The 72,089-nt window shown below is 41.8% G+C and overlaps 1 pseudogene; it reads right to left on the reverse strand.

Annotated features, from left to right (window-relative positions):
- Window positions 1–29,490: 29,490 nt before the first annotated feature.
- On the reverse strand, window positions 29,491–29,588 carry LOC120106824 (annotated as a pseudogene).
- Between the last annotated feature and the right edge of the window lie 42,501 nt (window positions 29,589–72,089).

Consider the following 72,089-nt stretch of genomic DNA (forward strand, 5'->3'; position numbering starts at 1 on the left):
CCTACTCGCTACTGCTAGTGAGTAAGCAACATCCGGTCTTGTACATGTCATGGCGTACATAATAGAACCTACTGCAGAAGCATATGGGATTCTACTCATACGCTCTCTTTCTTCGGAAGTTGTCGGACAATCTTTCTTAGAGAGAGAAATTCCTTGGCCTATCGGAAGATAGCCCTTCTTGGAATGCTCCATGTTGAACCGCTTCAACATAGTGTCGATGTACGTGGATTGGGACAATCCAAGCAACCTCTTAGATCTATCTCTATAGATTTTCATCCCTAGGATGTAGGATGCTTCTCCCAGATCCTTCATGGAGAACTGTGATGACAGCCAGAGTTTCACATTTTGTAATGCAGGAATGTCATTCCCAATTAAGAGAATGTCATCCACAACACAAGAAATGTGATCACTGAACCGTTAACCCACTTGTAGACACAAGGTTCTTCTTCGTTCTTAACGAAGCCATATGTTTTGATAGTTTTATCGAAACGTATGTTCCAACTTCGAGAAGCTTGCTTAAGTCCATAAATGGACTTTTGTAGCTTGCATACTTTGGACTCGTCTATGGATGTGAAACCCTCAGGTTGTATCATATACACCTCTTCTTCCAGCTCTCCATTTAGAAAAGCTGTTTTCACATCCATTTGCCAGATTTCATAATCCATATATGCTGCTATAGCTAGCATGATCCGAATAGATTTTAGCATTGCCACAGGGGAAAAAGTTTCGTCATAATCGATACCATAACGTTGACGATATCCCTTGGCAACCAGACGGGCTTTATAGGTCTCCACCTTTCCGTCTGCGCCTCTCTTTCTTTTGAAGATCCATTTGCACCCTATGGGTTTTATCCCTTCGGGTGGATCAACTAGTGTCCATACACTATTGATTTCCATGGACTCCATTTCGGATTTCATGGCATTAAGCCACAACTCAGAGTCGGACCTCTGCATAGCATCCATATAGGTGATCGGATCCTCATTGTTCTCATCGAGCTCAATAGGATCCGCGTCATGGACCAAGAAACCGTAGTATCTATCCACTTGACGCGGTACTCTACCGGATCGCCTTAATGGTGCTTCTACATTGGGCTCCGGGTTTGATCTAATCAAAACCGATTCTGTGGGTTCAGTAGATTGTGTTAAATCTTCCACCTGCTGAACTTCACTAAGTTCAACCTTAGAGGCAACAATTCCTTCACCAAGGAATTCCTTTTCCAAAAATGTTGCCTTAAGTCCTACGAACACCTTTTGTTCATTAGGAAGGTAAAAGTAATAACCCCTAGTTTGCTTGGGGTACCCTACAAAATAACACTTATCGGACCTAGGACCCAGTTTGTCAGTTTGAGAACGTTTAACATAAGCCGGACATCCCCAAACCCTAAGGTATGAAAGTGTCGGCTTACGCCCAGTCCATATCTCATATGGAGTCTTCTCAACAGACTTACTTGGAACCTTATTTAGTATTATACACGCAGACTCTAAAGCATAACCCCAAAAAGATAGAGGCAGACTAGTAAACCCCATCATGGATCGAACCATGTCTAACAGAGTTCGATTCCTCCTTTCGGATACACCATTGTGCTGAGGTGTTCCTGGAGGGGTCCATTGTGAGAGAATCCCATTCTCCTCTAGATAAGTCAAGAAATCACCGGAAAGGTATTCTCCTCCTCGGTCTGACCGAAGGATCTTAATACTCTTTCCAGTCTGTTTTTCTACTTCATTACGAAATCGTTTGAACATTTCAAATGATTCCGACTTATGCTTCATCAGATAGACATACCCATACCTGGATAGGTCATCTGTGAAGGTTATGAAGTAGGCATAACCACCTTTGGCACTTACGTTCATAGGTCCACATACATCAGTATGTATGAGGCCAAGAACATCGCTGGCTCGTTCACCCTTTCCAGAAAAAGGTGACTTGGTCATTTTACCCAGAAGACAGGATTCACAAGTTGGCAATGATTCACAATCATTGATTTCTAAAATGCCTTGTTGGGCTAACCTGTTTATCCTGTTTTTGTTTATATGACCAAGCCGGCAATGCCATAAATAGGTTTCATTGACTTTATCTAATTTAGGGTGTTTATTAGATGTGTACATTACATTCACAGGCAATGATAGAGTATAAATGCCATATTTCATTTGTCCACTAAAAATTTTAGTATCATTCAAAATGATATCACAAAATCTTTCATTTATATAAAAGGTATAACCATTCTTGGCCAAAAAGCCTACAGAGATGACATTCATCAAGAATGCTGGACAAAAGTGACAATCATCTAACATAACTACTCCAGACTCAAAAAACAACTCAATGACTCCTAAAGCTAGGACTGGAACAGATCTTCCATCACCAACATTTAGGAATCGATCGCCGTTCTTGAATCTTCTACTTACTTGAAGTCCCTGCAAAGAATTGCAAATATTAATTGGACTTCCGGTATCCAATACCCAGGTAGTAGAATCATAAACAGAAAAATTACAAGGTGTTATCATATAATTACCTTGTGCAGCAACTGTTTGCTGCATTTTCTTCTTTGGCCTGTTTGGATCAAGGGACGCTAAATAAGCCGGACAGTTCCGCTTCCAGTGACCCTGCTTCTTGCAGAAGAAGCATTCTGCCTTACTCTGATCAGATTTCTGCTTCATAGTCTGTTTGGGCTTAGAAGCCCCAGCACGACTTTTTTACCTTCTTTTCTTTCCTTTCTTAAAGGAAGAAGACCTGCAGAAGTCCACCACCACATTCACCGACCCTTGAGTTGGTGATCCTTCTCATAGGTCTGCAGTAAACCTAGCAACCATGATAGGATACTGCAGGTTTAGTCATTCTATAATGACTAAGGAAGGTCAGGTAGGATTTGGGAAGTGATTCAAAATAGCATCCTTGCCCAATTGCTCGTGCAAAAAACCAAGTTTACTCAGGATCAATTTTTCGACCATGTACAATACATGTTCTGTGATTGATTCCCCTTCCCTCATGCGGGCATTGAAATCGCACAGGAGGTCTTATGTCGTTCAACATCATCAGGTGTCCGAAAGACTCTTCAACATTTGAAATATTTCCACAGGCTGTGCTTCTCGAATTTACGACTAAATTCGTCATTCATCGAGCCCTCATGATGCACGTACTGTAGTGCGATCATTAAGCCACTTCTGATAAGCGTCTCTGATTGCACGTGGTGCATTGCTGCAGGTTCCTCAGGTGCTGGATCCGATATCACATATAGGATCCGCTCGTGCTCTAATACAATTTTCATCTTCGATACCAGCTATCGAAGTTAGGTCCATTAAGTTTATCATTGTCTAAGAGTGTTCGGAGGGACAAAGAGTTAGCCATATCTGAAAGGAAAAAACCAGAGCTAATTAGTATATGATTTATTTTAATTCTAAAGACTTGGACTTCAGTCTAAAGATTTCTCCCACTATTTTAGTCAAATTTTTAGCCTCTACCTTTAATTCGAGGAATTACTTTAATTCCTTAGCGGGTACTAGAATCCACATGGACTGTATACAGGCCCGAGGAAAGCTCGGCCAACCCATATGCATCTAAGGGTAGGTACATTACCAATTATTTCTCTAAATAATTTCTAGTATTTTATTTTGCCCCAGGTGGTAATCAGTAGGCGGAGGCCTCCACTGAAAATCCTGGTCAGATCCAACCATTAATGAACTAACTCGATGACACTACCTAATGTATGATCAGGCCCGAGGAAAGCTCGGCCAACCTAATCACAATCAGATAGCTCAAAGAGCTATCATATAATGAAGGATAATTCCAATATTCAGATGAACACCAGACGGAAGCGTCCTGCATGTCCAACTGAAATACTGGACCAATTATCATCCATTTTAATGGGAGGCTATGACCTAGTTATCTATATAACTATATCATTTTAAGGACCTAATAATTTAGAGGATTTTAGAGAGACCGATAATTCTATATCCTCCCACTGACTGCACTGAGTCATATAGAGGACATAGAATTTCATTGGTCTATGGACATCTAAATCAGTCATACTGATTTCCTTATTGACATGGGTGAGTACCAAGTCTCAAGATATCTAAATCAAAGCTTGAACGACCACATTGGCCAGGTAAGAGAGATCACGGGAGGGTTCCGCCATTAACCGTCTTTCCTAGACACCAACAGAGTTGGCCAGGAAAGAGGTAGCCCCAATTAATAACCGTAGATCCAACTTGCCTTAGACACCAAATGGTATGTCAAGTTGATTTAGATAGTCATTGAGAACTCAGGCTCGACCACTGAGCCACAATCAGATCCAATTGAAGTGTTTGGACATGATCAACTAAACTATTGAGTTTGATCAAATTAGAAAAATGAATTTAGTCTAATACAACTATTGATTCCAATTCAATTCTAACATTAGGTCTAACCTAATCAACTAATCTGATTGTGCTAACCCATGCCCCAAAACCCATGTTCAAATTTAAATTTTAATTCGAATTTCAAATTTTGAATTTTAAATCTTTATTTGAAATTCAAATTTTAAATTTTAAATTCAACATTTAATTCTTTATTAAATGTATTATGATCATGGATTCAAGGTGTCAATTTATTCCAAATATAAACAATTTATATTTAAACTTTGTGGTCATAATAAATTTAAAACTGAAATTTCATAAACATCAATTATGCATAATTTCACAAAAATAAACTATTTATTTTATGATACAAATTAATCTCAATTTTGTGCTAGGACAACCTTTTCACTATAAGGGGTTAACCTTATAGCAGGACAACCTTATAATTCAGCACAAGATTGATATTTTATCAATAAATCTAGATCTAATCTAAATTTAAAAATTAAATCATGCATAATTCTAGATATTATAGGCCAATTCCATCGGCCAACCTGGCTCTGATACCAATTGAAGGAAAAATATCCCGCAAAATCCGATAAAATCGGATGCCAGGTCAGAAAATCAGTTTTAAAATTTTATCTATTTATTTATAACAGGTATAAATAAATAACATAACTATATTATGTTTACCATACCTCGATCCCGCAGCAGAAGATGGTCAAGGTACTCAGGAACAGAATCTGGTACAGGGCCAAGTGCTGGATCAGATACTGGATCAGATGCTAGATCTGGTACTGGATCGGGAACTGGATCTGGTGCTATGCGAGGCCCGGATGTACGGACCCTCTACTTCACACGCACGCCAAGAAATGCAGGAAGGTAGGATGATGTCTGTATAGTGCAAAAACCCTTTTGCAAATAAACCCCTGGAAGAAAGAATTTCAAAAAATTCTTTCTTCCCGTTTTTTTTTTCTTTCTTCCGTTTCCTTCTTCTCTTTTTACAGGCTACTCAAAGATCATGAATCTCCCCTCTCCCCAGATAAATCTCTAGCTCAGAATGAGAGAAAGCTAAGCCTATTTATAGGCAAAGACAAGGCTGAACCAGGGAAGAGAAAACGCCAAAAGGGAAGAGTGAACGCCAAACGTTTCATGATTTTATTGAATTTTTTTGAACCGTTTGATTTCAATTAATCAGTCCTATATTAAAGAGGGTTTCAAAACCGAAGAGACACGTCTCTTCGGATCTTCAAATGGTTGCAGGATGAGGAAGATCAAGCGGTCCAATTTATGTGTTCGGAAGAAGGGAAAAAACGTGGTTCACGGGAGAATGTTTCAGCAGAAAAGTGGTTCACAGGCTTATGTGGACCGAAGAAGAAACACAGAAACAAGTCAATTAATTCAGGAGGGCATCTAAGTAAATTCCCAATTCAAATTGACTTTTCTTAAATGGGTTAATTCAAATGGGCTGAATTAAAATGGGCTTGGGTCCATTATTGGTTCTAAGCCAAATTGAAGACCAATTTGAAAGATTTTGGATCCGAAAAAATTCCACATGAATCTGATTCATGTTAACTCCAATTAGTTCAATTTTCAGATCAATCGAGTCACACTTGGACTAGAATAAAATATGGAATAAATTCTAATAAAATCATCATTAAGCCCAATTACATTTATTTGAATCCAATTCAAAACCATACTCAACAAATGAGCCCCAAATCAATTTCAATTACATTAATTGAAACTTGATTAAGCCCAGAATACAGACATAATCAAATACACATCCATGAAATTCATTATGTACCTCATGTTCAGTGCTAGCTGAACATAGACAAAACAAATCTCACATGACCCACAATTTAATTCTCAATTAAATTGGATCAAGTCCTTCCTACTTAACTTGACTTATGTGCGTGACTCCCGATAGTTCGAACACTAAGCCGGTAGTACATGAACCACTTCATGCACTAATCGAGGTGACCATCTAGCAATGATACCCGACGTCCGGATAGGTCGAATATGCAAGCAACATTCAAAGAACCCATTCATATGGTTACCGCATAATTCATCTTTTGACCAATGATGCTCAAGATGACCTAAAGTGAACTGTCACACTTTGGTCCCGGTCATCCATATTGTATTTCAATTAATTAAATTTAAGTGACGCAATCACTTGGTTTACCCTGGCCAAGGTTTTACTAAATTGAAACACAGCGAAACATCAACTCCTATAATCTGGAGCGGTCAATCCCTTCTTGACTCAATACACAGACTTCGCGAGTACTTGACTGCAACCCAGCAACTTTCAATATCTGAATTAGAAATTCAGATCGTTCAGTGCCAAAGTACAGTGAGTTGCTTGCAAGTCACCGTGATAGTCTCAGGTCTAAGGGATACTTATGCCCATATGCTTTGTGAGCTAACTCCTGACAGTGAAGTGCTCAACAGGTGAGTTCACTGTCAGCGACGATGTACTCCTACATCTCACCTATATGCCATACTAGTGTCTCCACACTCCTTGGTTAAAAGGACAACCAACTAAATGGCATACAACGACCTATACTTGACATAGCTATTGTCCAATTAATAGCTTGTCAATCGGTCGCGAACCAATTTAAGGACTAAATGATAAAACCTCCTTTACCCACTAAATTAGTCCTAAGGACTTCATCACAATACACAGGAAGTTCCTATTTGAAAGATGCAACACTTGTGATGAAAAGAATGCCAGAATAGATTTTATTATTCATTAAAATAAAACATATACATTATTCTTACCAAAAAAAATTGGCTTTGGGACACAATTCCCAACAAGTAGAGCGTTTCCGGAATTGGTCACGTTCAGTGAAATGTATTCCTACACTTCACGTGTGTGGCATACCAGTATTTCCACACTTCTTGGTTAAGAGGACAACAACGTATATATCACACAACGACCTAATCTCGATAATGTTGTCGTCCTTGTAACAACATATCATTTGGTCGCGAACTAGTTTTAAGGACTCGAAGATAAATCCTCCTTTATCATTAAATCCTAAGGACTTCATCATATAAGAGTCCATTTGAAGATGTAAAATGATGAATAATGCCAAAAAATACTTATTGATTTGTCAATTCATTACAAAATTCAATCATCAACATGCTGACGATTGACATTTAGGATACAATTTCCAACAACTCCCACTTAGCCTAAAGCCAATCGCACAGTATCTAATACCCATCTTCAAACTTGTGTTCGTTGAACTCTTTGATGCCGAAAACTTTGGTAATGGGTTAGCCAGATTTTGTTTATATCAATCTTCTGAAGATCAATATCACCTCGATCGACGATCTCTCGAACCAGGTGGTAGCGACGTAGAATGATGCTTGGTCTGCTGATGTGCTTTGGGTTCTCTTGCTTGAGCTATGACCCCAGTATTGTCACAAAATACAGGGCACTAGACCATCAATGGAGGGTGTCACTCCAAGCTCGGTGCATGAACTTCCGCAACCATACAGCTTCCTTGGCGGCATCAGATGCTGCCATATATTCTGCTTCACATGTAGAATCTGCCACTGTATGCTGCTCTGGAACTCTTCCAGCAGATGGCCCACCCTTAAGAGTAAAGATATATCCCGACACGCTCTTGCTATCATCTTGATCTGACTGAAAACTTGAATCGGTATATCCTTCAGATTTTAAGTCAGAATCACCGTAGACCAGCCACTGATCTTTAGTATTTCTCAAATACTTAAAGATGGTTTTTACAACCTTCCAGTGGTTGCTACCTGGATCAGACTGGTATCTGCTCACTACTCCTAGTGAGTATGCCACGTCTGGTCTAGTACATGTCATGGCATACATTATAGATTCCACTGCCGAAGCATATGAAATTCTATCCATACTCTCTCTTTCTTGAGGGGTTGTCGGACAATCCCTTTTAGAGAGGTTAATTTCATAGCCCATCGGAAGATAGCCTTTCTTAGAATTAATCATACTAAACCTCTTCAGTATAGTATCAATATATGTGGATTGGGATAATCCAAGCAATCTTCTAGATCTATCTTTATAGATCTTCATTCCTAGGATGTAAGATGCTTATCCCAAATCCTTCATGGCAAATTGAGATGATAGCCAAACCTTTATTCCTTGTAATGCAGGAATGTCATTCCTGATTAAGAGAATGTCATCCACATACAAAATAAGAAATATGATAACTGAACCATTTGCCCATTTATAAATGCAAGGTTCCTCTTCATTCTTAATGAAGCCATATGATTTGATCACCTTATCAATCGTATGTTCCAACTCCATGAAGCTTGCTTTAATCCATAAATGGATTTTTGAAGCTTGCACACCTTAGACTCATCTGCAGATATAAAACCTTCAGGTTTGCATCATATACACCTCCTCTTCTAAATCTCCATTTAGAAAAGCGGTTTTAACATCCATCTGCCAGATCTCATAATCTAAGTGTGCTGCTATCGCAAGCATAATCCGAATGGATTTGAGCATTGCCACAGGAGAAAACGTCTCGTCATAGTCAATACCATAACGTTGACGATATCCCTTGGCAACCAGATGGGCTTTATAGGTCTTTACTTTCCGTATGCGCTCCGTTTTTTTTTGAAAATCCACTTACACCCTATGGGTTTAATCCCTTCGGGTGGGTCAACTAATGTCCATACATCATTGACCTTCATGGATTTCATTTCGGATTGCATGGCTCCAAGCCATGCATCAGAGTCATGCCTCTGCATAGCATCCATATAGGTGATCGGATCCTCATCATTTTCATCAAGTTCGACAGGATCTCCGTCCCGGACCAAGAAACCGTAGTATCTGTCCGGCTGACATGGTACTCTACTGATCGCCTTAATGGTGCATCTAAGATGGGTTCTGGATCTGATCTAATCAAATCCGACTCAATTAGCTCAGTGGATCGGATCTTCTACATGTTGAACTTTCCTAAGCTCAACATTAGAGCTTTTAGTTCCTTCACTAAGGAATTCTTTCTCTAAGAAAACAGCTCTATTGCTTACGAACAACTTTTGTTCTTCAGCAAAGTAGAAGTAATATTCTTTAGTTTCTTTAGGATAACCAACAAAGAAACATCTGTCAGACTTGGGTTCAAGTTTGTCTGTTTTCAAACGTTTGACATATGCCAGGACACCCCCAAACCCTAAGGTGAGAGAGCATCTGGCTTACGTCCAGTCCACATCTCATGTGGTGTTTTATTTACAGACTTACTTGGAACCTTATTTAGAATGTAGCAGGCTGACTCAAGTGCATATCGCCAAAAGGATATGGGCAGACTCGCAAACCCCATCATGGATCAAACCATGTCTAACAGAGTTCGATTTATTCTTTCTGATACACCGTTATACTGTGGTGTACCAGGAGGATTCCATTGGGAGAGAATCCCATTCTCTCCTAGATATGTCAAAAACTCATTGGAAAGGTATTCCGCCTTCTCGATCTGATCGAGAGAGTTTTAATACTCCTTCCAGTTTGTTTTTCTACTTCATTACGATACAATTTGAACATTTCAAATGCTTCAGATTTATGTCTCATTAAATAGACATAACCATACCTAGAAAGGTCGTCAGTAAACGTAATGAAATATGAATACCCACTCTAGCATCTGTGCTTATTGGCCCACATACATCAGAATGTACAAGGGTCAATAAATCACTGGCTCGTTCAACTTTTCCGGTAAAAGGTGATTTGGTCATTTTACCAAGAAGACATAATTCACAGGTTGTCAATGATTCACAATCATTAACATTGAGGATTTCTCCTTTACTTAACCTGTTCATCATGTTCTTGTTAATATGACCTAGCCTATGATGCCAAGGTAGACATCCGTGACATTATCTATTCTAGGACGCTTACTTGACGTGTACATTACATTAGCAGGTTGTGATAACAAGTAGATGCCATTGCTCAATCGTCCATTCATTACAGTAACACCATTCATAATGATATCACAAGAACATTTCTTTATTGAAATTTCATAACCGTTCATGGCCAAAAGGCCTACAAAAATTGTTAGATGTATGCCCTAGAAGCCAATCTGGCTGACACATTGTTAATTCTAGGGACATAATTTTGTACTTGACTATTTATTATTGAATAAATAAAAGGCATCTTTTTCATTTATATTATTTATGTGTCTATGAATCGTCCAAGAAATTAATAAGATGATGATGCATATTCTCAAGAGTTGAGAATTTGAGCCATGTATCATTAGTGATTAATTTCTAAATGCTCCTGATCAATGGATCATCACGAGGACGGAGATTGATCCGATCAGTACACAGATCACTTTCCTTCTGGATGGACGAGACTTGAGTCCATAGTGTAGGGACACTGAAGTGATAGTGCAGGTGCTTGTTAGAGAACAAGGGTACTGAGCGTGACCAAGACAAGAAGTCACTTGGATGTCTATCCACTCGTCAGTGACTTGCTTGATGTTGCAGTAGTATGACTGGTCCTTTGACCTGCGGTGCTTCAGCTACTCACAGTGAGGTTATTGTAGTTTGACTACACGTATACATGGTCTCTAGTCATATGGGTCCTTGTGGTGTAGATTGGCTGCAGTAAGTTCACTGTAGGAGTAGGGTATGCACTTACATGGAATCTATCGACCTGATAGAAGAGGAGTGATCCTATGTAATTTGTTAGACTGAGTTCTAAGACCTTGGCCAGGGCAGTAATAATAAAGTGGAGAAAGAGTTTTCTACTAACGAACTCGAGTCGAATAAATCTTGACATATGACAGACGAAGGGGTTTGACGAGTTATCCATGACCTCCGTCCTGTAGGGATCCACGATAGTAGGACTGTATCACATGTTAACTGCACCTAGAGGTTCATCATTCCATTCTGCTGGGTAGCCACTACATGCTGCTAGGTGTCACTGGTGGATGGTGGGACTCACAGGGATTATCTCAATGATCGATAAACCCTAATGAGTTGAGTTGGAATCGTTCCAACCCATTGAAAGGAGTTTCAATGATATAGTGATAGAGATCACAATATATCTCACTACCAGTCAGAATAGAACCTATGGAGTCACACACACTAGAAGTATTGACCGATCCGATGGTTGAAAAGTGATTATGAATCACGAGTAATCAATTCGATTGATAAGAAGTTGAAAAAGGAAAGGGAATTAATTAATTGGACTTGAAACAAGAGTCCTACTTCGAGTAGGATTTCTAGAGTCCTAATTGGATTAGGACTGGGAATCCTAGTTGGAGTAGGACTGGGATTCCAACTTGGAATAGGATTCCTGCAATCCTAATGAGATTAGGAGTTTTGAATCAAAATTGGATTCCTACTTGGAGTAGGATTCCTAGAGTCCTAATCGGATTAGGACTTCGGATTTATATAGAGTCCTAATTGAATTAGGACTAAAATTATATATGTCCTAATTTGGATTAGGGTTTCTTAAGTCACAATTAATTATTAATCTAATGAATCAATGAGACTCCTAATTGGATTAGGATTGAAGAGTTCAATTGAGTCAAAATTGATTTAAGTTCTAATTGGATTAGGACTTACCTAGATTGGATCCAAATTGGTTCACCCTTGGGGCTAAGCCTAATTGGATTAGGGCTTGACCATATTAGGGCATTCCAATCCCTACCTAATATGGATTAGGGTTTACCATGAGGAGGGGGATAAGCCCCTCTCCTTTCCACGTGGAGAAGGGAGAAGAGACGGCGCCCCCTCTTAGGAAAGATATCAAGAGCTCCTAAATGTTAGGAGCTCCACATGTCTATAAAAGGGACTTGTGGGCGGCACCTAGGGCATAGAAGAAGTGCTCTCTCCTCTCCTTGCTGCCGCCACCCTCTCCCTTTCCCTTGGTTCAGCCGCCAACAAGAAGAAGAAAAGAAGAGAGCCTTGTCCGCCTCCTCTTCCTCCAATCCTTCTTCCAACGCAGGGAAAAGAAAGAAGGCTGCGTGGGGATTCTTTTCTTCCTCTTCTTCATCCTTCTTCTTCCTCCTCTCAAGCACAATCAAGGGTTGATTGAAAGAGAGGAAATCAGCCATCAAAAGAAGTCTTTGCAAGGGAGCTAGCACCCCGGGAAGACAAGAGAGCTTTGATCGGATCACTGCTTCGTGTGGATACCCGTAGAGGCCGGACATTTGAACGGCTTCAAGCGAACCTTCATCCTAGACCACGAACTTCAGTTTGCGGTGATCATCTACCCGCACAAGGTGAAGATCTGATCTTCTAATGTATTTAAAAAGTTTTAATCCTTATCTAACTACGAACGGTTCATGAAACAACGTTCATACGATGAACGTCGATCCCGCTTATGCCGATTCCGCTGCCATCTGAATTTTTTTGAAATATCAGCGGCATGGGCGGGTTCCCAACCGTGGTATCAGAGCCTAGGCTTTGTAGATTAAGGTAAGAATTAATTATCTAAAGGCTTATTAGATCTGAAAATTAAATGATCATGCATGCTGAAAATTTCTGCATGCAGATTTTTCAGGGGTGCTGATTTTTGCATGCTGATTTTTATGTGATAAGATGATGATTCTAATTGCATTGTTAATGAGATTACAAAGTTTAGAATCATGATTAGCATGATCAGCAACCTATGTCATGATATAATCAGTTAGTTTTCAGATCTGAAAATTATAATTGTTGCATATGGTGATGATCATAGGATTCAAACCCTTTTGGTATCAAATGTAATGACCTGCGATGTGATCTGCAATGTCATGAAATTTTTCAGATACTTGCATGCATCTTATTTGATGTTTTGAGAGGCCTGCATGCCTCCTAAAAGGAGATGTAATTTATTTTTATTTTTATTTTACATCTGGTTGTATTTCTGTGATGTGATGTACGTCAACGATCAAGTTGAAGACAAGGCATGAGATGAACAGGTGATCTAAGCGGTTGATGGCGATTGGATCAAGAGTTGATCAAGGATCGGATCAAGGAGGCTTGGAACCAATTCAAGAGTTGAAGGCTAGTTGATTGATTGACGTGCATGTGCTTGTAATACGACCTAATTAGAATCCATGATCATCACCTATTTAAAGTTTAGCTTTAATTATTGCTGCGATTATAACTGCCTGCAATGTGCCGTTTGCATGTGATGTGAATGTGAGTCGGGTAGATAGGTTTACATGTGATGTAGCAAACCCAATTGAGACCTAAATCAAAAACCTCCTCAATCAAGTCGAGAGTGAACCGACATGAGCAAGTCATATTAGATTAATTGATCTAATTGGTGTCTAGGAAAGCATGAAAGGTGGTTACTTAATTAGGACCTTACTCTCTGAGTAAGGGGAGCCTCCCACCTGCTTACCTGGCCAATTGTTCGATTACCTCTTATGAAGAGCTCAAGTTGCAAACACTAAGACCTGATTAACCAATATTAAGTCAATAGGTCTTCCACTGTAGTAGAGCTGCTAAGGCCTTTCTAATGTTGATTTGTCTCGGCTGGACACAGTGGTCAAGTTGCATCGGAGGGCTGGACCTCTCTATAGACATGAGATGTTGTAGGGTAAAGGTGGGGTTGGGCACCAATAACTGTTTGGTGAGGACCCAATGACGACTTTATTCCTACGGTTATACGGTGGGTCTGACTTAACTAAGAAATGGGACCAATAACTGTTAGGTGAGGTTTTCATGGCTTAGAGACCAAGTTACCCTGCAACATGCTTGAGAAGCATTGTACAAGAGTTGTACATTCATCAATCTATGTGTCACCAATAACTGTTAGGTGAGGTGGCATGTAAATCGGTGGGACCGCAATACCCACTAGAAATCCTAGTTATGTGGAATTTCCGTTTTCCTACCAGGGGAGTGTGAGGAATTCGAGAAAATAGTGGGAGTTACATTTGTTCTAAAAGACCTTAGAACAGATTAGGATCAAGTACAAAAGTCTAAATAGAATCTTTACTCTCTGAGGATTATAAAGTCAGCTTCGAGACTCTTAACTGATATCCTATGGAACAACCGTTTGACCAAACCCAATTATAAAGATTGGCTCAGCAAATTTCAAAAATAGTTTTGAATTGTGAAAAATTTGGGTTTATGCTAGACCATGGAATCTCCATGTTACCAATCCGTCCAATCACTGATCAGCGTAAGACGCTTGTTAAGTGGACGAACAATGACAATAAAGTTAGGTGCTGCACAATGGCATCCATGTCCAATGCATTACAATGCCAGCATGAGAACATGAAGACTGCTAGGAACATATTAAATCACCTGCAAGAGTTGTATGGTGATCAGAGTCATGCAGCTCGGTTTAAACTGTCCAAGAGGCTCTTCAAAGCCAAGATGCACAATGGGCAGTCTGTCCATGATCATGGTTTGACCATGATAAAGGACTTAGAGAAGCTTGAGTAGCTTGGCATGACCATGCACAAGAAATTGCAAACGGATTTGATCCCACAATCCCTTCTAGCTTCATATGAACAGTTTATAGTAAATTACCATATGAACAAGATTGTATGCACCAAAATAGAATTGTTGAATAAATTGGTAACTAACTTAGGGATCTTGAAGAAGTTCAAGGGGCATCGTTTTCGCTGTCAAGTTGGTTTCTACTTTCAAGAGAGAGTCTATTTGGAAGAAGAAGAAGCCTGCGAAGAAGCAGAAGACTAAGAAAACACCAAGTTAGGAAGTTTCAAGAAAAAGGCCAATTGCAAGGAAAAGTGTTTTCATTGCATAATGGACGGCCATTGGAAGAGAAACTGTCCTACATACATGGGAAGCATAAAGAACATGAAGGGTGACAGACCTTCAGAAGGTATGTCAGATATGCTCAGGATACTTAGGGACTGTTACCTATTGCTAACAGAAATTTGATTTCTGTATTTTATTTAGCATAGAAAGATTTTTTATTTGAAAAAATAAATTGATTCAACATGGTTTTATGATTGACAGTCTCTATTACATACATATGGATGTATCTGTGAATATACCTGAGCAAACAGTGAATACCATAGGATCTAATAGATCCAAAAATGAGATAAATCTAAAGTATTTGTGGCACCTCAGGCTTGGCCATATAGGAGAAGACAGAATAAACAAATTGGAGAAACATGAGCTTTTGGGCTCATTGACTTTCGAGTCATATGTGATTTGTGAATTCTGCCTTCAAGGAAAGATGGCCAAATTATCCTTTATAGGACACCGGGAGGTCCACTGAAATACTTACCCTAGTGCACACTGATGTGTGTGGCCCATTCGATGAGCAGGCTAGGGGTTGTAATTTTTACTTCATTTTACCGATGATTACTCACGGTATGGATATGTGTATGAGACACAAATATGAAACTTTTGAAAGGTTCAAAAAGCTTAGATATGAAGTAGAAAAATAAGCACAAAAACTCATTAAGGTTCTTCGATCAGATCGAGGAAGTGAATACCTTAATGGAGAGTTCCGTGATTATCTCAAGGAGAATGGTATAGTTTCATAATAGACTCCTCCTGGTACACCTCAGCTCAATGGAGTGTCAGAGAGGAGGAATTGGACTCTATTGATATGGTCCAGCCCATGATGAGCTTCACTGATTTACCCTTGTTTCTTTAGATAGATGCCCTATTTTCAGCTATTTACTTGTTGAATAGAATTACCTCTAAAAGTCCGTTCCTACCACACCATATGAGATATGACATGGTAAGAAACCAAGTCTTGGTCATCTCAAGATTTGGGGATGTCCGGCCCACGTCAAGAGACTACAGGCAGACAAGTTAGAGGCTAGGACCATAAGTGCTCGTTTTATAGGATATCCTAAAGAGTCATTAGGATACAATTTTTACGTCTCAGAGGATCACAATGTGTTTGTGAGCCGTCATGCCATCTTCTTGGAAAATCAGTTTATCCTTGATAGAGGCAGTGGGAGAAAAATTGAGCTTGAAGAGAAAGTCTCTGAAAAGCAACGAGTCATGGATCCTATTGAACCCATTCATACAAAGCCAGTACACGATGTCCCTCGACCACCTCGTAGATCTAGTAGGGTCTCCCATCCTCCCGATAGATACTTAGGTATACTAGAAGAGGATACCGAGAAAATGTTCCTAGTGGGAGATAGGGATCATATACAGGATCCCAAAACCTACAACGAGGCAATATCTGATATCGATTCCGAGAAATGGCTGGAAGCCATGAAGTCAGAATTAGACTCCATGCATTCCAACCAAGTCTGGACCTTAGTAGACCCACCAGAAGGTATTGTACCTATTGGATGCAAATGGATCTACAAAAGGAAGATAGGTTCGGATGGAGAGGTAGAGACCTATAAGGCAAGGCTTGTGGCGAAAGGGTATAGTCAGCGCGAAGGCATTGACTATCCGGAGACCTTTTCACCTGTAGCCATGCTAAAATCTATCCGAACATTGCTTGCTATTGCAGCATTTCATGATTATGAAATCTGGCAGATGGATGTGAAAACTGCTTTCCTGAATGGATATCTTAATGAAGATATCTATATGGAACAACCTTTGGGTTTCACTTCCAGTGATGGAGATCACAAGGTCTGCAAGCTGCAAAGGTCCATCTATGGACTAAAGCAAGCATCTCGGAGTTGGAACCCTCGTTTCGATGACGCAATCAAAACGTTTGATTTCATCAAAAACGAAGAGGAACCGTGTGTTTACAAAAAGGTTAGTGGGAGCGCTGTTGTATTTCTCGTACTGTATGTGGACGACATCCTCCTGATAGGGAATGATATTCCCATGCTAACCTCGGTCAAGGTCAGGTTGTCAAAAAGGTTCTCCATGAAAGACCTTGGGGAAGCATCCTATATTTTGGGAATAAAGGTCTATAGAGATAGATCTAAAAGGATGCTTGGCCTATCACAGAAGATGTACATAGAGGAAGTGCTGAAAAGGTTCAGCATGAAAAACTCTAAAAGGGGTCTCTTACCCCTAAGGCATGGAATTAATCTCTCCAAAAAGATGTGCCCCAACACATCTGAAGAGATTCAACGCATGAGCAAGATCCCCTATGCATCAACAATAGGGAGCCTCATGTATGCCATGCTATGTAAATGACTTGATATAGTACATGCTGTGAGTGTCACGAGCATATGTCAATCAGATCCAGGCAAAAAGCACTGGATAGCTGTGAAGAACAGTCTTAAGTACTTGAGAAGAACTAAGGACATGCTCTTGGTCTTTGGGAGAAGATCAGAGTTGAAGGTAGAAGGATGCACACATATTGATGATAGAAAGTCTACATCAAGATATGTGCAATGGTGGTTCAGTACGTTGGAAGAGTTCCAAACAACCAATCATTATAGATTCTACCTTAGAAGCTGAATGTTAAGCCGTATCTAAGGGTGCAGTGGAAACCTTCTAGTTAAAAGTTCATTGCAGAGTTAGGTGTAATATCATTAGATGTCATAACACTTTACTGCGATAACATTGGCACCATAGCACTAGCTATGGAGCCAAGGTCTCATCAGAAGTCCAAGCACATAGAGCGGCGCTTCCACCTCATACGCGACTATATTGAGAAGAAATATGTAGAGGTGCAGAGAGTAGACTCCGCGGATAACGTGGCAGACCCGTTCACTAAGCAGCTAAGTCAGCAAAAGACTGAAGCCCACCTTGAGAAGATGGGGCTTAGATATATGACTGATTGGCTTTAGTGCAAGTGGGAGATTGTTAGATGTATGCCCTAGAAGCCAATCTGGCTGATACATTGTTAATTCTAGGGACATAATTTGTACTTGACTATTTATTATTGAATAAATAAAAGGCATCTTTTCATTCATATTATTTATGTGTCTATGAATCGTCCAAGAAATTAATAAGATGATGATGCATATTCTCAAGAGTTGAAAATTTGAGCCATGTATCATTAGTGATTAATTTCTAAATGCTCCTGATCAATGGATCATCACGAGGACGGTGATCGATCCGATCAGTGCACAGATCACTTTCCTTCTGGATGGACGAGACTTGAGTCCATAGTGTAGGGACACTGAAGTGATAGTGCAGGTGCTTGTTAGAGAACAAGGGTACTGAGCGTGACCAAGACAAGAAGTCACTTGGATGTCTATCTACTCGTCAGTGACTTGCTTGATGTTGCAGTAGTATGACTGGTCCTTTGACCTGCGGTGCTTCAGCTACTCACAGTGAGGTTATTGTAGTTTGACTACATGGTCTCTAGTCATATGGGTCCTTGTGGTGTAGATTGGCTGCAGTAAGTTCACTGTAGGAGTAGGGTATGCACTTATATGGAATCTATCGACCTTGATAGAAGAGGAGTGATCCTATGTGATTTGTTAGACTGAGTTCTAAGACCTTGGCCAGGACAGTAATATAAAGTGGAGAAAGAGTTTTCCACTAACGAACTCGAGTCGAATAAATCTTGACATATGACAGACGAAGGGGTTTGACGAGTTATCCATCACCTCCATCCTGTAGGGATCCACGATAGTAGGACTGTATCACATGTTAACTGCACCTAGAGGTTCATCATTCCATTCTGCTGGGTAGCCACTACATGCTGCTAGGTGTCACTGGTGGATGGGGGGACTCACAGGGATTATCTCGATGATCGATAAACTCTAATGAGTTGAGTTGGAATCGTTCCAACCCATTGAAAGGAGTTTTCAATGATATAGTGATAGAGATCACAATATATCTCACTACCAGTCAGAATAGAACCTATGGGGTCACACACACTAGAAGTATTGACCGATCCGATGGTTGAAAAGTGATTATGAATCACGAGTAATCAATTCGATTGATAAGAAGTTGAAAAAGGAAAGAGAATTAATTAATTGGACTTGAAACAAGAGTCCTACTTCGAGTAGGATTCCTAGAGTCCTAATTGGATTAGGACTGGGAATCCTAGTTGGAGTCGGACTGGGATTCCTACTTGGAATAGGATTCCTGCAATCCTAATGAGATTAGGAGTTTTGAATCAAAATTGGATTCCTACTTGGAGTAGGATTCCTAGAGTCCTAATCGGATTAGGACTTCGGATTCAAATAGAGTCCTAATTGAATTAGGACTAAAATTATATATGTCCTAATTTGGATTAGGGTTTCTTAAGTCACAATTAATTATTAATCTAATGAATCAATAAGACTCCTAATTGGATTAGGATTGAAGAGTTCAATTGAGTCAAAATTGATTTAAGTTCTAATTGGATTAGGACTTACCTAGATTGGATCCAAATTGGTTCACCCTTGGGCTAAGCCTAATTGGATTAGGGCTTGACCATATTAGGGCATTCCAATCCCTACCTAATATGGATTAGGGTTTACCACGAGGAGGGGGATAAGCCCCTCCCCTTTCCACGTGGAGAAGGGAGAAGAGACGGCGCCCCCTCTTAGGAAATATATCAAGAGCTCCTAAATATTAGGAGCTCCACATGTCTATAAAAAGGGACTTGTGGGCGGCACCTAGGGCATAGAAGAAGTGCTCTCTCCTCTCCTTGCTGCCGCCACCCTCTCCCTTTCCCTTGGTTCAGCCGCCAACAAGAAGAAGAAAAGAAGAGAGCCTTGTCCGCCTCCTCTTCCTCCAATCCTTCTTCCAACGCAGGGAAAAGAAAGAAGGCTGCGTGGGGATTCTTCTTCTTCCTCTTCTTCATCCTTCTTCTTCCTCCTCTCAAGCACAATCAAGGGTTGATTGAAAGAGAGGAAATCAGGAATCAAAAGAAGTCTTTGCAAGGGAGCTAGCACCCCGGGAAGACAAGAGAGCTTTGATCGGATCACTGCTTCGTGTGGATACCCGTAGAGGCCGGACATTTGAACGGCTTCAAGCGAACCTTCATCCTAGACCACGAACTTCAGTTTGCGGTGATCATCTACCCGCACAAGGTGATGATCTGATCTTCTAATGTATTTAAAAAGTTTTAATCCTTATCTAACTACGAACGGTTCATGAAACAACATTCATGCGATGAACGTCGATCCCGCTTATGCCGATTCCGCTGCCATCTGAATTTTTTTGAAATATCAGCGGCATGGGCGGGTTCCCAACAAAAATTACATTCAATAAAAATATAGGACAATAGTGACAATCACTCAAGACAACTACATGAGAATTGAAAACAAGTTTGAGATTTTCTAAAGCTAGAACTGGAACAGATCTTCCATCTCCAATATTCAGGAATCTCTCGCTGTTTTCAAATCTCTCATTGACCTGAAGTCCTTGCAACAAATTGCATATATTAAACGGACTTCCAGTATCTAATACCCAAGTCGAATAATCACATGTAGAGAAATTACAAGGTGTTATCATATAAATACCTTGATCAGCAACTGATAGCCCTTTTCTCTTGCTTGGCCTGTTCGGGTCAAGTGAGGTAAGGTACTGAGAACAATTCCTCTTCCAATGCCCCTGCTTCTTACAATAGAAGCATTCTGCCTAACTTTGGTCATCCTTAATCTTTTTGGTCTGACTATGCTAAATTTTCCGCTTTCTATACTAATTATTGAAGTTGGGACCAGTCAACTTGTCATTATCCAATAATGAGCGAAGTGACAAACTTGTGGCCATTTCTACATAAAAGAAAATTTGTGGCCATTTCTACATAAAAGAAAATTTGGCTATTAGTATATGAATTGACTAAACACAGTAGACTTGGACTTTAGTCTAAAAATACTTGATGACCCAAAGATTGATTCATAGATTGATTTTGATGATCACAAAACCTTGAAGTATAGATACTAATGTTTATGTTGCAAGGAGAAAGATATTTATTTTGCAAGGAACATAGCAAGTTGGAAGAACACAAGAAGGCCTCCAATGCTCTCAAGTTGGAAGAAAGCTACAATTTATTGGCCCAAGTTTAAAGTTCAAAGGATTCAAATTGGAGGAGTAAAATCAAAAGAAAAATTCAAAAGAACAGTCTTCGAGTCGACTCCAGTGGAACGCGAGTCGACTCCGATGGTTGGTAGGTCGACTCCAAAGAAAGCAAGAGTCGACTCTCAGCGGAACACAAAGAAAAAGTCAGAGAGCATTTTTGGGACTCTGAGATTCGAGTCGACTCCCGCATTGCACGAGTCGACTCCGAGACTCCGCGACCATCAACAGACAGAAGACCAAGTTACTGCATCTGAGAGCCGAGTCGACTCCGAGGAAGTTCGAGTCGACTCCAAGACTGGACGAGCCAAAAGACAGAGGATCGGGAGTTCGGGCTCTGAGATTCGAGTCGACTCCCAGGACAGTCGAGTCGACTCGAGTGGATCAAATTCAAAATTGGATCCACGGACTTCAGTGGATGAGCCGACTCCAAAAATGCCAAGTCAGCTCCAGATGTTGGCGAGTCGACTCCGGGTTAAGTCGAGTCGACTCCCAGTCAAGGCATGCACTTTAATTCAAATTTGGAACAGTGGCCGAGTCGTCTCCAGTAAAGCACGAGGCGACTCCTGCAACAGGCGAGTCGACTCCTGATCGCGCGAGTCGACTCCGATCCCAACGGTAATATTGTCAGGAAGTGCAGACTGTGTCCAACGGCTCTATTTTTGTCTCTAACGGCTATATTCTTGTTTCCACGCCATCTAAAGCTATAAAAACAAGAAGAGAGCTAGGGGAGAAATCATGGAAGTGGGAGAGATCATCTAGGAAAGAGATCTCAAAGAGATTACAAAGGAAATCTCCCATAAGCACAAAAGGGCCATCCAAAACGAAATAGAGAGAAGAAGAGCATCCAAGTGAATCCGAAAGCTTCCTCTCCATCCGTGTGCTGCCTCGGGGATCCTCTACTTCATGCCAAATCAGAGGAGGATCAAGTAAAGAAGAAGCCGAGCTCCTCCATCTTCAAAACTCGTTTGAGGGCTTCTCTTTACTCTATTTGTTTATATTGTCATATCTGCTTGTTTAAGAAGCTTTGATTTGTTTTTATTCTTTGTTTTAATATCTTGTAACTTGATTCAATCAAGGGATTGAATCAAGGGGTTAAAGGTTTGTTGGTGAGCCAAAGGGAAAACCAACGGTGTAAGGTTTGTTGGTGAGCCAAAGGGAAAACCAACGGGATTAAGGTTTGTTGGTGAGCCAAAGGGAAAACCAACGGGGTTTAGGTTTGTTGGTGAGCCGAGGGTAAAACCAACGTGTAAGGGTTTGATTGTGAGCCCGGAAAAACAATCGGGATTGGTTCTAGTCGGTGAGCCTGGAAAAACCGACCGAGTTCGTTGTGCGCTCGTAAAACAACAAGTTGGGTTGTGAGCTTGTAAAACAACCGGCTGTAATCGGTAGGATTATAGTGAAATTCCCAAGAGGTCTTGGGGAGTGGATGTAGGTGCTGGGGTGCACCGAACCACTATATGTCCTTTGTGTTTGTAATGCCTCTAGTTATTGTCTAACTAACACACTTACTTACTTAGATAAATTGCTTGCTTAATTCTTATCCGCACATCCTTTAGTTGCAAGCATATTTAATCAAGTCGAAGTCTATACATCAAACCCTTGCTAAGTTTAACTTTCACTGTGCATCTATACAACTTAGCATAGTTAATCAAAAAGTAGTAGAAGTAGCATAAAAGTTTTAAAAGACCCAATTCACCCCCCCTCTTGGGTTGTATCTACTGGGCAACAATACTCCCACTATTTGATACAAATTGGTAGCCTCTACCTCTAATTCGAAAAATTACTCCTAATTCTTTAGTAGGCACTAGAACCCAATAGATTGCATATAGGCCCGAGTGTGGCTCGGCTAACCCATATGCACCTATTGGTAGGTTCTAAACCAGTTGCTTCACCAAGCAACTTCTAGTGATAATTTTGCCCTAGGTTCTTCGGCAGACATGTGGCGCCTCCACCGAATACCCTAGTCAGGTCCAACCATTAAATGATAGGGTTAAGTCTAATCAACTAATAGACGACCAAGCCCGAGTGTGGCTCGGCTCACCTGACCGCCTATTGAAGGTACACTTAACTCATCATATATTGAATGACAATTCTAATGCTTGATAAGTACCAGGCGTGTCGCGCCTCCAATAATTATCAAAACATTGGACCCATTATCATCCAACTTAATGGAAGGCTATGACCTAGTTATTCCCATAACCATTTCATTTTAAGGACCTAATAATTTTAGAGGATTTCATAATTAGGATAGATGAGAAGATCCGGTTAGTCTAATTTCTCCCACTGATTTCACCAAATCAAATTAGACTCAAACCGGTTAAGGAGGCACCTAAATCAGTCAAACTAATTTTTCTTATAGGCATAGGCTAACTCGAATCATTAAGTGATCCAATCAAAATGTGATTGACCATGTCGGCCAGGTAAGTGAGATCGGTGGAAGGGATATGCCATTAACTCGACAAAGACGAATCAGTGCGAGTAGCTCCCAATTAAAAACCACCGGTCAAAACTGCCAAACTTATCTTAGACACCGACTGGTTAATCAACTTCGATTTGATTACTCAAATGACTCGGGCTACACCTCTGAGCCTAAATCAAGTTCCATCTTGGTCTAATCAAAGACATGGACTTGATCCATCTACAACTATTGTAAATTGACCTAGAATTTTCTTGACCTAATCTAGTTACTACTTAATTAGATTTGATCAATTAATTCTATTTATCCATGTATGATTCTAACTTTAGATCTAACCCAATCCTAGAAACTTGATTCAACCTAACCCATATGCCCAAAGAATTATGCAATGTCAATTAATTGAGTTATAATTCTATTTCATAACACTTAATTCTCAATTAAGTTTAGACTTATGAAAGTTTTGATCATTGCATATTTCTTTTTAATTACATATTAATTACAATCTTTCAATTCTTAAAACATATTTTCAGATCTGAGTTTTTGTAATTAATCACATGTAATCAGATTTAATTCATGCTTAAGTCATTATATTTAATGTTCATGCATCACATATACATAACAACATGAATTAATACAAACAACATACATCTTATGTACTTATTTTTTCACTTTTATTTTTAGATCTGATTTGTTCATTAAAATCAGTGATCATATGATTCATAAATTTTATTTAGATCTAATCTAAACAATATTATGATTTCAGATTTATTCATGTTACTAATCCTAACACAAACATACATCATATGCATCCAAAATTTCAGATCTACATAATCATGCATAATCAGCAATTAAATCAATCATAAAAAGCACTTTAGATCTAATCTAAACATGTTAATGATTTTAGATTTAATTTCAAGAATTAAAATATAAAAGTTTAAACATAAACTTGGCTCTGATACCACTGAAAGTGCATCCTAGGTTCTTTGGTATTAAGCATGCTGATTTTTTTTTAAAAAAAAACCATGGCTGAACCTGATCGGGTTGCCTACGTACCCCTTCATAAGGAGGATCAAGCCACACGTAGTTCTTTTTAAGTTTCAAAAACACAGCGGAAAAACTGAATCAAATAATTTAATTCATGCATGCTTACAAGATCAAATGTAGAAATCAGCACCTTAAGAATACATAGGATTATGCCGGAATCGTTTAAACAATTATGCTAAAATTTTCATGCATGATTAACTGTCAGATCTGAAATTTAAGAACTCTATTCCAATTAATCTCCGAATATCTATCGAATGGATTCTGGAGATATCTCCGTGAGGAGCCCCAAAAGAGGGTAAAATCTCGGAGAATCGGATCTAGATCTTGGCACCATAATAAATGATTAATGCTAGATTAATACCTTTTATGATGGATGAAAGTTGTAGATCTGATCCTTGACTTCATAGCCACGCACATGAATGGCCTCTACGAGAAGTACACACGAAGTTCCTGAAGAGATCCAATCCTGCGGAAGTGCTAGCTTGCGCAGAATTTCTTGAGGCTGAAATTTGATCTTCCCAACGCTATCAACTTTTGAACCGCCTTCTTGGAAGAACTTGGAGGAAAGGTTTAGAGGGATTGAAGAGGACTTAGATCTGATCTAAAGACTCTTATCAGGGACCCCTAACACTAATGGCACGATGGACTTAGAGGAGGAATAAATCAGCTAGATTGAATGCAGAATTTTTCCATGCATGAACTAGGGCTCCTCTCTTTTCTTTTCCCTTGTTTTTTCTTCTTTTTCTCTCTTTTTTCCTTGAATTCGACCACCAGCTGATGGAGGTCCTTTTAATGTTGCTATCTCCTCTAACTTCATGCCAACCATCCCATATTTGTGGAGGATTTTGTGGGGTTTTGAATTTTAAATTCAAAATTCAAGTTCATGTGCCATTACATGATGAAGCTTGATCTAATCTAAACCATTCATCATGTTGCCACTTTCCTCTTTCAATTTAGAAATTCCCATGCCCCCAATCAGATTAGAGGGTCACATGGTGATTTTGTGGTGATTAAATTCGAAATTCAACCTTAATTAGAAGTTAGATAAAGATAAGGATGATATATGTCATGAAGAGAGAGAATTTAATCTAATCCAATTCTTTTCATAAATTTATCTCTCCATTTCGACCCATCTAATGATGAAAGAGGTCCCTGATGTTGCCAAGTGTCCCATGGCACCATTAAATAAATTAAATTAATTTTTAATCATATTAAAATTTAATTTATGGTGCCATGCATGGATATGTAACAAGTGGATTTCAAGATCCGAACAGTTTCAGATCAAACCCATTTAATTGAATTAAATTCTAACAATTAAAATGATCCAATTACCATGGGTTGAACCTAATCCAACTAGGTCAATCTCTAATTAAGCACAAATTTAATCTAATTTAATTTGGTCAACCTAAGTCCTCTTGATTCAGACCTAATCCAATCAGGTCAAAAATCCTGATTGAGCCCAGAATTGAATCTAATTCAATTTGGCTCATCCTTAGTCCAATTACTCAATCCAATTGAGTTCATTAGCAATTTAATTACTAATTAATCCTCCGATAATTACTTTAATTATTTTATAAGATAATTTGCCAATCGAATTGACCAAATTATCCCTGAATGATTCTTAATCATTCATTAGCCTTCTTGATCAATCAGGAATCTTCTATGCGTGTGACCTCATAGGTTCGAACCTAAGCCGGTAGTATAGGAACGACTTTCTACACTAATCGATGTGACCATCTAGCAATGGTACCCGATGTCCGGATAGGCCGAATATATGCGAAGCAAATATTCTGGAACCCTGAACTATGGTTACTGTATAATTCAATCCCTTTGACTCCTAATGCCAGGATGACTTAGAGCTCACTGTCAACCCTAGAATTAGTACATCCATTATGTGATTAACTTTAGATATCCCGTGACTCCTCACTGGGATTACCCTTGCCAAGGTTTTGCTAAATTAATCACAAGACATTATCTCCTATTTCCAGAAGGGGTCAATTCCATCTCGACTCACAACTAACTACGCAAGTACTTGACTGCATCCAGTGATCTTCCGTCACTGAATTAGAAATCCAGATAGTCCGGTGATGAGAGCACAAAAGTGCGATCTATACATCACTTAAATTAGTATTATTGCTAACAAATAATGATAAAATTGCCGCATTAATATTATATTTTTGTGGGGTACAGGTGATCAGAAATCAAAGCTAAAATGCACATTGGGTTCAAAAAGATGCATCACTATAGGTGACCAGCCAACCGCATGGACGACCCCAGTTGCACACTAAAAGGAGGTCAAGTTCAGCGGTCCACTTCGTCGCAGCTTCATTTTCCCTTCCCAGCATCTTGTGCGACCCAGCTTCTTCTGCATCTTAGCCCAAGCACCAGCAGTCCGTCTTCTCCGCTTGTGAAGCTATCTTGCACCCGAGTTCCAACCAATCCCAAGCGTTCATGCCCAGCCGGTCAGCATCCCATGAAGCATTTCATCCGCGTCCGTGAACCAGCGTCCGCAACCATCCCGAGCATCTTCGCATCCCACGCGTCTCGGATTTCCTTCCTCCCAAGCTTCCACGTTCACAGAATCCCAGCATCCCCAGATCTTCAGCGGTCCACGTTCGAGCTCCTCACGAACGCATGCGTCTTCCGCCTCTTCCCGGCGATTTTCCAGCTCTTCCGTTCGCAAGCGTCTCAGCCCGTATCAGCTGCGATCCAGCCATCCCGACTTCAGCCATCTGAGATTGCATCCAGAATCCCAGCATGCCACGTCCGCGTGCAAAATCCACCGTGATCTCAGCGTATGCGTCCCAGCTCTTCCGTCTTCCTCGCAGTCCACACATCTTAACATCAGCGATTCATCCGTGAAGCCTCCCAGCATGCCACGTCCGAATCTCCCAGCATCACAACGTCTGCAAGCATCTTCCGCGAGCCATCCACAGTTCAGATCTCCCAAGCTACCACCGAGCGTCCACGCTCCAGCTTCTCCCGTGAAGCTTCCCATTTCCACATCCTCCGAACCAGCATCCGATTCTTCCGGGATTCGCAATCATCCGAGTCCCAGTCAAGTATCCGCGTTCGAATCTCCCGCGCCCAACGCCTGCGATCGTTCCGTGATCCAAATCCCATGATTCCGCGTTCGGATATTTCGCAACTGGATCAGGGATCCATCGCACGAGCTATATGAGGCTTCCGCTCGGCTGGGGGGATGTTATTCCTTCCCATTCGGTGAAACAGAGGAGTAGCCCTCTGTCAAAAGAAAAAAAAAAGAAAGGGAAACAGGGCCTCCCCTGTTTCCGAAAAGAAAAAGAAAAAAATGAAAGGGGGATTAATGTTTTCAATGAGTGGCTGATTTCTTAGGGAGGGAGATGGAGGAACCTTTGATGTATTGCTCTTTGAAGTAAACTCTAAACTTTTGCTTTGAATGACTTATATTTATTGATATGTTCTTGATCCATGCATAGTTATTTCGTAGATAGCTTTTTAATGGATTATGATTATTGATATATGGATTGCTTTAGTATTTGATTCGTCGTAGACGTAGAAAGCATGATGAATGCTTAGAAATTGAGTTCATATGTTCATGAAACATATACCACGATTAGATCTATCCTACAATTAATTTTTAATCAAGAATCTTAGAGCTTATTTCTTGGATGCAATATCATCAAGGGGGATTCCAGATCCCTACCATCTTTATTTCATATAACTTTGTTTATTGATATATTATTCTCTGCTTTTAATTTCTGAAAATCAAAACATCATTTTAATCCATAAATTTATTGAGTTAATTAATCTAAAAATTACACTAATAATCTATAAATCGTTCCCTGAGGATTCGACCTCGGACTTCCGAGAATTTACTACTTGTGCGATTCTCCTGCACTTGGAAGAACAATTTTATTTTTGCATCAAGTTTTTGGCGCCGTTGCCGGGGAACGGCTGATTTATTAGTATAATTTTAGATTTAATCAGTATCTTAGTATTTAGTCTTTTTCTTTCAAAAAAAAATAAAAAATCTTTATTGCTGTTTTTTTTATTCCCTGCATAGTCTGCATCAAACTCTGATATCTAAGTAATCCACCGTCTGATTGCATTCAAATTTCGTCGGCTGCTGTAGGACACATGTTTCTTTCATCTGAACGGTCTGATTGATATTCTGATACTTTTACGACCATTAAATTAATATAAACTTTGCTGCTGTCTCCTTTGAATTTTTTGTGTTTAATTTTTTTGTTTAGAATCAGAATTTTATTATCATCATATCTTATTAACCCTTGTTGCTACTTGAAAATTGATAAGAACTTTAAGAAAAGATCAAGGGTAATCATTAAAAAAAAATAAAATAAAAAACAAAAAAAAAAACAAACAAATAAATAAACTCTGAAATTTTGTATGCTAGGTTGGAATAGGGACAACACTGGACGTCTGAGTCGACAACCTTTTGACAATTCCTTAGATCACATTATTGAAACTTTTTCGCAAAATCTCAGATCTGGTGAGATGGCTGATGATGATGTAGGAAGTCACCATGGTAATGAAGGTAGACCTCCAGTTATGACACTTCGACAATACTTACATCCCACTAGGACTAGTCAACCTTCATGCATGATTATTCCTGAAAATGTAGGACACTTTGAAATCAAACCAGGAGTAATTCAATTGCTGCCAAAGTATCATGGAATGAAATCTGAGAACCCTTATCTTCACCTTAAGGATTTTGAGGAAATTAGCATCACATTTAGAGTGCCAAATGTATCGGAAGATGTCCTTAAATTGACCTTGTTTCCTTTTTCCTTAAAGGATAAAGCCAAAACATGGCTGAACTCCTTGAGACCTAGATCGCTAAGAACATGGCAGGATATGCAAAGAGAATTCTTGAAAAAATTCTTTTCCGTACAAAGGACTAACTTTTTGAAAAGACACATTAGTAACTTCCAACAAAAAGACCATGAAACATTTTATGAATGCTGGGAGAGATTTAAAGATTTGCTTCTCTCTTGTCCTCATCACGGGTTTGAAACATGGAGAACCATTAGTTTCTTTTACGAAGGGTTGTCTCCACAATTAAAACAATTTATAGAGACTATGTGTAATGGTCTATTTTTGGAAAAGCAACCCGATGAGGCATGGGATTATTTAGATTCTCTCTCAGAGACTGCACAATTATGGGATACAGGGGATAGAGTGAATAAACCTTTGCTTAAGCCTACTAGCGTTGGACAAGGGGGCCTTTATAACCTTAGTACTCAGGATGATATTCAGGCTAAAATGGCAGCCCTTACTAGGAAGGTAGAGGAAATTGAACTTAGAAGGATTGAACCCGTCAAGACCTTAGAACATAACAGCGAGTGTTGTAGGATTTGTGAGATGCCTGGTCATCTCACCACTGATTGCCCCACAATACCCGCATTCAAGGAAGTCTTGCATGATCAGGCCAATGTTATGAATACATATCAAAAATCTTTTAATAATCCTTTTTCGGGTACTTACAACCCTGGATGGAAGAACCATCCAAATTTCAGGTGGAGGAATGACCAACCTCAACAAGTATATAACCCAACTCCTCCACCACCGCAACCTCATTATGCACACGCACCCCCTCAAAAACCCAGTCTCGAAGAAACTTTGCAATCTTTCATGCAAGGTCAAGCTAAAATCAATGATGACTTAAGAAATCAACTGACAACGCTGACCACTGCTTTAAGTGCTCAAGAGAAAGGTAAGCTACCAGCTCAACCACAACCTAATCCTCAAATCTATGGCGGTAGCAATGCATCATCTTCAACTTCGCATAAAGAACAAGCAAAGAGTATAATAACTTTGCGAAGTGGAAAGGTTATTGACCGACCAGTCCCAGAACAAACACAAGTCATACCTAATTCTGACCCTCCCAAGACAAAAAAAAAGGATAATGAAGAAACTGAAGCACCAACATCTACTGAAAAAATTGAATGTCCTTTTCCTGCACCATTTCCACAAAGATTAAAGCCCTTGCAAAAGCTTGAACCAAACTCTGAAATTCTTGAGCTTTTTAAGCAAGTAAAAATCAATGTACCTCTTCTTGATGCAATCAAACAAGTGCCCTCCTATGCAAAATTTTTAAAAGATTTGTGCACTGTCAAGCGTCGTTTAAATGTCCAGAAGAAGGCATTTCTGGCTGAAAATGTGAGTGCAATTTTACAGCATAACATTCTTCCTAAATATAAGGATCCAGGTTGCCCAACTATCTCGTGCATCATTGGCAATTTTAGGATTGAGCGAGCATTGCTAGATTTAGGGGCGAGTGTGAACTTGTTGCCATATACGGTATATGAGCAACTCGGTTTGGGTGAGTTGAAACCAACAACTGTCACCTTACAATTAGCTGACAGGTCAGTGAAGGTCCCTAGAGGAATTATCGAAGATGTGTTGGTCCAAGTAGACAAGTTCTATTTTCCTGTTGATTTTATCGTACTGGACACACATCCGGCTTCCAATTCACCATCTCAGATTCCGGTCATCTTAGGACGCCCATTCCTTGCAACTTCTAATGCATTGATCAATTGTAGGAATGGTGTCATGAAGCTTTCTTTTGGAAATATGACCTTGGAACTGAACGTCTTTAGTATAGGTAAACAACCCAGTGATCATGAAGAAAGTAAAGAAGTTGAATGGGTTGAAACCATTGCGGAAGAATATTTGTTAAAAGAAACATTTACTGAATCGGCCGACAATGATTTAATAGATTGGTGTTCTGAAGGTACTGCTAATGATGTGGTCCCACCTGGTTTAGATAATTCGGATGTTATGATGGTCAATGGGTGGAGACCGAGAATAGAGGAATTTGAACATTTGCCATCTCGAGGAACAAAGATAGTACCATCCCATGAACAAGCACCTAAGCTCGAGTTGAAACCTTTACCGAAGGAACTCAAGTATGCCTTTCTTGGATCCGATGACACTTTTCCTATAATCATCTCATCTGATCTTGATCATGCCCAAGAAAGAAAATTACTTGGTGTTCTAAAGAATCATAGAGGAGCTTTAGGGTGGTCTATTGCAGACTTGAAGGGGATTAGCCCTTTAATTTGCACGCACCGGATATATTTGGAGGACAATGCCAAAATCACAAGGCAAATGCAACGCAGGTTGAATCCTACGATGAGAGATGTGGTTAAAGCAGAAGTCCTCAAGTTGCTTGACGTGGGTATTATTTACCCAATTTCCGATAGCAAGTGGGTAAGTCCTACTCAAGTCGTGCCCAAAAAAGCAGGTCTGACGGTAGTCAAAAATGAGCAGGGTGAGTTAGTCCCGACTCGTGTCCCCACGAGTTGGCGCATGTGTGTTGACTATCGAAAATTGAATTTGGTCACTAGGAAAGATCACTTTCCCTTATCCTTCCTAGACCAAGTTTTGGAAAGAGTTGCAGGACATAATTTTTATTGTTTTCTCGATGGCTATTCCGGATACTACCAAATCGAGATTTCACCAGAAGATCAAGAGAAGACTACTTTCACTTGTCCTTTTGGTACATTCGCTTTCCGTCGGATGCCGTTCGGGTTATGTAATGCACCTGCAACATTTCAAAGATGCATGCTCAGTATTTTTGAAGACATGAACGAGAAGTTTTTGGAAGTGTTCATGGATGATTTTTCTGTTTTTGGCGATTCTTTTGATGATTGTTTACTACATTTACAAGCTGTCTTAGCTCGGTGTATAGAAAAGAACCTGATACTGAATTGGGAGAAATGCCACTTCATGGTGCCAAAGGGAATTGTCCTAGGACATATTGTTTCATCGAAGGGCATGGAAGTTGATAGAGCCAAGATTGACTTAATCGCCAAGCTACCTGCACCCAAAACGGTTAGAGATGTTAGATCATTTTTGGGTCATGCTGGATTTTATAGGAGGTTCATCAAAGACTTTAGTGTCATAGCTCGACCATTATGTAACCTCCTATCCCTTGATACACCGTTCAATTGGACTGAAACATGTCAAGAGGCATTCGAAAAATTGAAGGCTATGCTTAGCACTGCACCCATCGTGCGACCACCTGATTGGTCATCACCTTTTGAGATCATGTGCGATGCTAGTGACTATGCGATAGGAGCTGTCCTAGGACAACGCAAGGATAATAAGCCATATGTCATTTACTATGCAAGCAAAACTTTAAATGATGCTCAAATGAATTACACCACCACCGAAAAGGAATTACTTGCAGTAGTATTTGCATTAGACAAATTTTGCTCTTATATCCTTGGTGCTCCTATTGTTATCTTTACGGATCATGCAGCGCTAAAATATTTACTGGATAAGAAAGAGGCTAAACCACGCTTAATACGATGGATTCTTTTACTCCAAAAATTTGACATCACTATCAAAGATAAAAAGGGAGTAGAGAATGTGGTTGCTGACCATTTATCACGGCTAGTTTTTAATGATTCGGTGCCACAGTTGCCCATCAAGGACTCGTTCCCTGAAGAGCAATTGTTTGCACTTTCTACTATGCCATGGTATGCTGATATTGTAAACTTTCTTGTCACTAACCGGATGCCGGAGCATTGGGGATCGAAGGATAAGAATAATTTCTTGCGTGAAGTAAGAAATTATTATTATGATGCTCCTTATTTGTTCAAGTATTGCAATGATCAAATCTTTAGAAGATGCATTCCGGAACATGAGATACAAAGTGTACTCTCTTTTTGTCATGCCAGTGCTTGTGGAGGACACTTTGCATCTAAGAAAACGGCAGCTAAGGTGTTGCAATGTGGTTTTTATTGGCCTACACTATTTAAAGATGCCCATGAGTTCTGTAGGACATGTGACCCATGTCAACGTGTTGGAAGTCTAACTCGTAGGCAAATGATGCCTCTTCAGCCCATTACTGCTATTGAAATTTTTGACATTTGGGGCATCGATTTCATGGGCCCATTCCCACCGTCTTTTGGATATGAGTATATTTTAGTTGGTGTTGAGTATGTGTCAAAATGGGTAGAAGCTGTTGCCTGTAGAACTAATGATCACAAACCTGTTTTGAAATTTCTAAAAGAAAATATTTTTTCACGATTTGGGATGCCCAAGGTTATAATTAGTGATGGGGGAAAATATTTCTGTAATAAGCCTTTTGAGATCCTATTACGAAAGTACGATATCACTCATAGAATTGCAACTCCTTATCACCCGCAGACTAGTGGCCAAGTAGAGCTAGCCAATCGGGAGATTAAACGAATTTTAGAGAAAACGGTGAATCCATCACGCAAAGACTGGTCTTTAAAACTTTCTGATGCATTGTGGGCTTACCGTACTGCTTATAAAACTATTCTTGGTATGTCCCCGTATCGGCTAGTCTATGGAAAAGCATGTCATCTACCTGTTGAATTAGAGCATAAATCATATTGGGCCATTAGAAAATTAAACTTTGAATTGTCAGATGCTGGTTTCGCTAGAAAATTACAATTAAGTGAATTGAATGAAATTCGTCGGGATGCGTATGACAATGCTAGACTTTGTAAAGAACGAATGAAAATTAGGCATGATAACTCAATTCTAAGAAAATCTTTTGAACCTACACAAAAAGTTCTTTTGTATGACTCTCGCTTACATCTGTTTCCTGGAAAGTTACTATCAAGATGGACAGGTCCTTTCATTGTAAAAACTGGTTTTCCACACGGGGCAGTTGAAATTGAAAATCCACAGGATGGCACAATTTTTAAGGTAAATGGACAAAGATTAAAACCTTTTCTTGAGAATTTTGCAATGAAGAGGACTCCTTTCCCTTGGAGGAGCCTTCTTATGACTGAGCATGAAGGCCAAGGTATGTGTATATTAGTTAGAATTATTTTTTTTCTTTTATTTTTTTTCTTATTTTGTAGGTCTCCTTTTCTGGAAATCAACAGCTCAAGGTATTCTTCTTCTCTCTAATATTCTTTTCTCTATTGTTTCTCACATATAGCTTTCTTGCATCTTTTACATTGAGGACAATGCAATATTTAAGTTGGGGGGAGGGAAATATTTTGCAAAAAAAAAAAAAAAAAAAGTTTTTGCATTTGATTTATTCTATTACTTTCTTTTCTGAGCAAATGCACATGTATTTTCATATTGAGTTTGTGCAACTATTAAGGCAAGGAACACATGCATATTATGATTGATCAGAGACCTATTATTAGATCCCCACACGTGTACTTAATGATAATAGAAAAGCCTCAGGACTTCACATTTGTTAATTGCATTTTTGTTAGCCTTATCCATAAAAGAAGTATGAGTATCCTTGTTCGTACCATAAGGTTCAGGATTTGGTTTTCACATAAAGATAGAGGTTGAATATCCCGACTAGATTACTTAGGTGCCTTATGATCCGACCTTGGTTGACCTATAGTCACGATGCAGTTACATATATAATAAAAATATATATATGGTTCAGTCTATCTTCTCTTTTCTTGCATAATTGTAAAAAAAAAAAAAAAAATCCTTATGATGACAAGTCTGGCCTCGTGGCGTAGTCTGATTCGAGTAATTAAGCCCGAGGGGTGTTTCACCTAATGTCTTGAGCCAACTGGATCGGGGGTCATTGGCTGAAAGCTCGTTATATGGATCTTACTAGAGCCTAATGGGGTTGGACTATTGTAATCTTCATATGTGTTTAAAAATAAAAATAAAAATAAGCATGAATAGGGTTGGTTGGACTGAACCTAGTGACATGTGGTAATGGCTGGTTTGACTCCATTGTATTGGACCTCCGTGTACCCAGGTTGTTTAGTTGAGATTGATAACTCTTTCTTTACATGCGAACCATTCTTGACAGATTTAGACAACATGTGATATTCTGAAAATTTGATGGATCAGGTTCTAATAAAGTGTAGAAAACATATGTGGACTTGAGTAGTGCACCTAAAACTCAGGCGGTGCTCTGTTGTGGTGGAGGTATTAGTACTCTGAGAAAGTCATATGATTTGATGCACACTACACTTTTATATTCCTTGCTTTGACAGTTGCCATACTTGAAAATATTTGTCAATTAATTACATGTGTATTAGCTTAGGGTTTATTTTTATTAGAATCTCATGTCATATAATTCATGATGTTTGTGGGTAACATCCCTGAAAACCCTCACGAGACAACACTCGTCCACTAGGGTAACCTAGGGGTTTAACGGCTTGTTGCACGTGCTAAGTGCAATTGTGATTCCTACGAAAGTGAGTACTTATCTTAATTTTATGCAATTAGTTCTAATAAAACATCAAAGGACCAACCAACACTTTTTGTACTCTCATTTTATTAATTGCTTGTTAATTGCTAGAGACTAGTAATAAGCTAGTTGGGGGGTGTGATGAGAGCACAAAAGTGCGATCTATACATCACTTAAATTAGTATTATTGCTAACAAATAATGATAAAATTGCCGCATTAATATTATATTTTTGTGGGGTACAGGTGATCAGAAATCAAAGCTAAAATGCACATTGGGTTCAAAAAGATGCATCACTATAGGTGACCAGCCAACCGCATGGACGACCCCAGTTGCACACTAAAAGGAGGTCAAGTTCAGCGGTCCACTTCGTCGCAGCTTCATTTTCCTTTCCCAGCATCTCGTGCGACCCAGCTTCTTCTGCATCTTAGCCCAAGCACCAGCAGTCCGTCTTCCCCGCTTGTGAAGCTATCTTGCACCCGAGTTCCAACCAATCCCAAGCGTTCAAGCCCAGCCGGTCAGCATCCCATGAAGCATTTCATCCGCGTCCGTGACCCAGCGTCCGCAACCATCCCGAGCATCTTCGCATCCCACGCGTCTCGGATTTCCTTCCTCCCAAGCTTCCACGTTCACAGAATCCCAGCATCCCCAGATCTTCAGCGGTCCACGTTCGAGCTCCTCACGAACGCATGCGTCTTCCGCCTCTTCCCGGCGATTTTCCAGCTCTTCCGTTCGCAAGCGTCTCAGCCCGTATCAGCTGCGATCCAGCCGTCCCGACTTCAGCCATCTGAGATTGCATCCAGAATCCCAGCATGCCACGTCCGCGTGCAAAATCCACCGTGATCTCAGCGTATGCGTCCCAGCTCTTCCGTCTTCCTCGCAGTCCACACATCTTAACATCAGCGATTCATCCGTGAAGCCTCCCAGCATGCCACGTCCGAATCTCCCAGCATCACAACGTCTGCAAGCATCTTCCGCGAGCCATCCACGGTTCAGATCTCCCAAGCTACCACCGAGCGTTCACGCTCCAGCTTCTCCCGTGAAGCTTCCCATTTCCGCATCCTCCAAACCAGCATCCGATTCTTCCGGGATTCGCAATCATCCGAGTCCCAGTCAAGTATCCGCGTCCGAATCTCCCGCGCCCAACGCCTGCGATCGTTCCGTGATCCAAATCCCATGATTCCGCGTTCGGATATTTCGCAACTGGATCAGGGATCCATCGCACGAGCTATATGAGGCTTCCGCTCGGCTGGGGGGATGTTATTCCTTCCCATTCGGTGAAACAGAGGAGTAGCCCTCTGTCAAAAGAAAAAAAAAAGAAAGGGAAACAGGGCCTCCCCTGTTTCCAAAAAGAAAAAGAAAAAAATGAAAGGGGGATTAATGTTTTCAATGAGTGGCTGATTTCTTAGGGAGGGAGATGGAGGAACCTTTGATGTATTGCTCTTTGAAGTAAACTCTAAACTTTTGCTTTGAATGACTTATATTTATTGATATGTTCTTGATCCATGCATAGTTATTTCGTAGATAGCTTTTTAATGGATTATGATTATTGATATATGGATTGCTTTAGTATTTGATTCGTCGTAGACGTAGAAAGCACGATGAATGCTTAGAAATTGAGTTCATATGTTCATGAAACATATACCACGATTAGATCTATCCTACAATTAATTTTTAATCAAGAATCTTAGAGCTTATTTCTTGGATGCAATATCATCAAGGGGGATTCCAGATCCCTACCATCTTTATTTCATATAACTTTGTTTATTGATATATTATTCTCTGCTTTTAATTTCTGAAAATCAAAACATCATTTTAATCCATAAATTTATTGAATTAATTAATCTAAAAATTACACTAATAATCTATAAATCGTTTCTTGAGGATTCGACCTCGGACTCCCGAGAATTTACTACTTGTGCGATTCTCCTGCACTTGGGAGAACAATTTTATTTTTGCATCACCTGGTACCAAAGTACAATGAGTTGCTTGCTAGTCACAGGTTGCGGTCTCAGGTTAGAAAGCCAAACTTATACCCATATCCACTCGGAACATCTCTTGACAGTAGAGCATTCCGGAATTGGTCACGTTCAGTGAAATGTACTCCTACACTTCACATGTGTGGCATACCAGTATCTCCACACTTCTTGGTTAAGAGGACAACCAACGTATATGTCACACAACGACCTAATCTCGATAATGCTGTCGTCCTTGTAACAACATATCATTTGGTCGCAAACTAGTTTAAGGACTCGAAGATAAATCCTCCTTTATCATTAATAAGTCCTAAGGACTTCATCATATAAGAGTCCATTTGAAGATGTAAAATGATGAATAATGCCAAAAAATACTTTATTGATTTATCAATTCATTTACAAAATTCAATCATCAACATGCTGACGATTGACATTTATGTTAGAAGTATGTCCTAGAAGCCAATCTGCCTAACACATTATTAATTCTGGGACATAATTTTGTACTTGACTTTATTATTATTGATTAATAAATAGGCATTCTTTTCATTCATATTGTTTATGTGTCTATGAATCGTCCAAGGAATTAATAAGATGATGATACATATTCTCAAGAGTTGAGAATTTGAGCCATGTATCATTGGTGATTAATTTCTAAATGCTCCTGATCAATGGATCATCACGAGGACGGTGATCGATCTGATCAGTGCCCACATCGCTTTTCTTATGGATGGACGAGACTCGAGTCCACAGTATAGGGACACTGAAGTGATAGTGCAGGTGCTTGCTAGAGAACAAGGGTACTAAGCGTGACCAAGACAAGAAGTCACTTGGATGTCTATCCACTCGTCAGTGACTTGCTTGATGTTGCAGTAGTGTGACTGGTCCTTTGACTTGCAGTGCTTCGGCTACTCACAGTGAGGTTATTGTAGTTTGACTGTACATACACATGGTCTCTAGTCATATGGATCCTTGTTGTGTAGATTGGCCGCAGTAGGTTCACTGTAGGAGTAGGGTATGCACTTACATGGAATCTATCGATCTTGATAGATGAGGAGTGATCCTATGTGATTTATTAGACTGAGTTTTAAGACCTTGGCCAGGGCAGAATATATAGTGGAAAAGAGTTTTCTACTCTCGAACTCAAGTCGAATAAATCTAGACATATGACAGATAACGAGGTTTGACGAGTTATCCATGACCTCCGGTCCGTAGGGATCCCCGATAGAAGGACTGTATCACATGACAACTGTACCTAGAGGTTCATCATTCCATTCTGCTGGGTGGCCACTACATGCTGCTAGGTGTCACTGGTGGATGGTGGGACTCATAGGGATTCTCTCGATGATCGATAAATCCTAATAAGTTGAGTTGGAATCGTTCCAACCCATTGAAAGGAGTTTTCAATGATATTGTGATAGAGATCATAATATATCTCACTACCAGTCGGAATAGAACCTATGGGGTCACACACACTAGAAGTATTGACCGATCCGATGGTTGAATAGTGATTATGAATCACGAGTAATCAATTCGATTGATAATCAGTTGAAGAAGGAACACTGGGAATTAATTAATTGGACTTAAAATATGAATCCTACTTGGAGTAGGATTCCTAGAGTCCTAATTGGATTAGGACTGGGAATCCTACTTGGACTAGGACTGGGAGTCCTACTTGGAGCAGGATTCCTACAATCCTAATTAGATTAGGATTTTGAATTCAATTTGGATTCCTACTTAGAATAGGATTCCTAAGAAGTCCTAATTGGATTAGGACTTCGGATTCAAAGTAGAGTCCTAATTGGATTAGGACTAAAATTAAATAAGTCCTAATTGGATTAGAATTTCTTAAGTCCTAATTAATTATTAATCTAATGAATTATGATGACTCCTAATTTGATTAGGATTGAAAGGTCCAATTGAGTCATGGTTCAATCAAATCCTAATTGGATTAGGATTTGAAGGGAAAACAAATAGGTGCACCTAATCCTCTTTGGAAGAGGACTAGACCACCTTGCATTAGACCCCACGCCCCACTTGATTGGATCAAGTAGGGCATGCGTGATGAGGAGAACCTCCTCCTTGGCCGAAATCAAAGAGAAGAGAAGAGGGGCGTGCGCCCCTCTTCTTGGCTCCAAAAGGAAAAACATAAAGCTCCTAAAATATAGGAGCTTCATGTGTCTTTATAAGGAGGTAAAGGAACAAACCCTAGGTGAATTCTTTTCCCCCTCCTTTCAGCCGTGAGCCACCCTTTTCTCTTGGGTTTTCAGCCGCCATCAGCAAAGGAAAAAGAAGAGGAGCCGTGCACCTCCTCTTGGCCTTCATCCTTGGTTCCAACGCAGGGAAATCAAAAGGCTGCAACTAGCCTTTTGATTCTTCTCCCTGGAGTCTTCTTCTTCTTCATCCTCCCTCTGACATTTAAGAGTTGATTGAGAAGGAGGTGATCAGCCATCAAAACAAATCTCTGCAAGGGAGCTAGCACCCCGGGGAGATTAAAGTGTTTGGATTGGTCCTCTGCTTCGTGTGGATACCCGTAGAGGCCGGACGCATGTGCGGCTTCAAGCGAACCTTCTTCCAAAATCACGAACTTCAGTTTGCGGTGATCATCTACCCGCACAAGGTGAAGATCTGGTCTTCCTAATTGTTTAAAAAGTTTTAATCCTAATCCATCTACGAACAGTTTTGAAATAACGTTCATGAGATGAACGTATGACCCCGTGCATGCCTCTTCTGCTGCATCTGAAAAATTTTTAATTTTCTGCGGCATGGGCAGGTTTCCAACAGTGGTATATTAGATCAAGGCATATTAGATCTGAAAATTAAAGGATTATACCTGCTGATTTTTATGCATGCAGAATTTCAGGTTGCAGAATTTTTCTGCATGCTAAATTTTGGTATGCATTGATTAATGATTATGTTATGTAATTAATATGATTACAATTATTTAAGAATCATCCCTTGCATGATCAGCGACTCATGAGATGAGGTAATCAATTAAGTTTCAGATCTGTAAATTAAAATTATGCATGTGATGCGAATGGGGATGATCATAGATGACCCTTTTGTGAATGTGCTGAAATGTTCTGCAATGCCTGAAGTGTTCTGTGATGTTATGTGATAACATGTAAATCATTTTTTCAGATGCCTACGAGCATCTTAAATTCATGTATTAGAGACCTGCGTGTCTCATCGAAAAGGGGTTGTAATTATTCTTTTATTTTGAATTTTATCTGGGATGTAATCTGTGATGTATGTTGCACGTCGATGGTTGATCGATGTATGCCTCCTACAAGCAAGCCTTGCGCGGATTGAGATCATAGGTTGATTGAAGATGGATCAAGGAGTTGATTACAATTGAACCTAAGGGATCAAGATCGAGTCAAGAGTTGAAGACGATCAAACCAATTGACGTGCATGTGCTTGTACTATGACCCATCCTGGATCCATGATCATCACCAGTTACATTTACTTTCTTATATATATGCCTGGATGTTTAATGTTTATGCCTATGCATAGCGGGTAGATGGAAGTGTGCATAAGATGCAAGTTGCCAATCGAAAGAGACCTAAACTAAAACCTCCTCAATCAAGTCGAGAGTGAACCAACATGAGCGGGTCATATTAGATTAATTGATCTAATTGGTGTCTAGGAAAGCATGAAAGGTGGTTACTTAATTAGGACCTTACTCTCTGAGTAAGGAGAGCCTCCCACCTGCTTATCTGGCCAATTGTTCGATACCTCTTATGAAGAGCTCAAGTTGCAAACACTAAGACCTGATTAAACGATATTAAGTCAATAGGTCTTCCACTGTAGTAGAGCTGCTAAGGTCTTTCTGATGTTGATTTGTCTCGGCTGGATACAGTGGGCAAGTTGCATCGCGGGGCTGGACCTCTCTATAGACATGAGATGTTGTAGGGTAAAGGTGGGGTTGGGCACCAATAACTGTTAGGTGAGGACCCAATGACGACTTATTCCTACGGTTATACGGTGGGTCTGACTTAACTAAGAAATGGGACCAATAACTGTTAGGTGAGGTCTTCATGGCTTAGAGACCAAGTTGCACTGCAACATGCTTGAGAAGCATTGTACAAGAGTTGTACACTCATCCATCTATGTGTCACCAATAACTGTTAGGTGAGGTGCCATGTAGATTGGTGAGACCACAGTACCCACTAGAAACCCTAGTCACGTAGGATTTCCGTTTTCCTACCAGGGGAGTGTGAGGGATTCGAGAAAATAGTGGGAGGTACATTTGTTCTAAAAGACCCTAGAACAAATTAGGATCAAGTACAAAATTCTAACTAGAATCTTTACTCTCTGAGGATTATAAAGTCAGCTTCTAGACTTTTAACTCATATCCTATAGAACAACCGTTTGACCAAATCCAATTATAAAGACTGGCTCAGCAAATTTCAAAAATAATTTTGAATTATGAGAAATTAGGGTATGTGCTAGACCATGGAATCTCCGTGCTACCAATCTGTCCGATCACTGATCAGCGTAAGACGCATGCTAAAGTGGACGAACAATGACAATAAAGTTAGGTGCTGCACAATGGCATCCATGTCCAAAGAATTTCAATGCTAGCATGAGAACATGAAGACTGCCAGGGACATATTAAATCACCTGCAAGAGTTGTATGGTGATCAGAGTCGCACAGCATGTTTTGAAGTGTCCAAGAGGCTCTTCAAGGCAAAGATGCGCGATGGGCAGTATGTCCATGATCATGATTTGACCATGATAAAGGACTTAAAGAAGCTTGAGAAGCTCGGCATGACCATGCACAAGGAACTGCAAACGGATTTGATCCCGTAATCCCTTCTAGCTTCATATGAACAATTTATAGTAAATTACCATATGAACAAGATTGTATGCACCAAAACAGAATTGGTAACTACCTTAGGGACGTTGAAGAGTTCAAGGGGCATCGTTCTCACTGTTGAGTTGGTTTCTACTTCCAAGAGAGAGTCTATTTGGAAGGAGAAAAAGCCTGCGAAGAAATAGAAGATCGAGAAAATGCCAAATAAGGAAGTTCGAAGAAAAGGTCAATTGCAAGGAAAAATGTTTCCATTGCATCATGGACGACCATTGGAAGAGGAACTGTCCTACATACATGGAAAAGCATAAAGAATATAAAGGGGGACAGACCTTCAGAAGGTATGTCAGATATGCTCAGGATACTTAGAAACTGTTACCTATTGCTAGCAGAAATTTGATTTCTGTATCTTAGCACAGAAAGATCTTTATAAGACTACTATTCCATTTATTTGAGAAATAAATTGGTTCAATGTGGTTTTATGATTGACAGTCTCTATCACATACATATGGATGTATCTGTGAATATATCTGAGCAAACAGTGAATACCATAGGATCTAAAAGATCTAAAAATGAGATAAATCTAAAGTATTTATGGCACCTCAGGCTTGGCCATATAGGAGAAGACAGAATAAACAAATTGGAGAAACATGAGCTTTTGGGCTCATTGACTTTCGAGTCATATTCGATTTGTGGATTCTGCCTTCAAGGAAAGATGGCCAAGTTATCCTTTGTAGGACACAGGGAGGACCACTGAAATACTTATCCCAGTACACACTAATGTGTGTGGCCCATTCGATGTGCAGGCTAGGGGTTATAATTTTTTTTTTACTTCATTTACCGATGATTACTCACGATATGGATATGTGTATGACACACAAAATTTGAAACTTTTGAAAGGTTCAAAGAGTTTAAATATGAAGTAGAAAAACAAACAGAAAAACTCATTAAGGTTCTTCGATCAGATCGAAGAGGTGAATACCTTAGTGGAGAGTTCCGTGCTTATCTCAAAGAGAATGGTACAGTTTCATAATGGACTCCTCCTTGTACACCTCAGCTCAACGGAGTGTCAGAGAGGAGGAATCGGACTCTATTGGATATGGTCCGATCCATGATGAGCTTCACTGATTTACCCATGTTTCTCTAGATAGATGCCCTATTTTCAGCTATTTACTTATTGAATTGAATTCCCTCTAAAGTCTGTTCCTACCACACCATATAAGATATGACATGGTAAGAAGCCGAGTCTTGGTCATCTCAAGATTTGGGGATGTCCAGCCCACGTCAAGCGACAACAGGCGGACAAGTTAGAGGATAGGACAATTAATGCTCGTTTTATTAGATATCCTGAAAGAGTTATTAGGATACGATTTTTACGTCCCAAAGGATCACAAAGTGTTTGTGAGACGCCATGCTATCTTCATGAAAATAGTTTATCCTTGATAGAGGTAGTGGGAGGAAAAAATGAGCTCTAAGAAAAAGGTCTCTAAAGAGCAACGAGCCATTGTGCCTATAGAACCTATTCATATTAAGCCAGTACACGTAGTACCTCCTCCACCTCGTAAATCTAGTAGGATCTCCCGTTCGCCTGAAAGGTACTTAGGTATGCTTACAGAGGATGTAGAGGAAGTATTCCTCATGGGAGATAGGGATCAAGGTAAGGATCCCAATACCTACAACGAGGCAATGTTAGACATCGATTCCGGGAGATGGCTAGAAGCGATGAAGTCAGTGATGGACTCCATGCATTCCAGCCAAATCTGGATCTTAGTGGATCCACCAGAAGGTATAGTACCTATTGGGTGTAAATGGATCTACAAGAGAACATTAAGTTTGGATGGCTAGGTAGAGACCTATAAAGCAAGGCTAGTGGCGAAAGATTATAGTCAGTGCGAAGGCACTGATTATAAGGATACTTTTCACCTGTAGCATTGCAAAAGTCCATTCGAATATTGCTCGCTGTTGCAGCATATCATGATACGATGATGGTGATCACAAGGTCTGTAAGCTGCAAAGGTTCATCCATGGACAAAAACAAGTATTTCGGAGTTGGAACACTCGTTTCAACGATATAATCAAATCGTTTGATTTCATCAAGAATGAAGAGGAACCATGTGTCTATAAGAAAGTTAGTGGGAGGACTATTGCATTCTTCATATTGTACGTGGATGATATCCTTCAAATTGGCAATGATATTTCCATGCTAACTTAGGTCAAGTTTTGGTTGTGTAAGGAATTCTCCATGATAGACCTTGGGAAAGCATCCTATATTTTAAATTAAGGTCTATAAAGATAGATCTAAGAGGATGCTTGTCCTATCACAGCATATGTACATAGAGGGAGTGCTGAAGAGGTTCGGCATGAAAAACCTCTAAAAGGGGATTATTACCCCTTAGGCATGGGATAAATCACTCCAAGAAGATGTGCCCCAACACATCTGAAGAGATTCAACGGACGAGCAAGATCCCTTATGCTTCGGCTATAAGGAGCCTCACATATACCATGCAATATACGTGATTTGATATAGTACATGCTGTAAGTGTCACGAGCATATATCAGTCAAATCCAGGCAAAAAGTGCAAGATAGCTGTGAAGAATAGTCTTAAGTACTTGAAAAGAACTAAGGACATGTTCTTGGTCTTTGGGAGAAGATAAGAGTTGAAGGATGCACACATATTGATGATAGAAAGTCTACATCAGAATTTGTGCAATGGTGGTACAGTAAATTGGAAGAGTTCCAAATAACTAATCATTGTAGATTCTACCTTAGAAGCTGAATGTTAAGCCGTCTCTAAGGGTGCAGTGGAAATCTTTTGGTTTAAGAAGTTCATTGCAGAGTTAGGTGTAATGTCATCAGATGTCATAACACTCTACTACGATAACAAAGGCACCATAGCACTAGCTAAGGAGCCAAAGGTTTCACCAGAAAATGAAGCACATAGAGCGGCAATTTAACCTAATAAGCGACTACCTCGAAACGAAATAAGTAGAGGATCAGAGAGTAAACTCCACACAAAATGTGGCGGACCCATTCACTAAGCAGCTAAGTCGGCAGAAAACTGAAGCGCATCTTGAGAAGATGGGGCTTAGGTTTATGGCTGATTGGCTTTAGTGCAAGTGGGAGATTGTTAGAAGTATGCCCTAGAAGCCAATCTGGCTAACGCATTATTAATTCTGGGACATAATTTTGTACTTGACTTTATTATTATTGATTAATAAATGGGCATTCTTTTCATTCATATTGTTTATGTATCTATAAATCGTCCAAGGAATTAATAAGATGATGATACATATTCTCAAGAGTTGAGAATTTGAGCCATGTATCATTGGTGATTAATTTCTAAATGCTCCTGATCAATGGATCATCACGAGGACGGTGATCGATCTGATCAGTGCACACATCGCTTTCCTTATAGATGGACGAGACTCGAGTCCACAGTGTAGGGACACTGAAGTGATAGTGCAGGTGCTTGCTAGAGAACAAGGGTACTGAGCGTGACCAAGACAAGAAGTCACTTGGATGTCTATCCACTCGTCAGTGACTTGCTTGATGTTGCAGTAGTGTGACTGGTCCTTTGACCTGCAGTGCTTCGGCTACTCACAGTGAGGTTATTGTAGTTTGACTGCACATACACATGGTCTCTAGTCATATGGGTCCTTGTTGTGTAGATTGGCTGCAGTAGGTTCACTGTAGGAGTAGGGTATGCACTTACATGGAATCTATCGACCTTGATAGATGAGGAGTGATCCTATGTGATTTATTAGACTGAGTTTTAAGACCTTGGCCAGGGCAGAATATATAGTGGAAAAGAGTTTTCTACTCTCAAACTCAAGTCGAATAAATCTAGACATATGACAGACAATGAGGTTTGACGAGTTATCCATGACCTCCGGTCTGTAGGGATCCACGATAGAAGGACTGTATCACACGACAACTGCACCTAGAGGTTCATCATTACATTCTGCTGGGTGGCCACTACATGCTGCTAGGTGTCACTGGTGGATGGTGGGACTCATAGGGATTCTCTCGATGATCGATAAACCCTAATGAGTTGAGTTGGAATCGTTCCAACCCATTGAAAGAAGTTTTCAATGATATTGTGATAGAGATCACAATATATCTCACTACCAGTCCGAATAGAACCTATGGGGTCACACACACTAGAAGTATTGACCGATCCGATGGTTGAATAGTGATTATGAATCACGAGTAATCAATTCGATTGATAATCAGTTGAAGATGGAATACTGGGAATTAATTAATTGGACTTAAAATACGAATCCTACTTGGAGTAGGATTCCTAGAGTCCTAATTGGATTAGGACTGGAAATCCTACTTGGACTAGGAATGGGAGTCCTACTTGGAGTAGGATTCTACAATCCTAATTAGATTAGGATTTTGAATTCAATTTGGATTCCTACTTAGAATAGGATTCCTAAGAAGTCCTAATTGGATTAGGATTTCGGATTCAAAGTAGAGTCCTAATTGGATTAGGACTAAAATTAAATAAGTCCTAATTGGATTAGAATTTCTTAAGTCCTAATTAATTATTAATCTAATGAATTATGATGACTCCTAATTTGATTAGGATTGAAAGGTCCAATTGAGTCATGGTTCAATCAAATCCTAATTGGATTAGGATTTGAAGGGAAAACAAATAGGTGCACCTAATCCTCTTTGGAAGAGGACTAGACCACCTTGCATTAGACCCCATGCCCCACTTGATTGGATCAAGTAGGGCATGCGTGATGAGGAGAACCTCCTCCTTGGCCTAAATCAAAGAGAGGAGAAGAGGGGCGTGCGCCCCTCTTCTTGGCTCCAAAAGGAAAAACATAAAGCTCCTAAAATGTAGGAGCTTCATGTGTCTTTATAAGGAGGTAAAGGAACAAACCCTAGGTGAATTCTTTTCCCCCTCCTTTCAGCCGTGAGCCACCCTTTTCTCTTGGGTTTTCATTCGCCATCAGCAAAGGAAAAAGAAGAGGAGCCGTGCACCTCCTCTTGGCCTTCATCCTTGGTTCCAACGCAGGGAAATCAAAAGGCTGCAACTAGCCTTTTGATTCTTCTCCCTGGAGTCTTCTTCTTCTTCATCCTCCCTCTAACATTCAAGAGTTGATTGAGAAGGAGGTGATCAGCCATCAAAACAAATCTCTGCAAGGGAGCTAGCACCCCGGGGAGATTAGAGTGTTTGGATTGGTCCTCTGCTTCGTGTGGATACCCGTAGAGGCCGGACGCGTGTGCGGCTTCAAGCGAACCTTCTTCCAAAACCACGAACTTCAGTTTGCGGTGATCATCTACCCGCACAAGGTGAAGATCTGGTCTTTCTAATTGTTTAAAAGTTTTAATCCTAATCCATCTACGAATAGTTTTTGAAATAACGTTCATGAGATGAACGTATGACCCCGTGCATGCCTCTTCCGCTGCATCTGAAAAATTTTTAATTTTCTGCGGCATGGGCGAGTTCCCAACAATTTAGGATACAATTCCCAACATGTTTGACTATGATCAAGGACCTAGAGGAGCTTGAGAAGCTCGGTATGACCATGCATAAGGAACTGCAGATAGATCTGATCCTGCAATTCCTTTCTGATTCATTTGGGCAGTTTATAGTAAACTACCACATGAATAAGATTGATTGCACTAAGATCGAATTGTTGAATATGTTGGTAACTGCTGAGGGAGCCTTGAAAAGTTCAAGGGGTTCTGTTCTGGCTGCTGAGCTGACTTTTGGTTCCAAGAGAAAGTCTACTTAGAAGAAAAAGAAGCCAGCAAAGAAGCAGAAGAAAGACAAGAAGCCTAAGAAGGAAGTGAAGGGAATATCTCTCGAGTTGTCCGATAAAATCGAACGCCAGGCATGAAAATCAGCTATAAATTTTTTTAGTTATTTTATTTATAACAATTATAAATATTTAATTTAACTTTTATGTAAAATTACCTCAAGCCCGTAGCGGAAGTTGGTCGAGGTAATCTGGATCTAGATCTGGATCTGGATCCCTAAAGGTAGCTCTGCGAGGCCTGGATCTGCAAGCCCTCTACTTCGCACGCACGTCGAGCTTCGTAGGAAGGTTGGACGATATCTGTATTTTGCAAAACCACTTTTTGCAAAAAGGACCCTAGAAGAAACACTTTTCTTTTCTTCTCCTTCTTCTTCCTTCTCTCCCGTTTCCAACCCGAGAGCTTCAATTTTGGACTGATCGCAGAGGAGAAGAGAGGAGACTAGAAAGCTGGATTTGAATGCTTGCCACTGGGAGAAGATTGAGAGAGAAGGACCACTTCTTCTCTCTTCCTCTTCTCCTTTGGAAAAAATCCCACCGAAGCTGCCTCTATCTGTGAAGTTTCTTCCAAAATTTCACAGATAGATTCACTCCTTTTTCTCTCTGATTTGTTCTTTATTCAAGAGAAAAATGTTGGTCTATCTATAGGCCAACGCAGAGAGGATTTAAGAGGAGTAATGACTGTCTTTACGAATCCATACGTTATGAATTCATAACGTTCGTTTCAAAAACAAACGTGGGGAAAAAATAGTAAATCCATCTGATAACAGCCGAATTTCAAAAATCAAATTTAACCGGAATGTAGCCGGTTCAAAACCGGACATTCTGGTCCAGACGGCAGAGCGGCCGGAGGCCAAACGGTGGCACGGTGTGGAGACGAAGCCGGGAGGAAGAAGGCTCTGTTTTCTCCTCCCAGGCTTTTCTCCATCGCGGTTCACAAAAAAAATCCTTAAGGGTCCATGAGGGGAAGTGGTCCACGGGTCCATGGGAGTTTAAAAACAAGTCAGCCGTAATCATTTAAATGGGATTAGTCGAATAGGAAATAGGTTAGCCCATTTTAAAATAAAGCAAGCCTATTTGGTTCTCAACCAAATTGACAGCCCATTTGAATGATTTTTGACCCGAAAAAATTCTACATGAGTCCGACTCATGGGAGATTCAATTAGGTCCAGTTTCGGCTCGATCCAAGTCCGACTTAGATCAGAACAAATACGAAATTAAATCCTAATTAAATCATGATCGAGCCCAATTACATTAATTTGGACCCAATCAAATCCAATCTCAACAATTGAGTCCTGATCAAGTTCAATTATATTAATTAAAACTTGATTGATCCGAAATACAGACTTAATTAGTTGTTCATCCATGAAATTTAGCATGTACCTCATGTTCAGTGCCAGCTGAACATAGACAGAACCAAATTCCAAACGACCCACAATTTAATTCTTAATTAAATTGGGTCAAGACCTTCCTACTTAGCTTGACTAATGTGCGTGACTCCGATAGGTTCGAATACTAAGCCGGTAGTACATGGACTACTCCATGCACTAATCGAGGTGACCATCTAGCAATGATATCCGACGTCCGGATAGGTCGAATATGCAAAGCAACATTCAAGAACCTAGACGTATGGTTGTTGCATAATTCATCCCTATGACCGTCGATGCTCAAGATGACCTCAGAGTGGACTGTCGAACTCTGGGCCCGGTCATTCATAGTGTATTTCAATTAATCAAATCAAGTGACTTATCACTTGGTTTACCCTGGCCAAGATTTTACTAAATTGAAATACAGTGAGACATCAACTCCTAAAATCTGGAGCGGTCAATCCCATCTTGACTCATACACAGACTTTGCGAGTACTTGACTGCACCCAGCATCCTTCCGATCCCTGAATTAGAAATTCAGGTCATCCAGTGCCTAAGTATAGTGAGTTGCTTGCAAGTCACCGTGACAGTCTCAGGTCTAAGGGGTACTTATGCCCATACGTTTTACGAGCTAACTCCCGACAGTGGAGTGCTACGCAGGTGAGTCACTATTCAGTGATGATGTACTCCTACATCTTACCTGTATGCCATACAGTGTCTCCACACTCCTTGGTTTAAGAGGACAACCAACTAAATGGCACACAACGACCTATACTTGACATAGCTATCGTCCAATTGACAGCTCATCATTTGGTCGCGAACTAGTTTAAGGACTAAATGATAAAACCTCTTTTATCCACTAAATTAGTCCTAAGGACTTCATCACAATACACAGGAGTTCAATTTGAAGATGTAACACTTGTGATGAATAGAAAATTGCTAGAATAAATTTTTATTCATTTTAATAAAACATATACATAATCCAATTTCTTATAATTATAAAATTGGCTTTGGGACACAATTTCCAATAGGAAGTTCATAAGAAAAAGACTAATGATAAGGAAAAATGTTTCCACTGCAACGTCGACGACCATTGGAAAAGGAACTGCCCTTCATACCTCGAGAGCCTGAAGAACAAAAAACCAGACACACCTTCTGAAGGTATGTTAGACTTGCTCATAACTGAAACTAACCTTACAGTTTCTTCTGCTTCTAGTTGGGTTATAGATTCTGGTTCTAGTGCTCATTTGTGCACTACTATGCAGGATCTAAAGAAAAGTAGGAGGCTGGCGGAAGGTGCAGTAACCCTTTGGGTAGGCAACGGGGCAAGAGTTGCTGCTGTAGCTGTGGGCACCTATCCTCTGCGATTACCGTCTGGATTTAGTTTATTGCTTAGAGACTATTATTATGTCCCTGCTGTTAGCAGGAATTTGATTTTTGTTTCATGTTTAGCACAGGATGGTCATGTTATGACATTTGACAAAGACTGCTGTTCTATTTATTTCAGAAATAAATTAGTTGCACGTGGTTTCATGATTGACAGTCTCTATCATTTGCATATTGATGTGTCTGTGAATGTGTCTGAGCAAGTTGTGAGTGCCATAGGATCTAAAAGATCAAGAGATGAGATAAATCAGAAGTATTTGTGGCACCTCAGGCTTGGCCATATTGGAGAGTGTTAGCATCCCTCATATGCCATGAAAATTTCGAAAAAAATTTTCAGATTGCAGCGGAAAAACATATGCGAGATCCGTTCGTTTGTAGATAGATTAGAATTAAATTATTTTAAACCATTTTAAAATCATTAAGAAGATCAGATCTTCACTTTGTGTGGGTAGATGATCTCCGCAAATCTGATTCACGTGGTATTTGATCAAGGCTCAGTGGAAGCCGCACACGCGTCCGGCCTCTACAGGTATCCACACGAAGTATTAAACCGATCGAAGCCTTCGTATCTCCCTAGGGTGCTAGCTTCCTTGCAGAGATGGCTTTTGATGGATGAAGTCCTCCTTTGAATCAACCTTTGATTTCCTTGAGAGGAGGAAGAAGAAGGAAGAGCCAAGGAAGAAGATCTGAAAACCCTTGCGCAACCTTTTTCCTTTTCTTTGTTTTGGAACCAAAAGGAAGAAGGAGGAGAGCCACCAAGGATTTTTATTCCTCTTCTCTTTCTTGCGGATGAAAGGAGGAGGAGGTGGGGACTTTGCTGCCGTGAACCCCAAGAGAAAAGCATGAGAGGAGGGGCCGAATCCCTCCTCCTTTTAATTTTCTATGAGATAAGGATGAGCTCCTAATTTTTAGGAGCTCACCCTTATCTCCTTAATTCGGTAGCAAGAAGGGGCTTATGCCTGATAGTCAACTTTAAAGACCACGCAATAGCACGTATCTAGCAGGATAGTGATTACGGGTATCGATCGACAGGGATTGGGGTATAGTTATTTTTCTTTTAAAAATATAAATATTTAAAAGGATGAATTTGTAAAGACTATTAAACTAAGCAATTTAATAAAAGAAAATGCAATTAAAGGGATATCAATTTAGGAGAACCTAGGGCAAGAAATTCACCACTAACATCGAAATCAGGATTATTTGTATTTTAATTTATTCTTGGACTAACATGCAAATTGGCTACAAGCCTAATAAGCATTCGAATAGAAATTCACAAAAGTAATTTCGGCATAATCCATCTTCAGTTGGCATGAAATGTCTACCCTAATCTAAGGTGGTAGCACATCGCATCTTCCCTAAGCATGGACTATCTTATATTTACTTAGTGATCATGAAAAACAGTTGTATAAACGTCATACTTAAAATCACAAAAAATAAATATGAGATGAAATAAAATATTCATTAAGAACAAAATAAAGTTTATACAACTCCAAGAATAGAAATCAAAAATATAAAAACCCTTGGCCCTTTGTTAGGGCTGCATCCAGCCCTAGAGAGGAGATCAGCCCTGCATGTAGAAGTGGACGATAGCAGCACAGCGGGATGAAGACGGCATGACTGACTTCTTCCGAGGGAGATGGCGGTGCGAAAGCAGAGAAGAATACGTCGTGATGATGGAAGAAGCCCTGGCTAATCTCCCCTCATTCCATTTCATATTATTTTTTTATTTCCATGGGAAGTCTTCCCATAATATCCAAACTTCCCTCTCTCCTGGTATTTCTGTGGGAACTCAGCCTGAGAACCCAAGCTTAGTTGATGGGAGAATCCCACCGTGGGGAAGAAGAATGAATGGAACCGAAGAGAAGCCTGATGGATTCAGAGAAGAGCTGGGATCAGTCCCCCCAATGGGGAAGAAGGATGGATCGCGGGAAACTCGGAAGGAAGATTGGAATCGATCCAGGTTGGATGAAGGGTTGATTAGTTTGTTCGGTTTGAAGATTTTATTCAGCTGGGAAGAAGTTCATGTGGCTGGGAACAGGGGATGATGAATCGGTTGAAGATGCCGATGGGAAGAGGATGAGGATGCTAGGATTTGGATTCGGAGTGTGGAGTTGGGAGGTTGGTTGTGCTTCCGTTGGCTGGAGATCTGGAAGATGGGCGTGAGATAAGGATAAACTTGGAACAAGATGAGAGCTGGGAAATGCGATCCGAGAAGATAAACTTGGGAAAGAATGGGAATAGAAACAGGGGAAGCGGAACGGCTGGGAAGTTGAGTTCCTGGGATTCTTTTTGATATGGATGAAGGGAAGAAATGATTCGTGAGCTGGGAGTTTGGTTGGATTTGTGAGGTGCGGGAGATCACAAGTGGTCGCTGTGATGTGGAGCAATGTATGCGGATGGGAAGGAAGCAGAGGAGGCTGTGAACGGTGGATAAGAACTGAAGTCGGTTGGGAGATGATGAGGTTTCGGATGCTGGATTTGTTCCGAAGAAGGGATAAGAGAGGCTTTGATTTGCGGTTGGCTTGGTTCTGACTACGGACACGGAGCAGGGGAAGACATGGAAGCTTGATCTCTGAGCACTAAAAAGGGTGACGTAGATACGGGTTCAGCTGTAAACGCGACTTGCACACATTAGTTCAGACATCAACCCAATTAATTCGACTTGACCTGCACACATTAGACTTAACCAATAAAATCAAGCGAAATCGAATTATTTTTAATAATGCAATGATGAAGGGGAACACATTTTCTTATGTTAAATTTAAAATATGTGCAAGGAAAATAATGATAAGTGCGGTATAAAATAGTTAAATATATATATTATTTAGCACTTATCACACCCCCCAACCTACATTTTGCTAGTCCTCAAGCAAAATAAAAACTAACTCACTTTCGCAGGAATCGCGATTGCATTTACCGTATGCAATAAGGCTTTAAACCCCTAGGTAGCCCTAGTGGATGAGTTTTGTCTCGTGAGGGTTTCCGGCTCAGATACCCACAAACTGCGGTCTCTACCCAGTTTATTTTATTGTTTTATAAAATCTAATTTCAAATGCATAAGTGCCAAGAATTTCAAAAGCACACAAAGTTTTATTACTAAGTCAGCCCAAATCCTAGGTCAAGATGCAACTTAAGTTGAAGTCATTAAGTTTCCGTTAGAGAGTTGTAAGGCTAATTTATACTTGGGTGCTCGGTGATATCTGGACCATACACAAGCTAAGGCTTTAGATTCTCCAAAATACTGCTAAAACTAGTAGTTTCCAAGAATTGATCATATAAGACCTAATCACTGATTCAAAATCATCCTATCTTGCAAGATTTCGAGAGTTGTGGATGTTTACTTTAATACCTCATGGGCTTTATCTGTAATATTCCAGTTTACTTGAATTTTTACAACGACGGCTTTCACACTATCGTCTTTTTCAAGGTCAATATTATTTTCTTTTTCTTTCATTTTTTTTTGATTTTGTATTTATAAATAAATTATGCACTTTTACTCTTATAATGATTCCTCCATGTAGCGAGCATTCAGTCAGCACTCCCACGCCAGATGGCATAAGGTGTTGGGCATCAAGACTCCCCTACGGACCTATGCTCGGATTCCTCATACAAGCCCGCTGACCTTTGACAATAGGTAGCCCTTTTCGATGTACCTGACTAAATTCACTCTTTTTTTTTTAATAGTGAATTAGATAGGTATGATTCATCAGGACTCAAGGTTGCTACCAGACTTAACAACATAATGTTGAACCTAACCCTTAGAAGTGCAGGCCATGTGTGTTGTAAAATTCCAAAGTAAAAATTATCTTACAACTCACTAAAAGAACTTTTAATGAAAAGAACTCTAGTTGTCTTACTTCTGACTAATCATTGGGATTTTTAGATTTTATATACTTTGTGTCATTATCATTTCAGCACTAAAGCATAGAAATTAGGTTTTTTTTTTTTTTAAATAGATAAACTTATTTAAAAATACGAAAACTTTCTTCAAAAATTCGATTCCTATACCCCCCAACCTAGATCAGACATTGTCCTCAATATTTTTTTTCTCTTTTTTTTAAATAATATTATATTATTATAAATTTTTTTATTTTTTTTTATTTTTTTATTTTATTGTGGACGAAAATATGATGCATATGGAGGATAGAAGCATTTTACCGTAGTTGCATCAGTAATATGAGGGATCCTATTAAGAAAATAAAAAAATGCGACAAGAAAATATGCAAAAATAACCTACGAGAATTGGGTTGCCTCCCAATAAGCGCTAAGTTTAACGTCTTCGGCCAGACGCAGTGCATCCTTATCAAATCATACCGGGTTCATGCGGGGTTCTCCAAGGAAGAAAATTTGTGGAAGACTGATTGTCGGGCAAGGAGTTAATGGCTTCTATGGCCTTGTCTATATTAAAGTCAAAATGGGCCAAGTATGTTTTCAGAGGGTTATCTGCCAAAATATAGGGAAGAGTTTCTTCTACAAGATCGTCCATTTTGTCTATTAGGAAGCACTCAACTTCCTTTGCAGATTGATCAGAGGCACGAAATATATTTAACTTGACCTTCATATTCCCAAAGGATATATTCATTACCCCAGTTCTACAATTTATACTTGCATTGGCTGTAGCTAAAAAGGGACGACCTAGAATCATAGGGATCTGTTTCTTAAGATTAGGCACAGGTTCCATATCAAGGACGATAAAATCGACTGGGAAATAGAATTTGTCTACCTTGACTAGGACGTCTTCAATTGTTCCTCGTGGTATTTTTATAGATCGATCAGCCAATTGAAGGGATACTGAGGTTGGTTTTAACTCACCTAACCCAAGTTTCTCATAAACTGAGTAAGGTAAAATGTTGACACTTGCCCCTAGATCTAAGAGTGCTCGATCAATGAAATTATTTCCTAAGACACAGGAGATAGTGGGAGCACCAGGATCTTTGAATTTTGGAGGGGTGTTGTGTTGGAGAATAGAACTCACTTGCTCAGTTAGGAAGACCTTTTTAGGCACATGTGTCCTAGATTTTCGCTTTTGGGTACAAAGGTCTTTGAGAAATTTGGCATAGGAGGAAACTTGTCTAATAGCATCAAGAAGCAGGAGGTTGATTTTGACTTGTTTGAAAACCTCCATCATCTCCTCTAGTGAAGTTCCTTTCTTGCCAAAGGGAGTGGGTGCATTAAGTGCTTCAGAAAATGGGGCCTTTGGAATGTGAGTTTTGGCAGAAGGTAGACTAGCTGAAGAAGAAGAAGAAGGTTTTAGATTTTCATTTGATACATTTCTATCCTCTTTTTCACCTTCCTTATTGTTATCCTCCCCAATCTTATTGTCTACTACACGTCCACTCCTTAGGGTAGTCAACGCATTGGCTTGTTCATGATGAAGTGTATTTAGTTGATTTTCTTGAGCCATGTATTGTCCCCTAGGATTACTCACTGGTTGGCTTGGAAGCTTTCCTTCCTCTCGCTTGTTCAGTGCATTAGCTAGTTGCCCCATTTGGGATTCCAGCTTGGCGATAGATTGCGTGTGAGAGTGCACCAATTGTGTAATGGTTTCCAAACCTTGAAGGGAGGTCAACACTTTCTCCTCAAAGGCTGTGTTTCTATGGGGTGGAGGAGGAGTGTGTTGAAATTGAGTCGAAGGACGGTAGGGATTAATATTCTGGAATTGTTGAAAGTTTTGGAAATAAGGTTGGGAAGTATTGGGAGTCTGCTGCTTCCAAGAAAAATTCGGATGGTTGCGCTATCCCGGGTTATAAGTGTTAGAATACGGATCATTACCCGGTCTAGACTGTGCTTGGGCAGCATTCACTTGTTCTTGCACAAATTCAGAAAATTGTGCTACCGAAGGGCACTCAAAAATAGTATGAGACGGACTAGAATAGAGAGCACACACTGGTGTTTGGGAAAAGTTTGGAAGCTGTTCTCTAGACATTAGCTGGTCCAACTTGCGGGATAGTGCATCTACTTTGTCAGATAGACCTATGGACTGGCTAACTTCATATATGGTTCCTTTTCTTTGAGAACTTGGGGGTGCTTGACAAGCAGAGGAGGCATGGTGGAGGGAATTTTCATTGAGGTTTTCAAACATTTGCCATGCCTCATGTTCACTTTTAAGCATGAAAGTACCCCCACAAGAAGCATCAACCATTTGACGATTTCGTTCAGATAGTCCGTCATAAAAGTATTGCACTAATTGCCATTTGGGTATTTGATGATGCGGGCATTTTCGGAGTAAGTCTCTAAATATTTCCCAAGTTTTATGAAATTCTTCCCCGTCAGATTGGGAGAAGCTCGTGATAGCACGCCTAAATTGGTTTGTTCTTCCTATGGAAAAATATTTCTTTAAAAATTCATGTTGCATTTGAGCCCAAGAGAGAATAGAATTGGCTTCTAATGAATGGAGCCATTGTTTAGCTCTATCCTTAAGGGAAAAAGGAAACAGCCTAAGTTTCAGAGCATCATCAGTGAAGTTCTGAATTTTGACAGTAGTGCAGATCTCAAGGAACTCATCCAAGTGTTTATATGGGTCTTCATTGTTGAGTCCATAAAAAGAGGGAAGCATTTGGATGACACTAGACTTAATTTCAAAATGTGCAGCAGCAGTGGTATCAGGTAGTCGGATACAAGATGGAGAGGTATAAATGGAAGGAGTGAAATACTCCTTTAACAGCTTGGGTTGTTCTTCAGCCATCTTGATAGGTGAAGCAGATCCTAGGGTTTTATAAGTGCGGATTTTAGCTCGAAGGGTCCTAATAGAACGCTCTATTTCAGAGTCAAAAGGTACTAATTCAGGAGACCTGGAACGACACCCTAGCATACACTAAGACTCCTCTGATTAGTCAAATACAGTCAAGCATGCACTAAAAAGAAAACACATCAATTCCTTAAGTTCACCCTAAAATCACTAGACAGCTCCTAACTGGTTTGAAGAGGACACCTAAGCCTCCAATCCGGTCTAATGACTGAGCTGACCAGGTAAGCTCCCAGGTAAGTGGGGGGGTCACGATGCGTTGCAAAGGTCCCACTTAAAAACTACTTGCTTCGAACAGATGAACTGTCTCCCTTAAAGGGACAAAGCTTGCCTAGACATCAACTGAGCCACAGAGCGAAATTGGTGCAACTTTCGGTGATCGTCGTCCTATTGAGCTCGAATGTCCCTAGGAGCCAACGTCTAATTGATTTTAATTAAGGTGAAAGCTATGTGAGAATTGATTCACCTAATTTGGGCAAGAATCTGGTGATGAAAACCAGTTCTTATCTTGCTGGGGTGATTGCCCTTACTATATGCAGATTAATTGGTGTATGTATATCAAGCATGTATTCACACTTTTGTAAAAAAAATTGAAATCAAACAATCACCACAACTTGCAGGCTAGATGGGAATCAATTTGAAATAAGAAAGGTTCAGATGTTACCAGAATTTCCAGCAATTTTTTTTTAAAAAGCAAACCTCTACATTATTCCTTTTTCAGTCGTTCCCTTTCTGATTGTCCCAAACTTCCTCTTTGGTTCCTGATCAAATGATACCAAAAAAAATCAAAAATTAGTAAGAGAGGAGAAGGAGATAAGGAAAGTAAAAATAGAAACTATTTTTATTTTATTTTTTTTTTATTTTTTAAAAATTTTTTGAAATTTTTTTTTTAATAAAAAGAAAAACAACTATGCTACCAATCCCCGGCAACGGCGCCAAAAATTGATAGTCAACTTTAAAGACCACGCAATAGCACGTATCTAGCAGGATAGTGATTACGGGTATCGATCCACAGGGATTGGGGTATAGTTATTTTTCTTTTAAAAATACAAATATTTAAAAGGATGAATTTGTAAAGACTATTAAACTAAGCAATTTAATAAAAGAAAATGCAATTAAAGGGATATCAATTTAGGAGAACCTAGGGCAAGAAATTCACCACTAACATCGAAACCAGGATTATTTGTATTTTAATTTATTCTTGGATTAACATGCAAATTGGCTACAAGCCTAATAAGCATTCGAATAGAAATTCACAAAAGTAATTTCGGCATAATCCATCTTCAGTTGGCATGAAATGTCTACCCTAATCTAAGGTGGTAGCACATCGCATCTTCCCTAAGCATGGATTATCTTATATTTACTTAGTGATCATGAAAAACAGTTGTATAAACGTCATACTTAAAATCACAAAAATTAAATATGAGATGAAATAAAATATTCATTAAGAACAAAATAAAGTTTATACAACTCCAAGAATAGAAATCAAAAATATAAAAACCCTTGGCCCTTTGGTTGTGCTTCCGTTGGCTGGAGATCTGGAAGATGGGCGTGAGATAAGGATAAACTTGGAACAAGATGAGAGCTGGGAAATGTGATCCGAGAAGATAAACTTGGGAAAGAATGGGAATAGAAACAGGGGAAGCGGAACGGCTGGGAAGTTGAGTTCCTGGGATTCTTTTTGATATGGATGAAGGGAAGAAATGATTCGTGAGCTGGGAGTTTGGTTGGATTTGTGAGGTGCGGGAGATCACAAGGGGTTGCTGTGATGTGGAGCAATGTATGCGGATGGGAAGGAAGCAGAGGAGGCTGTGAACGGTGGATAAGAACTGAAGTCGGTTGGGAGATGATGAGGTTTCGGATGCTGGATTTGTTCCGAAGAAGGGATAAGAGAGGCTTTGATTTGCAGTTGGCTTGGTTCTGACTAGGACACGGAGCAGGGGAAGACATGGAAGCTTGATCTCTGAGCACTAAAAAGGGTGACGTAGATACGGGTTCAGCTGTAAACGCGACTTGCACACATTAGTTCAGACATCATCCCAATTAATTCGAGTTGACCTGCACACATTAGACTTAACCAATAAAATCAAGCGAAATCGAATTATTTTTAATAATGCAATGATGAAGGGGAACACATTTTCTTATGTTAAATTTAAAACATGTGCAAGGAAAATAATGATAAGTGCGGTATAAAATAGTTAAATATATATATTATTTAGCACTTATCAATGCCCCTCCTTTTTCTTCCACACACTTCCCAAGGGGAGGGGCGTGGGTCTCCCTCATATCCCATTTTATTAGCCATTTAATCAAATTAAGTGGCAAGATGGTTTGGGTTCATTTCATGAGTCCAATCCTATTCAAAATAGGATTTTATGAACCCATTTCAATTTTCTCCTTATCCTAATCTAATTAGGATTTAATTGAACCATGACTCTATTGAACTCTGATCGGTTATTTCAATTTCAAAAATAAACCACGCAATAGCACGTATCCTGTAGGATAGTGATTACGGGTGTCGGTCCACAGGGATTGGAGACAAGTTATTTTTCTTAAATAATAAATCAAAAAGAAGAGTTGGCTAACTTAATTATACTGAATTAATCTATGAGTACGAATTGAAATTTATCAAAGTAAATAGATCTAGGGTTTGGAATCTACCACATAGCATTGCATCAAGGATTGTGTTCTTAATTTTTGTCTTTTGGAGAGGCATGCAATTTTGGCTACAAGCCTTTTAAAATAAAAGCCTAAAGAGTGTTAGGAAGATCAATCTTCGGTGTAGCATGAAGTGTCTACCTAAGTATGCTAATCTAGGTTGCAGCACACTTTATCTTCCTAGGCATGGATCATCTTAGACTACTTTAGCAAACATGATTAGTAACTAGCATGCTCAAAGTTTAAATATCATAAAGAAATATTTCATTGAAAATAAGAATTTAAACAAGCTCCAAAATAATAAAAAAGTAAGAACTACAATTGCCCTGATACATTGCTAGGGCTTCATCCAGCCCTAGACTAGACGTTTAGCCGAGCATGGCTTCCGGACGACCTCCCATCTTCAAAAGAAAGCCTTCACCTCCCATTATTCCCAAAATATCACAAACCCCCCTCTTTTCTTTTCTTTTCTTTTTCTCCCAACCGAACCTCTCTTCTTCTCTTCGCCGAAACAGGGGTTCCCTATTTCTTTCACAACCCCCCCGGCTCCCCTTGCCACCGAACACCCCCCTGCTTTTATAGTCATCCAGTGTGCTCATTCGGGAAGGGAGAAGAGATCACGGGCGGCTGATTCCGGGGCGTGATGCTGGAGGGCAGCTCGCGGGCGAAAACGGCGAATGGCTGGATCTCGGGAGGAAAGCATGATCCGTGGAGCGCCGGGTTGAATGCAGATGGCCGGATCAATGGAGCTGGCCGCTGGATCGATAGGAGGTTGACGTGCAGACGAGATAAGGTGAGATGGCCGCGGGATCGACGGAAGGAGCTGGACGAGCCGATCACGGACGGCTGGGCAGATGATGATCGCGGAGAAGGCTGAATCACAGAGATTTGATGGCGGAGGAGCTGGGAAGAGAGGCTGCATCGGTTGATGGCGGAGAAACAGGATGCTGGGGGGAGCGGAAGAAGAAAGTGGTCGGATCCATGGCGTGATACGCTGGGATGCGATGCTGTCTCGGATGCTCGGAATGGCAGCCGAGCGGAGGCGCTGGTCACGGCGTGGATCTGGAAATCCGGAAGAGGAGATGCCGCACGTGGTTGATGGCGGAGGAGCTGAAAATACGGAAGAGGAGATGGCATGAACGCGGTGGGTACGACGCGGGATCGACGGGAGGAAGGTGGACGGCCCTGATGCAAGGAGAGAGGAAGAAGATAAACAGTGGCTTATATATATATATATTTTTTTTTATTGTAACACTGTTCATATGAACAGTGTTTTTCACGGAACACTGTTCATATGAACAGTGTTACCTCGAAATACTATTCACCTGAACAGTGATTCCAGTAATTTTTGGAAAAAATTATTTTTCTTGCTTTATTTTGACGTGAAAATGGGCATATATGAATTTAAAACAAGGATCTCCTCTATTTTGCTTAGTTTGGAAACGTGATGCGGAGACGGGAGTTTCTGAACTGTTGGATTGCTTGGATAGTGGTCGCGAGAAAGGAATAGGATTGGTTTGGGAATTGGCTTTGGATTTGAGGTAGGTTATGATCTTTAATTTGCTTGAACTTGGTCTTGAGCCCAATGTTATTTAAATTCAATTCTTGCTAAACTGCTTCAGACCGGACTCGACAAAACTAAAAACAGGACCATGACTTAATAAAATTAATCAAACATTTTCCCCATACAAAAATAATTAATTATAGCTTTCAATCTAATTAGGACCAAAACCCATTTAATTATAACCTTAGCCGAGTCAACACAATCTCCTTATATATTTTTCTGTAGTTTTCATGAAAGATTGCAACCAAGAGAGAACAAGTTCAGAATCTGGTTTAAGAAAAGAATTATTATTATTTCTTTTTACCATATTGTAAATTTATTTCAACGATTATTCAATTTTATGGTAAAATACGTATTTATCAGTTTAAGAACATTGATAAGTGCTATGGAAAGATAACTAAATTATAAATTATTATGCACTTATCACACCCCCAAACCTATATTTTGCTAGTCCTCGAGCAAAATAAAAAAAAAAAGCTCTAACTCACTTTCGCAGGCATCGCGATCACATTTACCATATGCAACAAGGCTTTAAACCCCTAGGTTGCCCTAGTGGACGAGTTATAGTCTCGTGAGGGTTTCCAGCAAAGATACCCACAAACTTCAATATTAAAATGAATCATTTATTGTTATGATTAATTTATTGTTGTTTTATATATATATATATATATTTAATTTATTTTTATTTTTGTTTTTATTTATTTTTTTTAATTCCCCTTTTTTTTTAAAATTCGATTGATCTATCAAATTCCAAATGCATACTAGCTAAGAATTTCAAAAAAAAAACTCTCTCTTTTTATTAAAATCTAATTTAAGATACATAAATGATGAAAATTTCAAAGCACACACGGTTTTATTTACTAAGTCAACCCAAATTCTAGGTTAGTATGCTATCTAAGTTAAAGTTATTAAGTTTCCATTTAGGAAGTTGTAAGACTCAGTTATACTGGAGTGCTCGGTGAAATCTGGACCGTACACAAGCTAAGGGTTCGGATCTCCAAAATATTGCTAATACTAGTAGTTTCCAAGGATTGGTCGAAAGGACCTGCTCACTGATTCAAAATCATCTTATCTGCAGAATTTCGAGAGTTGTGGATGTTTACTTTAGTACCTCACAGGCTTTATCTGTAATATTCCAGTTTACTCGAATTTTTACAACGACGGCTTTCACACTATTGTCTTTTTCAAGATCAATACAGAGTTTTTTTTTTATTTTTATTTTTTAATAAAAGATATATAAATTGTGCACTTTTACTCTTGTGGTGATTTCTCCGTGTAACGAGCAGTCAGTCGACAACTCTCACACCAGTTGGCATAAGGTGTCGGGCATCAAGACTCCCCTACGGACTTATACTCGGAGTCCTCATCACAAGCCCACTTGACCTTTGACAATAGGTAGCCCTTTTCGATGTTCCTGACTAAATCCATTTTTATTGATGATTTTTTTTTTTTGGATTAGATAAGTATGATTCATCAGGGTCCAAGGTTGCTACTATACTATCAACATATTGTCGAGCCTAGACCTTAGAAGGGTCGGCCAGTGTGTAGTGAAATTCCAAAGTATTAATTAGCTTACAACTCCCTAAGAGAGACTTAATAAAAAGAACTTAAATTTATATTACTTCCGACTAGTCATTGGGCTTTTTAGATTTTATATACCTTGTGTATTTATCATTCTCACATTCATGTATAGAAATTAGGTTTTTAAAAACAAAAACTTTTTTTATTTAAATTTTTTTATTATTTTTTTATTATTATTTTATGAAAATGAACACACATTTTTTTTTTGGATGAAAATCAAGATAAATACCCCCAAACCTAAACCTAACATTGTCCTCAATGTTAAAAAAAAATCTAAGAGAATTGGGTTGCCTCCCAACAAGCGCTAAGTTTATTGTCTTCAGCCAGACAGTGCATCCATAATTATTTTGATAAACAGGGTTCGTCAAATTAAGGGATTCAATCAATTGCCCATCGGTAACACAGTCCACATAAGGTTTTAACCTTTGGCCATTGACTTTTAAAACATGTTTACCATTGAGGTGTTGGATCTCTACTGCACCATAAGGAAAGACCTTTTTTACTATGAATGGTCCATCCTACCTAGAGCGAAGTTTACTCGAGAAGAGTCGCAACTTGGAATTGAATAGCCAAACCTTTTGACCAGGTTCGAAGGACTTACGGTTAATATTTTTATCATGAAAAGCTTTAGTCCTTGCTTTATAAATTTTAGCATTTTCATAAGCCTCATTGCGCAATTCTTTAAGTTCACTTAGTTGGAGTTTTCGGTGAGGACCAGCTACTGCCATGTCTAAGTTAAACTTTTTGATAGCCCAGAAAGCTCTATGTTCAAGTTCTACCGGTAAGTGGCAAGCTTTTCCAAAAACTAATCGGTAGGGGGACATGCCAATAGGAATTTTGTAGGCAGTACGGTATGCCCAGAGAGCATCATTTATTCTTTGAGACCAATCTTTTCTATCGGAACGTACCATTTTCTCTAAGATGTATTTTAACTCCCTATTGGACACCTCGACTTGTCCACTCGTTTGGGGATGGTATGGGGTAGCAACTTTATGGGTATGTTATATTTGCGAACCAAAGCCTCGAATGACCGGTTGCAAAAATGAGATCCCCCATCACTGATGATGGCTCTAGGTGTGCCAAAACGACAAAAGATATTTTCATGTAAAAATTTAACCACAACTTTGTGGTTATTAGTTTTAGTGGCGACAGCTTCTACCCATTTTGAAACATAATCAACCCCTACAAGAATATATTCGAAACTAAAGGATGGTGGAAAAGGGCCCATAAAGTCAATACCCCATACATCAAAGATTTCTACAATTAAAATAGGATTGAGAGGCATCATATTGTTAGAACCCGCCCATGCTGCTGATATTTCAAAAACAAAATCAGATGGCAGCGGAATCGGCATAAGCGGGATCAACGTTCATCGCATTAACGTGTTTCAAAAACCGTTCGTAGATAGATAAGGATTAAAAACTTTTAATCTAATTAGAAGATCAGATCTTCACCTTGTGCGGGTAGATGATCACCGCAAACTGGAGTTCATGGTTTTAGGATGAAGGTTCGTGTTGCTGGTGGTCCAAACCGTGAACGATTGGCACTGCGGTGTGAACGGGGTTCCGTCTGAGTTGTCTTGGTTGGTGTTGGTTGCGCTCCACCTTCCGCCAAGAAACCTGCAAACAAGCCTTGCACCACCACCAGGGTGGTGATGGCCCTCCGACGGTCAAGTCAGAGGAGATTGGAGGAGGAGGAGAGGTGATAATCGCAAGTAAGAGAGTGCTCTGGGAGATATTGCTCACCTCCCCCTTTTCTCCCCCCAGCCGCATATATACCTGGCTGGGGGGTCTCTCAGGGGGGTTCGTTATCGTGGGGCACGATGGTGTGGCCACTGACATGGCCGTTACAGGGCGTCGTGGAGCAGCACCGGGTACGGCCACGTCAGGGCATAGTGGGGCTCCGCTTTGTACGGCTGATGCAGGAGATCGTGGAGCAGCATCGGATACAGCCGTTGCAGGGAGTAGTGGAGCAGGAGGCCGCGGCGTGCCTCTGGGGAATAGCCTGTCGTTATCAAGAGATCTCCGACTCGGGGTCGGAGCACTGGATCAAGGGGCAGCCGACTCGGGGTCGGGCTGCGGAGCCAAGGGCAGCCGACTCGGGGTCGGATTGCTGGATCAAAGGGCAGCCGACTCGGGGTCGGGCTGCGGAGCCGAGGATGTCCGACTCGGGGTCGGATTGCTGGATCAAAGGGCAGCCGTAGTCTTCCTGGGCGCGCGTGCCGGTCACGTGGGGCATGGCGGCTTATTTCCCCCGTAACAGTAGCCCCCCACTTCCGAGCCTGGAACCAGAAGGGGAACAGGTGAAGGGAGTGATGTTTCGGGATTGCCGCCGTTCCTCGGAGAGGCGCGCGCGCTTCGAGCTCCCCGCCCTTTTTATGGCGTATGGCGGTTATTGCTGACCTGGCAGTCTGAGGATTTCGGCGGACATCCTTCCTTAATGGTGTCGATTCGCCTTTGGGGCGCGAGCGACCCTTCGGCAGCCAGGCGTCCTCTGGCGTCATCGAGGCGTCACTTGCCTTTCCGCCTATTTAATCGGGGGCCTTTCCCCGTCCGTCTTCTTCTTTACAGATATTTTCAAGTTTCCCCTTTGCGCAGCTGTTGTTGCCGTCGGACTGTTCATTTGTTTCTCCTTTGGCGCTCTCGGAGCCGTTCCTACCTCTTTTCCGGTGAGTTTTCCCCATTCTTCTACTTAGGGCTCTCCATACTTTTCCCTCTTATACTAGTGTACTCCAGTCGCTCCGGTCTTTCCCCCCTTCCTGTCCCCGTCCTGACCGTAGGTTTATTGGCCATTAGGAATGGGCGAAGTGAGAGCAGACCAAATTAAGTCGGAGCTGGTCGCCACAGACTTAGACAGACTCGTGGCTCGGTACCACCTTCCCGAGGCCTGCAACGCCACGCTCCCGGGGCCTGAGGAGAGGATGTCCCATCCTCCTCCAGGGAAGATCGCCATCAATGAGGGCATTCTCCAGGCCGGGTTCCGCTTTCCCCCTTCGGACTTGGTCATGCAGGTGCTACGGGGTTTAAGAGTGGCACCGACGCAACTGGTGCCGAACTCGTGGCGGGCCCTGACGGTCTTCCAGGTTCTCTGCCGTATGCACGAGATCCCCGCCACCCTGAATGTTTTTTGGGAGTTCTACAGCCTGAGCGGCCACCCCCAGGACAAAGGGTGGTGGTGCTTCGCAGCGCGGCGAGGATGCGGCCTTGTCAAGGAGGCTCCTACCTCCATTCACAAATGGAAGGAGCGCTTCTTTTTTGTTGATGCAGATCCCTCTTGGGAAATCAGGGCGACCTGGGAGACCCCGATGAAGTCTCCGATCGGCCTATCGAGACTGTCAAGGGAGGAGTCCGATGGCTTGGCCGCCTTGAAGGGGTTGGTTGCCGAGGGCCAGCTCCCCCCGGTGGCCCGCCTTATTTCCGAGGATACTTTGGTGAATGTCGGTCTGAGCTCGGTCCCCACCGACCGTGAGTCCGCCACCGATTCTTTCTTGACTTTTTCCCTTCTTTCGTCCCGTTCTTTCCTTTGGTTTCTCCGTCTCCGACTATCCCGTCCTTTTTGCAGAGATCGACGACGTCATGCGGTCGGTGAAGACAAAGGCTGTTGGTAGGGCGTCCCTGCTGGAAGCAGCCCAGAGGAGGAAACGAGCTCTTCCGAGCGGGGCCCCACCGGCGAAGAAGTCCCGTAAGGAGGTGCCTCCGACGCCGACCGACGAGTCCGGGCCCACCGATCAGGGAGACGTCGTGGGCACGGACCGGCAGCTGACGCTGTATCAGCCCTCCGGTGGTAAGATTGCCGCTACTCTGGAGGTATCATCCGAGCCTGCCCGAGACGGACGGGTCGGACGTGATCGGTCCCCGACCCGGCCTTCGACTCGGTCGGCTCCTGATGACTCGAGGAGGGACGCGCCGAGGCCCCGACCGAGCGGGACCCTATCAATTCCTGGGGTGACCCCCGCCCCGAGCGCGATCGGCCGGACTCTTCCCCAGGCGATGGATAGGGGTAAGGCTGCAGAACCACCGTTCGGCTCTGGGGAGAAATCGGGGTCTGCCTTCACTACCGATGGCGCCCGAAATCTCATCGAAACAGTGCTGCTGGAGAAGGACCGTCGGCGGGTCCGGGAGTTGGAGGTCTCTGACGTTGGGGCTGCCAGCTGTGTCTGTCTCATGTCGGTGAGTGTTCTTCTGGCCGCTTTTCACCATTTATTGGCTCTGTTGTTCTCCGCCTGACTCCCTTATTTTTCCTATTTCTTAGCTCGCCCAGTACATGATCCGTCTGGAGGAGTGCTACAAGGAACAGGCGGGGCTTCTGGCGAAGGCCGAGGACCGGCTGAAAGCAGTGGAAAAGGGAGGCCAGGCTGTGGCAGGCAGGACGACCGGGGACTTCGAGGCGAGGCTCCGGGAGGCCGAAGAGCGGGCACTCGGCTTTGCTGCCCTCGAGAAGCAACTGTTGGAGGCTCAGGAGCAGCTCAAGGTTGCCTCGGGTCTCGAGGGCGAGGTCAAGAAGGCGGATGAGCGGGCCGAGAAGCAGTCCCGGAAGGCTGCCGACTACCGGGAGAGGTGGGAGAAGGCCCAGCGGTCAGCCGACAACGCCCGCAACCGGATCCGGTCTCTTGAAGCTAAGCTGGGCGAATTGGAGTCGGCCTTGGAGAAGTCCCGTGCGAGCGATCAGGAGCTTCATTCGCGCCTGACGGAGGCTGAGGCTGCTCGCATTGCTGCCGAAGCGAAGCACAAGGAGGCTCGGGCTGAGCTGCTGAGGGTCTCCACCGAGGCGGAAGGCCGGATTGTGGCGAAGGTCTTGGAGGCGAAAGCCCAGATTATGGAGCGGGCAGAGGTGGCGCTGGCCGAGAGGAGTGCGGAAATCGGGCGTCAGGCGGTAGAGGCTTATCGCCAGTCCGCCGAGTTCGCTCATGATATGTCGGAGGCAGTACAGACCTATCGTCAGTCCGACGAGTTTGTCCGTGACGCGTCGGACGCGGGGGCCGAAGCCTTTATCTTAGGCTTTGAGGAGGGCCTGGCAAGGGTGTCGGCTAAGTACCCCGAAGTTGACCTGAGCGAGATTTCCCTTCTCGACTCCTCTCCGGCGCCATTGCCTGCTGGTTCTCCTGCTGCTTCCCTACCTCCTGCGGACGAGCCCGACGTTCCCGACCCAGGAGTTCCTCCAAGCTGACCTCTTGTACCTTTCGTTGTCTTCTCTTTTTTTTGTATACCGGAGTTTTGCCAAATTGTATGGGCCTCGGCCCTGAAACAATGAAAATTAATGCAAGTTGAATGGATTGCTGGATCAAAGGGCAGCCGACTCGGGCTCCTCGTCTTCTTCATCTCGCCTTCATCCTTCTTTTTCTTTTAACTCTCGGTAGCGTCTTGCTGACTCCTGGCTCCCGAAATTCTTCCGGCGCTAGGCCAGGCATCCGAGGGTTAGGCCTCAGGAAATTCTTCCGGCGCTAAGCCAGGCATCCGAGGGTTAGGCCTCGGGAAATTCTTCCGGCGCTAAGCCAGGCATCCGAGGGTTAGGCCTCGGGAAATTCTTCCGGCGCTAAGCCAGGCATCCGAGGGTTAGGCCTCCGGAAACTCTTCCGGCGCTAAGCCAGGCATCCGAGGGTTAGGCCTCAGGAAATTCTTCCGGCGCTAAGCCAGGCATCCGAGGGTTAGGCCTCAGGAAACTCTTCCGGCGCTAAGCCAGGCATCCGAGGGTTGGGCCTCAGGAAATTCTTCCGGCGCTAAGCCAGGCATCCGAGGGTTAGGCCTCAGGAAACTCTTCCGGCGCTAAGCCAGGCATCCGAGGGTTAGGCCTCAGGAAATTCTTCCGGCGCTAAGCCAGGCATCCGAGGGTTAGGCCTCAGGAAACTCTTCCGGCGCTAAGCCAGGCATCCGAGGGTTGGGCCTCAGGAAATTCTTCCGGCGCTAAGCCAGGCATCCGAGGGTTAGGCCTCGGGAAATTCTTCCGGCGCTAAGCCAGGCATCCGAGGGTTAGGCCTCAGGAAATTCTTCCGGCGCCAAGCCAGGCATCCGAGGGTTAGGCCTCAGGAAATTCCACTCGTTGGTCGACCAAGGCTGGCGCATGCCGAGGCAACTGGTCGGGGCTTCAGGCTAGTCTGCTCCCGGGATGATCGTCGGGTTAGCCTGGCATCCGAGGGTTGTCAAGCCTCGGGACATTCCGCTCGTTGGTCGGCCAAGGCTGGCGCAAGCCGAGGCGACCGGTCGGGGCTTCCGGCTAGTCTGCTCCCGGGATGATCATCGGGCTAGCCAGGCATCCGAGGGCCGAGCCTCGGGACATTCCACTCGTTGGTCGGCCAAGGCTGGCGCAAGCCGAGGCGACCGGTCGGGGCTTCAGGCTAGTCTGCTCCCGGGATGATCGTCGGGTTAGCCTGGCATCCGAGGGTTGTCAAGCCTCAGAAAATTCCGCTCGTTGGTCGGCCAAGGCTGGCGCAAGCCGAGGCGACCGGTCGGGGCTTCAGGCTAGTCTGCTCCCGGGATGATCGTCGGGTTAGCCTGGCATCCGAGGGTTGTCAAGCCTCGGGACATTCCGCTCGTTGGTCGGCCAAGGCTGGCGCAAGCCGAGGCGACCGGTCGGGGCTTCCGGCTAGTCTGCTCCCGGGATGATCATCGGGCTAGCCAGGCATCCGAGGGCCGAGCCTCGGGACATTCCACTCGTTGGTCGGCCAAGGCTGGCGCAAGCCGAGGCGACCGATCAGGGCTTCAGGCTAGTCTGCTCCCGGGATGATCGTCGGGTTAGCCTGGCATCCGAGGGCCGTCATGCCTCAGGAAATTCCGCTCGTTGGTCGGCCAAGGCTGGCGCAAGCCGAGGCGACCGGTCGGGGCTTCAGGCTAGTCTGCTCCCGGGATGATCGTCGGGTTAGCCTGGCATCCGAGGGTTGTCAAGCCTCGGGACATTCCGCTCGTTGGTCGGCCAAGGCTGGCGCAAGCCGAGGCGACCGGTCGGGGCTTCCGGCTAGTCTGCTCCCGGGATGATCATCGGGCTAGCCAGGCATCCGAGGGCCGAGCCTCGGGACATTCCACTCGTTGGTCGGCCAAGGCTGGCGCAAGCCGAGGCGACCGGTCGGGGCTTCCGGCTAGTCTGCTCCCGGGATGATCATCGGGCTAGCCAGGCATCCGAGGGCCGAGCCTCGGGACATTCCACTCGTTGGTCGGCCAAGGCTGGCGCAAGCCGAGGCGACCGGTCGGGGCTTCCGGCTAGTCTGCTCCCGGGATGATCATCGGGCTAGCCAGGCATCCGAGGGCCGAGCCTCGGGAAATTCCGCTCGCTGGTCGTGCGCTTGTCGCTCGCTGCCCGACGGGGTTTCTCCGTGGCCAGCCGCGATCATGTTTCTCCTTTTCTCTAAGCGTTGCCTGGGGGAACACGAGAAGGGCATTAAACGCTAATTAATGCGTTACCTGGGAAATCGGATCGCCAGCTGCTGCTTGCGAGGAGTGTTGGTTGAGCGGCCGCGATACGCGGGTTCTTCGAGAAGGATACGGCCTGGGCGCGAGCGGAGATATGTGGACCTAGGGGTACACGACACCCGGATTGTCCTGCGCAAAGAATGCGGTTTAAGGAGAATGACGCTTAGGAAATCGCGGGGAGATACGCCTCGGGAGCCGGAACGGCTCCAGTTTCAATGCGCCTGCATTTATTGGAGCCACCCGCATCGGAACGACCAGGGGGCCGCAGTTTGGCTATAAATACGGGTGCAGGTACGATGGAGTTTGCCAAGCCGGAGCTGTTCAGGTTGCCATGGATCGCGGACCTCCTCCTTGGCATATGACTGAGAGACTCCTGTTGAAGGAAAGGGGAGACGCTCCCCTTGCGACCTCAGCCAACTAGCCATTTCATCTGGGATCAACAAGGAGGGTCTTCCCGGCGGAACTCCGCTCTAGGCGTTTCATCCGGGATCACATCTCCCCTCCTTGAAGTTCAGCCTCCCGATCGAGCTCTGCACCAGACGCTCAGTCCGGGACCGCGCCTCCATATGCTCTTCCCCCTCGTATTCCTTCTCTTTCCTACCACTGGGGAGGATGGGAATATCCTTTGGAGGCGGCGTTCCCCTGGGGGCAGCGGGAGCTTCTTCTGCGGCGGCTCCTCGTCTTTTTGGTGAGGTGCTGGATGGCGCCTCCGGTTAGAAGCACCCACTTCCGGTGGGATTGCAGCTGCTTTGGGTTGAGGGTTTGGGATCCTCGGTCCTCAGCTCCACGGATTCTCCACCTCTTCTTTGCTTTCTTTACTCCCTAATTCCCCTCTGGGAATTCCTTGTAATCACACGAGCACGCCATTGTAACCAGAAATTATTGAAATGAAAAGTGTTGCACCTTTTCAAATTGTCTTTCTGGCCTTGTTTTTCTACTGGTAATACATCCGCAGGTTAGCGGAATTCCAGCCCCTTGGAATTTCTCGGCCATCTAGGGCTTCCAACTGGTAGGAGCCAGGTCGGTTTACCCAACGAACTTTATACGGGCCTTCCCAATTCGGCGCTAGCTTCCCACCTTCCGTAGGTTGA

The sequence above is a fragment of the Phoenix dactylifera genome, unplaced genomic scaffold (genome assembly GCF_009389715.1).
Source record: "Phoenix dactylifera cultivar Barhee BC4 unplaced genomic scaffold, palm_55x_up_171113_PBpolish2nd_filt_p 000651F, whole genome shotgun sequence".
NCBI classification, from domain to species: domain Eukaryota; kingdom Viridiplantae; phylum Streptophyta; class Magnoliopsida; order Arecales; family Arecaceae; genus Phoenix; species Phoenix dactylifera.